Raw genomic sequence first — 72,089 nt, forward strand, 5'->3', positions numbered from 1 at the left:
TGTTAATTTTTTTCCAGGAATCAGTTCTTAGTTTTGTTGATCTGTTCTGTGTTTTTAATTTCTATATCGTTTATTTCTCCTCTAATCTTTATTATTTCCCTTCTTCTGCTGGTTTTGGGTGAGGATGTGTTTTCTGCTGCTTTAGAGTGAAATGCTCTGAATATATATGTAAAGTTCACCTGATCCAGTGTGTCATTCAAAGTCATTGTTTCCCTGTTGATCATCTACTTAGATGAATGTGTTCATTGCTACAAGTGGGGTATTAAAGTCCCCTACTACTATTGTATTATTATCAATGAGTTTCTCTAAGTTTTGTATTAATTGATTTATATTTTTTACTTCTTTCAAGTCGGGGACATAAATATTTATAATTGTTAGATCTTTTTGTTGGATAGACCCCTTTATTATGATATAGTGCTTTTCTTCATTTCTTATTGTATTCTTTAGTTTAAAATATAGTTTGTCTGATATAAGTATGGCTATTCAAGTTTTCTTTTGACATTAGCATGATAAATGGTTCTCCACCCCCTCACTTTCAATCTGGAGGTGTCTTTGGATCTAAAATGAATCTCTTATAAGCAGTATATCAATGGGTATTGGCTTTTTTTATCCACTCTGATACCTTGTGTGTTTTGATTGGAACACTTAGTGCATTTACATTAAGAACAAATATTAATATATATGAATTTAGTGTCATTGAATTAGCTGTAAAATTGCTGTTCCTGTAGATTGCCTGTGTTCCTTTCTAGTCTATATTGCTTTTGGTCTCTCTTTCCCACTCAAAGGGTCCCCTTTAATAATTCTTGCAAAGCTTTTAGTATTGGGTAAAGGGCAAGTTTCCAAAATATATTAAGAGCTTATCAAACTCAACTCCCCAACAATAAATAATTCAATTAAGAAATAGGCAGAACACATGGACAGACATTTCTCCAAAGAAGACATAAAGATGGCTAATAGACACATGAAAAAAATGCTCAACATCACTCATCATCAGGGAAATACAAATCAAAATTACAAGATACCACCTCACGCCTATCAGAATGGTTAAAATGAACTCAAGAAACAACAGATGTTGGTGAGGATGTGGAGAATGGGGAACCCTCTTACACTGTTGGGGGGATGTAAACTGGTTCAGCCACTCTGGAAAACAGTGTAGAATTTCCTCAAAAAGTTAAAGATAGAGTTACTCTACTACCCAGCCATTGCCCTAGCAGGAATTTATCTATAGGATACAAAAATATTGATTCAAAAGGGAATATGCACCCCAATGTTTATAGCAGCACTATCAACAACAGCCAAATTATGGAAAGAGCCTGAATGTCGATCAACTGATGAGTGGATAAGGCAGACAGTATATACACACAATGGAATATTACTCAGCCACCAAAAAGAATGAATTTTTGCCTTTTCCATGTGGTTGGAACTAGAGTATAATATGGTAAGCCAAATAACTCAGTCAGAGAAAGACAAATACCATATGATTTCATTCATATGTGGAATTTAAGAAGCAAAACTGATGAACATAAGGGAAGGAAAGGAAAAATAAAATAATATAAAAACAGAGAGGGAGGCAAACCATAAGAGACTCTTAACTGTAGAGAATAAACTGAGGGTTGCTGGATGGGAAGCATGTGGGGGGATGGGATAAATGGGTGATGGGCATTAAGGAGGCCACTTATTGTGATAAGCACTGGGTGTTATATGGAATGATAAATCACTGAATTCTACTCCTGAAGCCAATATTACACTATATGTTAAATAACTTGAATTTAAATAAAATCTTGAAGAAAGAAAAAAAAATATCAGCATGGTTTCTTTGAGTTCTACATTCCTTGAATGGTCAGAAAAAAATGAAGTTACTGTGTTGGCTCTGGTGGTTGATGCTGATTATCAAGGGAAAATGGGACTAGTCCACAGTGGAGGTAAGGATGAATGTGTCTGGATTACAGATCATTTAGGGTGTCTCTCAGTATGTCATTCCTTGTGATTATGGTCAATAGAAAACTTCAAAAAATTAATGTAGGAAGGACTTCTATTGGCCCAGACTCTTTAGGAATAAAAGTTTGTGTTACTCCATCAGGTAAAGGACCTAACCAGCTGAGGTACTTACTGAAGGCAGAGGGAATATGGAATGGGTAATAGACTATTGTAGTTATAAATTCTAGGTGTATATACATAATCAGTTACAGAAATGAGGACAGCAATTGCCATGAGTATTTGCCTCCTTAATTTTATGGGTACGTTTTTGCGTGCCTGTATGTGTACATGTAGCAAATATCTTTGTTTTCTTTCCATTGTTATTCCTTTATCCATGTAATATAAGATGTATTGCCTATATCTTATAGTAATTAAGCATTGTTAATTTGACATCATAGTATTTAAGTTACCAGATATCAAAAAGATGAGTAAATATTACTCAAGGAATTCACCTCCTCCTCTGGGGAAGGGTTTAGGGCATTTTCGATGTACACAGCATACTTTTATCATGTGAGGCAGAATTATCACCATGCTGTTGTCCTTATTTGGGGATTAAATATAATTTAAGGAATTGTGTGTGTGTGCGTGTGTGTGTGTGCGCGCGCGCGTCAAGTGACAACGGGTGGACTTATGATGTTTCATTTTATGTGTCAATTTGACTAGACTGCAGGATGTCCAGATATCTTATTAAACATTTTTTCTGGTTTGTTTGTAAGAGTATTTCCAAAAGTTATTAGTATTGAATTGGTGGACTAAGTAAAGCAGATAGGTCTCACCATTATGGTGAGGGCCTGAATTAAACAAAAAAGACAGAGGATGGCTGAATGTATCTCTGCCTGGCTGGTTGACATTGATCTTTCCCTGCCCTTGGTGATCCTGATTTGAGGACTCAGACTTGGCCTGGAATCTATACCATAGTTCTCCTGGGTCGGGCCTTTGAGCTACAACAAAGCCACTCCCTGTCTCTAGCTTGCAAACGACAGTTTCTCAGACTTAATAATTATATGAGCCAATATTGTATTAAAAAATCTTTATATTATAAAGATTTCTTCTTATAGATCTATATCTGTATAATCATATTGATTCTGCTACACTGGAAAATCCTATACTAATAAAACAATTCATTGTGATTTATTCAATTTCTTGCTTTATATTGAAAATAGAAGAAAATGTCATGATGCTACTGTTAGCTGTTTCCCACAAATAAGTCTTTTAGTTAGGTAGGTAGGTAGGTAGGTAATTAAGTGGGCTTCACACCCAGCATGGAGGCAAACACAAGGCTTGAACTCATGACCCTGAGTTCAAGAGCTGAGATGGAGAATCAGACACTTAACTGACTGAGCCACGCATGCACTCCAAATAAGTCTCATTTAGAAAGTACCTTCTCAGAAGAGGTAAACATCACTTTATTATAACATCTGGAGCATCTTGTTTGTGAATTTTCATTGATAATGATGAACCTAAAGTTGATCCAGCTTGAAATTTCTTTTTTTTCTTCATTTTCTTAAATTAAATTTTAGTTAACATACAGTGCAATATTGGTTTCAGGAGTAGAATTCAGTGATTCATCACTTACATATAACACCCAGTGCTCATCACAAGTGCCCTCCTTAATACCCATCACCCATCTAGCCCAACTCCAACTCTCCTCCATCAACCCTGTTTGTTCTCTATTGTTAAGAGTCTCTTGTGGTTTATTTCCCTCTTTTCTCTTTCCTCCCCCTTTCCCATATGTTCATCTGCTTTGTTTCTTAAATAAGCTTGAAAATTCTTTTTTTTTTAATTAACTGAGGTCCTATCCATTAACTTTACTCAAATGAGGCAATGGAGTTTTGATTTGCTATCATCACTTTCAATCATGGCACCCAAGAGAAAGTTATAAAATGGTCCACAATTCTTCATCCTTTGAAACAGAAGCCCAAATGAAATCTGGACCCACCCTCCCATAGCAGGGAGGAAAGTACAAACCAGAAGATAGAAACCTTTAGAATATTTGCATATTGTGTTTAAGTAGGAGATAGAGAATGTGTAGAAACTCTATTTTGACTGGTCTCTAAATATTACAAAAATTTTGCTTCACTGATTATTTTAAGTATGGTTTCAAACCAACAGAATTAACATTGCTGACTCAGAAACACTAATGGTGGAGCCTGTCAATATGTTTTCACAAACTCTCCACATGATCTTAATGTTCACTAAAGTTTAAAGACCACCATTTTAAAAGAACAACATGAAAGCCTATACCAGAGACACTGTGACATACACCTAATACACATACTCAGTAAGATTTTACCATAGCTAGCCTACAACCTAGATGTTGAGAAATACTGTTCTAGTGTTGATTGGTGTTTATTTTTTTTTCTTAACCTGGTTCTTTGAATACAATCTAAGATACTTTTTTCAACAATCTTCTGAACAATAGAAAGTATTGGAAAGTGATGAAAAAAATGTATATACTATATGTGTTTAAAGAGGTAGGAACTGTAAGTTATTTTATTTTTAAATTTTTATTCAAGTATAATTAGCATACAGTGTTATATTTCAGATGTACAATATAGTGATTCAACAATTCTATACATTTCTCACAGCTCATCATGGTAAATGTACTCTTAATCTCTTCTATCTGTTTTACCCATCCTCCTCTCTGATAACCACCAGTTTGTTCTCTGTATTTGTCTGCTTTTTATATTTGTCTCTTTTTTTCTTTGTTTTGTTCATTTGTTTTTTTTTTCTTAAATTCCACATCTGAGTAAAATCATATGGCCTTTGTTTTTCTCCAACTTACATTTCACTTAACATAGTACTCTCTAGGTCCTTCCATGTTTTTGCAAATGGCAAGATTTCATTCTTTTTTATGGCTGAGTAATATTCCACTATTACAATTTCTTCTTATGCATTCATTTATGGGTAGGCACTTGGGTCACTCCCACATCTTGGCTATTGTAAACAATGCTGTAATAAACATAGGGTTGCATATATCTTTCTGAATTAGTTTTTTCATTTTCTTCAGGTAAATACTCAGTAGAAGAATTACTGTATCATATGATAATTCTGTTTATTTTTTGAGGAAACTCCATACTGTTTTTTACAGTGGCTACACCAGTTTGCATTCTCACCAAATGCATGAGAGTTCCTTTTTGTCCTTTGTTATTTTTTCTTTTTTTATTTAATTTTTTTAATGTGTGATTGTTTTTGAGAGAGTGTGAACAAGGGAGGGACAGAGAGAGAGGGAGACACAGAATCTAAAGGAAGCTCTAGGCTCTCAGCTGTCAGCCCAGAGCCCGGTGCAGGGCTAAAACTCATGGACCACAAGATCATGACCTGAGCCAAAGTTGGATGCTGAACCTACTGAGCTACCCAGGCACCCCTGTCTTTTGTTATTTCTTATGGCTTGATTTTAGACATTTTGACAGGTATAAGGTGGTATCTAATTGTCGTTTTTATTTGCATTTCCCTGATAATTAGTAACATTGAGCATCTTTTCACTGTTGGCCATCTGTATGTCTTCTTTGGAGAAATGTCTATTTAGGTCCACTGCCCATTTTTAATCAGATTGTTTGGGTTTCCTGGTGTTCAGTTGTATAAATTCTTTATGTATTTTGGATATTAACCACTTATTGGATATATCATTTGCAAGTATCTTCTCCCCTTCAGTAGGTTGCCTTTTTGTTTTGTTGGTGGTTTTCTTTACTGTGGATAAGCTTTTTGTAGGAACTGTGAGTTCTTTTAAATCTCCAGATTAAGAAAGCGAATGCACCTTGATAATAAAGAGCATTTCAAGTATGTTATCTATATTTCTAAGGGATGGTTTAATCCCACATCAGCAGTGGTAGTTCCAGACAACTAGGTGAATTTAGCATTGTGATATCATCCTTTACATCTAAATATCTATTAAATAATACATATGTAATTTCATAGTTTCTTTTTAAAGGAATCAGCAGAATTAAAATATGGGCTTTACACAGATGCTACTTAGATGACAAAAATAATGTATAAAATGAATAGATCTATAACAGAAATGATAATAGGATTACACCAATGGACAAAGCTTTTTGGTGAATTTCTAGAAGAAATAAAGTAGTTGGTATTTTACTGAAGTTCAAACTGGAACAAAGGAATCTATAGACCTGACATATACAACAGGTGGCTGCAGAGGAAATCTGAGCTCCTGAGAGGCCCCCAACTGTCTGTCCCATACTCATCCAGCCTAAAGTAAGACTTGACAGGTAACACATCATGCTCACAGAGTCACAGCTGGATGTCAAACTTCTCAAAGAAAAAAACAAGAAAACATACCTTTCTAATGGCTAAAGAAATACACAGTAGTAGTTCATATTATTATTTTAGCTTTGGTGTCATAACAACAAATGAATGAAAAAAATCTAGACAATTGACAAGAAAAAGCAGAACAAAGGGAATATTATATAGCAACAAAAATCAATGTAGCTATAGATATATGAAATAACATGAATTCTTCAGGTTTAAAGAGTAAAAGCAGTTGGACTGTGATCCATTCATTTCCTTTACTGGGGCTTGAGGGCATCTCCTCAGAGAAACAAAAAGAGGGCAGATTACCTGTTTTAATCTTGTGACTTGTACTTCCAGAAATACATAATAATGACTTTAGTTTTAAATATTTATATGTTTTATATCTTTAAACAAGCATCTAATTAAAGGGCTTCTCCTTGATATTTTGTTATGCTTTCCCAGGTGCTAAATCTAGTGTTAAGAAGAAGAATTCACTATTGGGGGCACATGGGTGGCTCAGTTGGTTGAGCGTCCGACTTCAGCTCAGGTCATGATCTCACGGTTCGTGAGTTTGAGCCCCACGTGGAGCTCTGTGCTGACAGCTCGGAGCCTGGAGCCTGCTTCAGATACTGTGCCTCCCTCTCTCTGCTCCTTCCCCACTCATGCTCTGTCTCTCTCTGTCTCCCAAAAGTGAATAAATGTTAAAAATTTTTTTTAAAAAAAGAAGAAGAATTCATTATTGGTTTATGATAGTTGAGATTATCATGAAAGAAATAGGAAGGAGAGCTGGCCTGCAGCAGCCATACCAAACCTAGTAATCTCTCTGAGCTCATGACCATACTGAAAAAGAGTGACAGTCTACTATATTCCACGTATTTAGGCTGTAAGATTTTTAAATTTCATAAGTATTTCACAAATACTTACTTAGGACCTTGTGTGTAAGTCATGTCCTATGCACTGCCCAAGATAGAGTTCTAGGACTTCTAAATTGTCATCTAAGTGTGTAGACCAAAAATAAGTACTATTGAAGACCAAGTGTGATCTAAGGATAAATAAACTAACAATGCTTCACATGAATATGCATTCCTATCCTCTTTAAGGTAATCTGCAAATGCATCAAGGAAGCTGTAACACTGAAGATAGATTGAAGAAAAGATATCATTTCAATTGCAAATAAAAATTGGTAGTTGTGGTGTGGAGTGGAGGATTTTATTCTCCCTGGAGGGATGCATATGAGAAAAATGCTGAACCTGAGAGAGTGAGGTATGTCTGAAAAGCTTTCAGTAACTCTATATGGATTTAATACAGGACCTGTTAGGGGAATTAGGAGGGAAGGGACTTCAGAATTAAGCCAAGGTTTAAAAAAATGGGGCACCGGGTGGCTCAGTCAGTTAAGCACCCAACTTTGGTTCAGGTCATGATCTCACAGCCCTGCATAGGGCTCTGCACTGACAGCTCAGGGCCTGGAGCCTGCTTCAGATTCTGTGTCTCCCTCTGTCTCTCTGTCCCTTCCCTGCTCACACTATGTCTCTCTCTCCTTAAAAAATAAATAAATACTAAAAAAATTAAAAATAAAAGCCTCAATGCCAGGGTGAATAAATGCAGGGTAGAAAAGATACTGGTAGATATATAACATATAATCTGGACTCACGCATGAACAAATACTTGCATATATATGTACATAAATCCAGATATATATATATGCCATATATCCACATAAGCTAGTAGCAAAGACATTCTATTAAATGTTATTGAAAAGGGATATCATTAATCTGAATTATGCTTATAAAGAACAACCTAACACCTATGTTTTGGAATTGAAAGAGAATCATCAAGAGGAAGGGGTTAAGTAACTATAGAGTTTCACAAATCACAGAGGTAGGTAATTATGGGGGTGAGAGCCTTAGTGGTATCAGTAGGACGGTGTACAGAATTAGTGGTGAGAGAGGAAAGGTGGGGTGGACTTGAAGATGAATCACTCATTAAATTTAGCAAATGGAGTGTAATAATAAGTAACATTAATGGACTTTGAGGCACAAAACATCTAAACTCTTGTTGATTTTCATGTCTCTCTGAGCCACTCACTACATGCTATGACATTCTATCAACTTAACATTATTTGGACTTTGGTAATGTACATTTGAAGCCCTATTTGAAGTTTATTACTTTTGGTTATTAGTGAAGTTTTCCAGATTGCCCAACCACATACAAACATAGTTAGAAAGGACCCATAGAAGGCATCATAGACAATGAGAGGCAACTTGCCTTTGCTCCCTGTAAGCACCCTAAGCTAAGCATCTCTTATAGTTTGGCCCTGTCTTTATTGTCTTAACACCCTTGTCATTTTTACCCTGTTTTTCCTATTTCTTTTTATTTCTTTCTGTGACATGAAAGTTGAACCTCCACAAGAAGCAAAATTCACCAGGCTTCAAATAAGTGGAAAGAAAAACCTTTTGAGGGCTGCAGAATTCCTAGAATTTGCCTCTGTTCACTCAAACACAAATCTGCCTATACTATCAAGCTAAATTCAATATGGGTCTCCAGGCTATCGAGCTGTATAAGGATCAAAGACATAGTAATCAAGTTCTATTCAGAGGCACTATGTATTTTAGTACTTAATGCATTTATAAAGTCACACTGAAGAATGTACAAGCCTGTGAAATGTTTTCATTTTTGTTTTCTCCTTTAATTATTTAAGTATGATAGGAATGCCTGATTAAAATTCCTTGTGTGTTTTTGACTAGCAAAGACAAATATTTTAAGTAGATTATCAGGTTCTCCCACCTTAAGTCATTAAAACAGTAAGGCAAATGGGGTGCTGCGGTGGTTCAGTCAGTTAAGCGTCTGACTCTTGATTTTGGCTCAGGTCATGATCTCATGGTTTGTGAGATCGAGCAAGCCCCATGTTGGGCTCTGCACTGACAGTATGATCCTGCTTGAGATTCTCTCTCTTCCTCCCTCTCTGTCCCTCCTCTGCTCTTATGCATGCATGCACACTGTCTCTCAAAATAAGCAAAGATTTAAAAATAAATAAATTAAAGATTAGGGCAATTATAACTGCAAAAAAATTTTAATACTAATCAACACATAGCAATATCTAATCTGCACAATCTTGTCATTTTAATGAAAGGAGAATAGATATTAGTATGAGATCTAAGCTTTTCTCTTTATCATTTTTCTCAGTGAATCTATGACTTTCTTATTTCTCAAGCTATAGATAATTGGATTTAACACAGGAATTATGACAGTGTAAAATAGAGAGTCCATCATATCTTGATCATCTGCTTGTGCAGATACAGGGCGCACATACATGAAGAGAAGAGGACCATAGTACAAAGAGACACATAAGAGATGGGTTCCACAGGTGGAGAAGGCTTTCCTTATGTCTTGTAGAGACTTCTTTTTTAAGATTGTAAAGAGAACTGATGTGTAAGAGACAAGAACAGTCAGAATGGTGAACATCTGAATTGATCCAGAAAAAATAAATACTATCAGAACATTAATAGAAGGATCAGTACAAGAAATTTTAAATAATGGCATGATGTCACAGTAAAAGTGATGTATTATGTTAGAATTACAGAACGTTAATCTGAATAAAAAGCCTGTATGAATTATGGCATGAAGAAGTCCACCTACAAATGATGAAACTAATAGCTGCATGGATAGTCTACTGGTCATAATTACTGGATAAAGTAAAGGCTTGCATATGGCCACATATCGATCATATGCCATTGTTGCCAGCAGAAAACATTCTGTGGTGGCACTCATTACAAAGGAAAAAAATTGTATCATGCATTCAGAGAGAGAGATGATCTTGCCCTTGGCAAAGAAGTTGACCAACATCTTGGGGGTCACTGTGGATGATATCCAAATATCCACAAATGCCAGATTCCCAAGGAAAAAGTACATGGGGATGTGAAGCTGAGGCTCATTGCATATGAGAGAAATCAGACCAAGGTTTCCCACAATGGTGATGAGATATATAACTAGGAATACCAGGAACAAAGGAATTTGCCACTCTGGTTGATATGTAAGTCCCATGAGAACAAACTCTTTTAGCTCTGTTGCATTTTTAGTTCCCATATTCTTAATAGATGGCATCTGAAATTAAATTCAATAAATGTAAAAAGAACATTCATTAAGGTTTATAAAAGAAAATTCAGTGAGGGTAACTGAAATAAAACCGTACACTAGCCTGAAGACCCTTTAATTTTATTTACTCTTACATGGAAGCTATTTGGGGGAATTGTTATGTTGGAAAAAAACACAATTATTTCAATTCAAAATATGTAAAGAATAAGCAGATTTAGGAGACAGGAAAAACATTCTGAACATGAGCAAACTTATGGAGTAACAATTGAATGAAGTAGGGAAATTCTGTGTGTAGAACATTGATGCAGCATCAAAAGTGAAGATGTTAGAAGGGTTTGGATTTTACAGAGTTGAATGCCATGTGAAATATCTTCAATTTTATTCTCCAAACAATAGGCGTGGGCTGAAAACTTTTAAGACGTGGAATGACATCATCAGATATTTGTTAAATTAAATGTTTGGTAGTAGTAAATAGGCTGAAGGGAGGGGACACTAGAGTTAAGGATACTAATCAGGAAGCTGTTACTAATGTCCAGTGATTCCCAAACCAAATTATACATCAGAATTGTCTAAGGGAGTTTTTGTACAAAATACAGATTGTGAGATATTAATGTAGAGATTAATTTGGTAGCTCATAATTTGGTTGTAATAATATGCATTATATAAATGCTCCCCAGTTGATTAAATAGCATGTGAAGTTCTTAGTCCATGTGTGATATGACATTGGGGGTGATGAGTGGGACAAAGAGATAGATCAAAATAAGTCAGAGTGTGTAGTTACGAGGACTCGGTAACCTATTACATGTGAGGGGGGGTGGTCAGTGAAGGAAGAAGACACTTGGTGCCTGGATAGATGGTCATCAAAAACTGAGACTGAGGACTCAGGCATACTGGCCAATTTTTGCAAGGAGCATTCTGGGACCATCCAGGTGAGATGTACTCACCAATATTGTTCTATAAGATCTTAATAGAAATGACTTGGGAGTCGTTGGGGTGACTAAAAGCATAGTTATATATGACTCACCCATTAGAGACTGTGCATAAAGTAAAAACAAGGAGGGCATAGAAAGTAACTTCAGAAAGTTGTACTAAAGAGATTATGAAATGGATGTAAATCGTTTATTAGATGGATAATATTTGACCCTCTATTCTACCACATGAGTCTTGGTGGCAGACAAAAGCTGTCATCCAGCCTAGAAGCCAGCAGTTCTAGAAATTTTCCCATCCCCTTGCACATAGAATGAGGGGACTTGATGTAGGTTTGGCCAAACACCTACTCTGGATTTGGAATATGGAGAGAAGTAAACAAAAGTTCAGGGGGAAAAAAAAGAATTTTCATTGCTAAATCAATCAAGGGAACAATATTAAGACCTCAGAAAATGGATCCTACACCCACATCAGTGGCATTATCGGTGTGAGCTATTGCATTCCACATTCAGCAGCAAGGCAACAGCTCTTTTTCAGTTAGATAGAAGAGGGACATAATTTTGGCTGCTGACAATCTGTCTTTATGTTCCTGTCCATTTCTCCAGTGGGTTTCTCCAACTCCTCTAGAAATTCTATGTTAAAGCCACTTTCCATTCAATTAACTCTTTCCCTCTTGCAACCAACAGCTGTGGCTTATACAATAGGAGAAAAGGAAAGACCAGAAAAGGATACTGGGCAGAGTGATCATAGAGGCATAAAGGAATTGTAAAGCTGAGTGTTGTGGAATTAAAGTGCCAAAAGTGAAGTAAGTGTGGAATTAAAGTGCCAAAAGTGAAGTAAGTGCTCTGGTAGGATAAGGAGTGATCAGTGATCATTAAATGTGGGAATTAAGAGATTAGCAGTGGCTTTAGTGAGAGCAGGTTCTATTTTGTGATAGAGTTGAAGTCAGAGAGTAATGAGTAGTGAATGGGAAACAAATGGCACAACAGCGAGGAGAATGAAATAGAGACTCCAAGGAATGTGGAGAGCAGATGGCATTTGTCTGCTGCCCACTATGAGTATCCATAGTGTATTCATAGATGGATAGGTGTAGGAAAGACCAGACAGTGAAGAGGGAGAGAGGAAGTATTAGAGAAAGGCTGAAGATGAAACGAGGAAAAAGCTCAGAGATTGGGGGTAAATATTTGTCTTAATTCTGGTTTTTATTAAAAGTTGTCAATACTGAGAATACTTTATTTTTCTTTTATTCAAAATTCCAGCTTTATTATCCCATGGAAAATGTATATGAAATAGAGACTGTCATTTTAATTTATGCTAGAAACTTTATATAGTTCACAAATATACTAGCACTGCTGAAAGTTCTTTCCATATTTAAAAGTTGCTTTGTCTTTGTTTTTACTGTGATTAGAACTGACTTTCTCTAGCTATTCCCATCAAGGGCTTGAGAGCCCTTTCTTCTCCACCAATTTTTTTTTTTTTTTGCAGAATAAAATTGAGGCAAAAATGGGAACCTAGTGCATGCAATATAAATGACTAATGTCAATAATTGTAATTGTTAAATGTATATTTATTTGGAATGGATTTCCCTCCATGCAATCCCAAATCAGCAAATAATTGAAAAATCTTAAATCCAATCTGTGGGCCCTTACTAAGTTAGAAAGTGGAAATAACACTGGAGGGACATTTTCTGCATTTTCATACTCAAGTTATTATCAGAGGTGGGTGAAAGTATACATAGGGTAATATTTAATTGATTTAACTTAAAAGTTTAATTATAGAATGTCATTAATTAAATGGAATAAGTATTTTGAACAGAATCATCCGAAAGATTTCTTACATAGGAAATATTATAACCTAAATCCTTAAACCCTCTTTTAAATTGTTTAATATTCTAGTTCATCAGAAGTATCCTACAGAGCCATTATAATTTTGTTAATCAGATAATTAAATTATTAAAAAGTACAATTCAGTTTTAGAGCTATTTTGCTTACCCAGATTTTATTCACAATTGTAAAATATATAGATTATTCATTATTTGTTTTCCATTTCCAGCTGCTTATTTGGGTATTATATAAACCAAATCAAAATTTTTATAAACTTAACAGTATTTTTAACTTTCTATAAAAAATGAGTATTACAAAAATCATTCTCTCTTACCAATATCTGTTAAAAAATTGTGGTGATCCTTGCAGTGTTAGGCTGGAAAAAAAAACACAGTTGCACAGGAATAACAATAGCATAGGCAGTAATTCTTTGCATACTGATTCATTTTGGAGGTTTCATTTACCAAGTTCAGGAAAATGTTGTTTATATCAATTTGCTTTGAACACAAGAGTCAACCAGTTGTAGAACTGTGTGTTTTGGCCAGAAGAGGAAAGAGTGAAGAACTAAAATTCCCCTAATGGTACCCAAGGGTTCCCTTTAGAAAAAACTAAGCTATTCTTCTGGGTATTATAGATTTGAATTTGTATGAGAAGTCCAGATGTCCCACAGGGCATTACAACCTGTTAAATCATAGACATCAAGTCATGGTATATAGTTCTAGTTTTAACAGTTGAAGTTGCACTGTAAGCCAGTACTTTCCTACCACAGATGACACTTCGGACATGTTTATGCAAATTAGTTTATAAAATATGGTGCTCTGAGTGCTTTGATTAATATGTTCTTGTCTGAGGTAATCATACATGATTTTATTGAGGCCAAAGTTCTAGAATCCCTTCAGGAGCCAATCCCAAGGAAAGTTGTCCTTTTCATGCAATCTGCAGCTTACATCCCAGACCTACACCTACCTTCACACTTTAAGATGAAATATGATGAGAAAACTCATTAGGCAAAAGTCAGGGGTGTCGTAGACTCTAAGTCTAAAGTTCTCTTTTGCCTAGCAAAAGAGCGGACACAGGATTAAAACAAGAGATGGCTAATGTCCCGGAAAAAGACAAGAGCCCCGAATAAGGGTCCTTGCCCTGTATTTATTCAGATCAGAGGCTTGCAAACGTGATGGGCGTGTGCAAAGAGACAAAGAAACTGGGAACATTAATTTGTGGATGTGAGGGGGAAAAGGGGATTTTGAAGATATACAGTGTTTGAGGTTTGGGTCAATATAAAACAAAATCCAGGCGTCAGGCAGATGGGTAGATGGTTGTTAACAAGCAGACAGGAGGCGCCATGCCTGTTTATCTTTGCCAGCCTAGAGATGAGACAGACAGGGGCAATAACCTCAGGGTTAACAAGACACCTTTTCTTTTGTTAACCATCTCCACTCAGGCTGCTTTGCCTGCAGCGCAGCGGTCCAAAGTACAATTCACCAGTTTACCTAACCTGGCCCTATTTTCCTACGAAAGCAGCTTTCTGCTATAGTACTAAACTTTGGGTGCTTTCACCCTGTAATCTTGTTATTCCTATGTATTGGACACCTTTGCACTGATTCTATTTCAGGCCTTTGCCTCTCTCTATTTTGGGGGATTCAGCACCCCCTCTCTATTTTGGGGTGACTTTGCACCTCCCTATTCTTGCCACCTTTGTGCCTCCCTATTCTTGGCACCTTTGTGCCTCCCTATTCTTGGAGTGCCAATCTGGTTACCCAAACTCAGGTGTGAGCATTTTATGACTTTGTGTTTCTTTATGCCTTGTTAACCCATTGGTGTAGGCCCAGGGGATTCCTAAGGTTATCCCCCACACAGGGAAGGTGCAAATAAAAATCAAAGACAAGTAACCACAGTGAAAGGTACCATAGATCAGTGCTTCTCAAGCTTTGGCCTTAAGCCTGTAAATCTCCTGGAGATCTTGTTAAAATGCAGATTCTGTGCCAGTAGGTCTGGGTGAGGCCTAAGGATCTTCATTTCTAACATGGTGATTGCTACCCGGAGACATGTGTCATCCGCAGGGCCTTCATCATTGGAAGGCCTAGATTATCAGAGACCCTAGATCATGGGAGAAGTACTAAATTGTAAAAGTAACTGGAATATTAAGAGAGAAGCGGGCAGGAGCAAGTTGGGGTTAGGGAGGCCACATATGTGGATCACAAGAGACCTTGGAGGCTAGGTCAGGGATTTTATTCTTTACCCCAGCTTAATGGAAAACTATTGAGGGCTTTAAAACTTGGTTTAGGGGCGCCTGGGTGGCACAGTCGGTTAAGCGTCCGACTTCAGCCAGGTCACGATCTCACGGTCCGTGAGTTCGAGCCCCGCATCAGGCTCTGGGCTGATGGCTCGGAGCCTGGAGCCTCTTTCCGATTCTGTGTCTCCCTCTCTCTCTGCCCCTCCCCTGTTCATGCTCTGTCTCTCTCTGTCCCAAAAATAAATAAAAACGTTGAAAAAAAAATTAAAAAAAAAACCAAAAACTTGGTTTAGATTTGTTTCTTGTGCATACCAGAGTTAATGTTGCCATTGAACACTCATTCAGAAAAATAAAACTTAATTTACTTTTTTGTGACAATTTGATTTGATATCTTACAAAAAACCTCCAGTTGCATCATGGTAGCAGCATAGGCAGGGAAAAGGGACTTATTTTTTGAAAGATTCATTAATCCATTTTCCTGGATTTCCAACATTCTTTAGAAAGATAGTGAAAGACAAAGTGAAGAAAAAACAACAAAGATACAAGAGGGTTCACTATGAAAAGTCTGCAGAAGGGTTGAGTGAGCAGTATGATGTGCAGAGGTAGCTTTTAAATAACCAAAACTTGACTGAAATTTCCTGCCCCCTTAAATTTTGTGCCATTATCTCCTAACTCATTTTGTTGCCTTTCTATGAGTGCAAAAGGTCTGTATTGCTGCTTCTGGTATGAATTGTCTTTTCAATTTTAGTTACTTTAATAAATAGGTTGTAGTGTTTCATTGTCGTTATAATTTGCATTTTGATGATGCTTAGCACCATTTTGTGCCCTTACTTGACATCAGTATGCCATCTTCAGTGAAGAGCCTATTCAGATTTTTCCCAATTTTAGATTATTTGTTTTCCATTTTTTGAGTTTTGACAGTTCTCCATATTATCTGAATATGAGGTTTTTATTTGCTATATGATTTATACATATTTTCTGAAACTCTCTTTTGTCATTTTATTTTAGAAATGTTTTTGAACAAAAAGTCTTTTAATGAAGTTAATTATCTTTTTTTTTTCTCTTAGGGACTGTGCTTTTTGGTATTCTATTTTTCTTTGAATTTTTACTTAATTTCTAATTAGTTCACATACAATGCATGTTAGTTAGCATCCAGTCATTTCAGGAGTAGAATTCAGTGATTCATCACTTGCAGACAATACCCAGTGCTCATCACAAGTGCCCTTGTTAGTACCCATCATCCATCTAGCCCATCCTCCACACACCCCCTTCATCAACCCTCAATTTGTTCACTGTTAAGAGTCTCTTATAGTTTGTTTCCCTCTTGCTCTCTTTTTTTAAAATGTTTATTTATTTATTTTGAGAGAAAGAATGGGGGAGGGGCAGAGACAGGGGGAGAGAGAGTATCCCAAGCAGACAATTCACTATCAGTGCATAGCCCAATACAGGGCTTGAGCTCACAAACTGTGAGTTCATGACCTGAGCTGAAATCAAGAGTTACATACTTATCCGACTGAGCCACCCAGGAACCCCCTCTCTCTTTTTTACCCCTTCCCATATGTTCATCTGTTTTGTTTGTTAAAATCTACATATGAGTGAAATCATGTGGTATTTGTCTTTCTCTGACTGACTTCCTTTGCTTAGCATAATACAGTCTAGCTCCATCCACATCATTAAAAATGGCAAGATTTCATTCTTTATGATGGCTAAGTAATATTCTTTGTATATATCTACCACATCTTCTTTATTCATTTATCAGGCAAAGGGTACTTGTGCTGTTTCCGTAGTTTAGCTATTGTTGAAAATGCTGCTATAAACATCAGGATGCAGGTGTACCTTCAAATCTGTACTTTTGTATCCTTTGAGTAAATACCTAGTAGTGCCATTGCTGAATTGTAGGGTAGTTCTATTTTTTACTTTTTGAGCAACCTCCATACTGTTTACATTCCCACCAACAGTGCAAGAATTCCTCTTTTTCTGCATACTCACCAACACCTGTTGGTTTTTGTGTTCCTAATTTTAGCCATTCTGACAAGTGTGAGGTGGTAATCTTATTGTGGTTTTGATTTGTATTTAAAATGTGTTAATGTATTCTGCCCATTTCTTAACTGGATTATTTGTTTTTTGGGTAGTGAGTTTGATAAGTCCTTTATAGATTTTGGATACTAACCCTTTATCAGGTATGTCATTTGCAAATATCTTTTCTCATTCTGTTGGCTGACTTTTAGTTTGGTTAATTGTTTCCTTTGCTGTGCAGAAGCTTTTTTTCTTGATGAGGTCTCAACAGTTCATTTTTGCTTTTATTTCCCTTGCCTTCAGAGACATGTCAAATAAGAAGTTGCTGAAGCCAAGGTCAAAGACGTAGTTGCCTATTTTCTCCTCTAGGATTTTGATGGGTTCCTGTCTCACATTTAGGTCTTTCATCCATTCTGAATTTATTTTGTGTATGGTGTACGAAAGTGGTCCAGGTTCATTCTTATGCATGTTGCTGTCCAGTTTTCCCAACACAATTTGTTGAAGAGACTGTCTTTTTTTCTATTGGATATTCATTCCTGTTTTGTCAAAGATTAGTTGATCATACAGTTGTTGGTCTACTTCTGAGTTTTCTGTTCTGTTCCATTGATCTCTGTGTCTGTTTTTGTACCAGTACCATACTATCTTGATGACTACAGGTTTGTAATGTAGCTTGAAGTCTGGAATAGTGATGCCTCCAGCTTTACGTTCTTTTTCAGGATTTCTGTGGCTATTTGGGGTCTTTTGTGGTTCCATGCAAATTTTAGGGTTCTTTATTCTAGCTCTGTGAAAAATGCTGCTGATATTTTGATAGGTATTGTGATAAATGTGTAGATTGATTTGGGAAGTATAGACATTTTAATAATGTTCTTCCAATCCATGAACATGGAATGTTTTTACATTTCTTTATGTCCTCTTCAATTTCTTTCATAAGTGTTCTATAAATGTGTTATCTCTTTGGTAGGTTTATTCCTAAGTATTTTATGGTTTTTGGTGTAACTGTAAATGGGGTTGATTCCTTGATTTCTTTTTCCACTGCTTCATTACTGGTATATAGAAATGCAATGGATTTCTATATACTGGTGATATAACTGGCAACTTTCCTGAATTCATGTATTGGTTCTAGAAATGTTTTGGTGGAGTTATTTGGGTTTTCTGCATAGCATATCATGTCATCTGCAAATAATCAAAATTTGACATCTTCCTTGCCAATATGGATGCCTTTTATTTCACTTTGTTGTCTGATTGCTGAGGCTCAGACTTCCAGTAGTATGTTAAATAGTAATGGTGAGAGTTGACCCTGTCTTGTTCCTAACCATAGAGGAAAAGCTCTCAGTTTTTCCATATTGAGGTTTTTAGCTGTGGGTCTTTGTATGTAGCCTTTATGATGGTGAGGTTTGTTCCATCTCTCCCTACTCTGCTGACAGTGTTTACCAAGAATGGATGCTATATTTTCTTAAATGCTTTTTCTGCATCTATTAAGAGGATCATATGGTTTTTATCCTTCTTTTTATTTTTTTGTTTATTTATTTATTTTTGAGAGAAAGCAAGTGCAAGCCAGGGATGAGCAGAGAGAGAGGGAGAGAGAGAATCCCAAGCAGGCTCCACGCTGTCAGCAGAGAGCCCAATGTGGGGCTTGATCTCACAACCCCTGAGATCATGACCTGAGCCAAAATTAAAGGTGGGACACATAACCGACTGAGCCACCAAGGCGCCCCATATCCTTTCTTTTATTAATATGGTGTATCACGTTAATTTGTTTGCAAATATTGAATCAGGCCTGCAGCACAAGAATAAATCCCACTTGATCATGGTGAATAATTCTTTTAATGTACTGTTGAATTCAGTTTGCTAGTATCTTGTTGAGAATCTTTGCATCCGTGTTCACCAGGGTTATTGGCCTATAATTCTCCTTTTAGTGTGGTCTTTGTCCGGTTTTAGAATCAAGGTAATGTTGGTCTCATAGAATGACTTTGGAAGTTTTACTTCCATTTTTATTTTGGGGGATCAGTTTGAGAATAGGTATTAACTATTCTTTAAACGTTTGGTGGAATTCCCCTGGAAGCCATCTGGCCCTGGACTTTTGTTTGTTGGGAGATTTTTTATTATGATTCCAATTTCTTTGCTGGTTATGGGTCTATTCACATTTTCTGTTTCTTCTTGTCTCAGTTTTGGTAGTTTGTATGTTTGTAGAAAGTCTGCCATTTCTTCCAGATTGCTCAGTTTGTTGGCATATAATTTTTCCTCATATTCTCTTATCATTGTTTGTATTTCTGTGGTGTTGTTTATGATCTATCCTCTTTCATTCATGATTTTGATTTGAGTCCTTTGTCTTTTCTTTTTGATAAGTCTGGCTAGGGGTTTATCAATTTTATTAATTCTTTCAAAGAATCAGGTCTTAGTTTCATTGATCTGTTCTACTGTATTTTTCTTTCTAGATCATTGATTTCTGCTCTAATCTTTATTATTTCCCCTCTTCTGCTGGCTTTAGGCTTTATTTTGCTGTTCCTTTTCTAGCTCCTTTAGGTGTAAGCTAGGGTGTATATTTGCTACTTTTCCTTCTTCTTGAAGTAGTCCTGTATTGTAATATACTTCCTTCTTAAGACTGCCTTTGCTGCATCCCAAAGATTTGGATTATCATGTTTTCATTTTCATTTGCTTCCATGTACTTTTTTTTATTTCTTCTTTAATTTACTGGTTAACCCATTCATTCTTTAGAAAGATGTTCTTTAATCTCCAAGTACTCATAATCTCTCTAAATTTTTTCTTGTGGTTGACTTCAAGTTTCATGGTGTTATGGTATCAAAATATGCATGGTATGATCTCAATTTTTTGCACGTGGGATGATTTGTGACCCAGTAAGTGATATATTCAGGAGGATATTCAATATGCAGTCAAAAAGAATGTGTATTCTGCTGCTTTAGGAGGAAGTGTTCTGAATATATCTGTTAAGTACATCTGGTTCAGTGTGTCATTCAAAGCTATTGTTTCCTTGGTTTTGTGCTTAGATAATCTGTCTATTGATGTAAGCGGGGTATTAAAGTCCCCTCCTATTATTGTGTTTTTATCAATAAGTTTCTTTATGTTTGTCATTAATTGATTTATATATTTGGGTTCTTTTGAGTTGGGGACATAAAATATTTACAATTTTTAGATCTTCTTGATGAATAGATTCCTTAATTATGATGCAATGCCCTTCTTCATCTATTGATAAAGTCTTTGGTTTAAAATCTACTTAGTCTGATGTAATTATGGCTTCCTCTGGCTTTCTTTTGACATCCTTTAGCATGATAGGTGGTTCTCCATCCCCTCAATTTGCAGGTGTCTTTAGGTCTAAAATGAGTCTCTTTTAGACAAGCATGGAGATGGGTCTTGTTATTTTTATCTATTATAATACCTGTGTCTTTTGATTGGAGCATATAGTCCATTTACATTCAGAGTGATTACTGATAGATATGAATTTCGTGCCATTGTGTTACCTGTAAAATTGGTGTTTCTGGTGATGTTCTCTTTTCCTTTCCAGTCTGTTGCTTTTGGTTTTTTTTTCCCCACTCAAAGAGTCCCCTGTAATATTTCTTTCATGGGTGGTTTAGTGGTCACAAATTCCTTTATTTTTTGCTTGTATGGGTAAGTCTTTATCTCTCCATCTATTCTGAAATACAGCCTTGCTGCATAAAGTATTGTTGGTTGCATACTTTTTCCTGTTCAGCATGTTGAATATATATCCTGTCAGTCCCTCTGGCTGCCAGTTCTCTCTGTACAAATCTGCTGCAAACCTTATCTGTCTTCCCTTGTAAGGTAATGACTTTTTTTCCCTTCTGTTTTCAGGATTCTTTCCTAGTCTGTGTATTTTGCAAATTTGACTATGATCAAATTTGACTATGATCTCTGGCTTTTGTTGAATTTAATGGGAGTTCTCTGTGCTTCTTGGTTTTTGATGTTTGTTTCCTTCCCCAAATTAGGAAGTTTTCAGCTATAGTTTGCTCATGTAAACCATCTTCCCCCTTTTCTCTCTCTTCATCTTCTGAGACTCCTATGATATGAATGTTATTATGCTTTAAGGAATCACTGAATTCCTAAGTCTACATTTGTGATCCAATACTTTTTTCCCTCTTCTTTTCAACTTCATTGTTTTCCATAATTCTATCTTCAGTATCACTGATTTGTTCCTCCATGTTCCTCCATCCATCCTCACTCTCATGGCATTCATTTGGGTTTTCATTTCAGTTATAGCATTTTTAATTTTGGCCTGACTAGTTTGTAGTTCTCTTATCTCTGCTATAAGGGATTCTCTAGTGTCTTCCATGCTTTTTTCAAGCCCATCTAGTATCCTTAAAATTATTGTTTTAAATTCTAGTTCAGACATCTTACTTATAGCTGCATTAAGTCTCTAGTGGTGACTTCTTCCTGTTCTTTCTTTTGGGGTGAATTCCTTCCTTTTGTTTTGGTCAAAAATAAAAAAGAAATAAAAATTTTTAAATTTAAAAAATTTCTTTTTCTGATTAAAAACAAATAACCAAAAACAAAGGAAGCTAGATCTTCTTTCACATATTGCTGAAGATTTGAAGCACTGTATCACTAGTAGACTTGATGTGTGTGAGGAGTCTGTGTTGGTCTCCTGGGCGTGGGGCCCATGGTGCTGCTTCCCAAGCACACTTGCCGTAGTAAAGATGTACCTCTAGAGCGCAGTGGGGAGTGGCTCAGTGCAATCAACTTCAGCCTCCACTGAAAGGCACTGTGTTTCTCACTGAAGTTGGTGAATGCTAATGGGTGGGGAGAAATAGGATCCCCTGCTCTCTCATCTCCAGAGCAGGGAGCTCATGTGTACCACTCCTTAGAAAGCCCTCGTAAAAGAGCAAACAATCACCCCTCCTGTGTCCAGGACTTCCATAAGTTCACCCTGTCTGTTGACCAAGCTGTCCACCTGCCAGGCTACACAGCACTCCCATGTTTTATCTCAGGCACAGCTGGGTTTCAAAACTCCAAACTTCAGAGACACCCACAGTACAAACCCTCACTGATCCTCTGGGGGAGGGCCTCGCCCTGCTGTGGCCAGTGCTGGCTTGTCCTAGGAAACAGTCCTGCAATCATGTAGCAACTCAAGGGTTTATGTACAGCAGAGAAGAAAGCCAGCACCAAGGTTCGCTGCCCTCACCCAGCATCTTTGTTCCTATGCTGGTGAATGGGGCATCTCTGTGGTGCCCTCAGGGCCATTTGTCTATGGAAAGCAGTGCCCCCCCTCCCAAATGTACTCCATAAAAGGGAACTCCATAAAAGTGATCCCACAGGATCCTCAGAGCACACTCTCCGCTCCCATCTCCACCTCCTTCCCCACTGGAGCACTGCTAAGCTTGCCAGGTGCAGGACCCTGTCAATGGCACAAACCTCTAAAACTTCAGACTTTGTACTTTACTGCTTATTTTTAAAAAAATTGCAATTTTAATCCGCCTTGTTTTCCTAGTCAATGATTGTGGGGAAGAGTTTTCTTGTGCAATCCCCTGCACATGTTTTTTTTTTCACTCTTTCTCTCTCTCTTTCTCTCTTGCTCCTCTCTCTGTGATCAAGGCTCCCTCCTGTCCACAGCATCCATGACTCTTTTCTCCCCTAAGTCAACTCTCTGCAGCTCCTACCTTCCATGAGGTGGTTGTTTTTCTACTTGGAGATACGCAGTTTTGTTCTCTCAGTCCTCAGATCAATTTATTGGGTGTGCAGAATGATTTGATATTGATGTAGCTGTGTTCCAGGGATGAGGCAAACTTATAGTTGCCCTACTCCTCTGCCATCTTAACCTGTCTCCTCTGGTGTTGTAGTTCTTGACTGTGCATTTATGTCTACAATTCTTTTTGCATATTATCTGTATCAAAGTTCCTTTTCTGCATATAGATATCCAATTGTTTCTGCATAATTTATTGAAAAAACTATTTTCTCTACTAAATTACCTTTGTACCTTTGCAAAATCAGCTGTCCATATGTGTATGGGTTTATTTCTGGACTTCATTCTGTCCCACTCATTTATTTGTCTATCTTTATAACAATACAGCACTGTCTTGATACTGAAGTTCTATATGAAGTCATGAAATCAGATATTGTTAGACCACTAACTTTGTTCTTCTTTTTCAAGTATTTCTACATCCTTTACATTTCCATGTGAATAATATAATTAGCTTTATCAGTTTCTTAAGAAATCCTACTATGATTTTGATTGGACTTTTATTAAATCTATAGATGCATTTAGGGAGAATTGACATTTTCTTAAATATTGAATCATCCAACGTGTCTTTCCATTGATTTAGTTATTCTTTAATTTCTTTCAGTAAGGCATTTTTTTTCTTTTTCTGGGTATAGGTCTTGCACATTATTTGTCTGATTTGCTACTGCTTTCATATATTTTTAACTATCATACATAGTGTCATGCATACGTACATCCACATGTTTGCAGATAGAGAAATTATGCAGTAGAGATAGTTTTGTAAACTGCTATTCATGCTTAATATGCAGAGTGAAAGTTCTAGAGAAAGGGTTCAAGTCCCTACTCTGATTCCTCCTGCACTTTCATTTTTACCTCTTTTAGGAAATTTATTAAAATAAAAGGAGATTTTAATATGATATATGAAATGACTAGATTCTGGCAGGACCACATGTGTTTATGGAGCATCCAAAGGTTGGCCTGTGGCTTTTACTTACCATTATTCTTCTCCCCTTTTAGCAGACATACCAAGCAGTCCCCCAATGCATGCTGCCCTAAAACAGGCCCAGTCATCTCTCTCTCCTTCCTTAACAGAGAAGTAAACTTACTTATGGGCTTTTCATTCTAAATATGGCCAGCTTTATTTCATTTCTTCTTCAAACGGGTCACCAAGCTTTAGTCTGGCCAACACACGCCAGTCTTGTGCACCATGGGTAACATGTTCTTTTTGGCTCCATTTCTTTCACACTAGAAATCAAGATTCAAATTGTACTTATAAGAAAAAAGCCCCTTGGAGCTCTAGTCTAGGCCATAATTTCCTATGGGGTTTTTTTGTTTTTTTTTTTTGGTTTTGGTTTTCTGAGCTTTTTTGATGCAAAGAGGTTCTTTTATTATAGCACAAGGATAGTACTCATGGACAGAAAGAGCTGCATTGTGATTATGAGGAGCATTTGATTATATACTTTTTAGTTGAGAGAGGTAGAGATAAAGGAAGTCTCTAAAGGGATTTCTGTATGTTGAAGAACATTTACAGAATATGTTATTTTCACTAAAGCTCAGAAAACAGTATAGTTTTGCTTTCTTTTCCATGCACTTACATATTTTTCTAGAACATCTGAAAGACTTACGTACTTCTCAAAACTCCTGGAAGATGATTCAGTTTCTTCTGATTATCTGTTTTATATAAAGTATATAGACTGGGCTTTTCTTTGAAGATTTTAACTAAAAATTCAAACAAAAAATGCAAGTAGTCAGATTATCTATTTTTTCTTAAATAAGCCTTGGTAGTTTGCATATTTTCAAGGAATTTGTTCATTTTATCTAGATGACATAATTTTTGTACATAAAGCTATTCAAGATATATCTTTGTTCTTTAAACATTATAGCATCTGAATGTATAGCATACATAATTTTTTATGTTCTGATATTTGCATTTTTGGTCATTTAGTAACTTAAGTCTTTATTTCTTCTTGGCCCGTTTGGCTAAAAGTTTATCAGTTTTATTGATCAGTTTTATTGATCAGGAACATGACAGGGATGTCCACTCTCACAGCTGTTGTTTAACATAGTGTTGGAAGTTCTTGCATCAGCAATCAGACAACAAAAGGAAATCAAAGGCATCAAAATTGGCAAAGATGAAGTCAAGCTTTCACTTTTTGCAGATGACATGATATTATACATGGAAAATCCGATAGACTCCACCAAAAGTCTGCTAGAACTGATACATGAATTCAGCAAAGTTGCAGGATACAAAATCAATGTACAGAAATCAGTTGCATTCTTATACACCAATAATGAAGCAACAGAAAGACAAATAAAGAAACGGATCCCATTCACAATTGCACCAAGAAGCATAAAATACCTAGGAATAAATCTAACCAAAGATGTACAAGATCTGTATGCTGAAAACTATATAAAGCTTATGAAGGAAATTGAAGAAGATATAAAGAAATGGAAAAACATTCCGTGCTCATGGGTTGGAAGAATAAATATTGTTAAAATGTCAATACTACCCAAACCTACACATTCAATGCAATCCCAATCAAAATTGCACCAGCATTCTTCTCAAAACTAGAACAAGCAATCCTAAAATTCATATGGAACCACAAAAGGCCCCGAATAGCCAAAGGAATTTTGAAGAAGAAGACCAAAGCAGGAGGCATCACAATCCCAGACTTTAGCCTCTACTACAAAGCTGTAATCACCAAGACAGCATAGTATTGGCACAAAAACAGACACATAGACCAATGGAATAGAATAGAAACCCCAGAACTAGACCCACAAACGTATGGCCAACTAATCTTTGACAAAGCAGGAAAGAATATCCAATGGAAAAAAGACAGTCTCTTTAACAAATGGTGCTGGGAGAACTGGACAGCAACATGCAGAAGAATGAAACTAGACCACTTTCTTACACCATTCACAAAAATTAACTCAAAATGGATAAAGAACTTGAATGTAAGACAGGAAACCATCAAAACACTAGAGGAGAAAGCAGGAAAAGACCTCTCTGACCTCAGCCGTAGCAATTTCTTACTTGACACATCTCCAAAGGCAAGGGAATTAAAAGCAAAAGTGAATTACTGGGACCTTATGAAGATAAAAAGCTTCTGCACAGCAAAGGAAACAATCAACAAAACTAAAAGGCAACCAATGGAATGGGAAAAGATATTTGCAAATGACATATCAGACAAAGGGCTGGTATCCAAAATCTATAAAGAGCTCACCAAACTCCACACCCAAAAAACAAATAATCCAATGAAGAAATGGGCAGAGGACATGAATAGACACTTCTCTAAAGAAGACATCCAGATGGCCAACAGGCACATGAAAAGATGCTCAACATCGCTCCTCATCAGGAAAATACAAATCAAAACCACACTCAGATATCACCTCACGCCAGTCAGAGTGGCCAAAATGAACAAATCAGGAGACTATAGATGCTGGAGAATATGTGGAGAAACGGGAACCCTCTTGCACTGTTGGTGGGAATCCAAACTAGTGCAGCCGCTCTGGAAAACAGTGTGGAGGTTCCTCAAAAAATTAAAAATAGACCTACCCTATGACCCAGCAATAGCACTGCTAGGAATTTACCCAAGGGATACAGGCGTACTGATGCATAGGGGCACTTGTACCCCAATGTTTATAGCAGCACTCTCAACAATAGCCAAATTATGGAAAGAGCCTGAATGTCCATCAACTGATGAATGGATAAAGAAATTGTGGTTTAGGGGCGCCTGGGTGGCGCAGTCGGTTGAGCGTGAAATAAGTGAAATAAGCCATACAGAGAAAGACAGATACCATATGTTTTCACTCTTATGCGGATCCTGAGAAACTTAACAGAAACCCATGGGGGAGGGGGAGGAAAAAAAAGAAAAAAACTAGGTTAGAGTGGGAGAGTGAGCCAAAGCATAAGGGACTCTTAAAAACTGAGAACAAACTGAGGGTTGATGGGGGGTGGGAGGGAGGGGAGGGGAGGTGATGGGCATTGAAGAGGGCATCTTTTGGGATGAGCACTGGGTGTTGTATGGAAACTAATCTGACAATAAATTTCATATAATAAGACTTTATATTTGATGTGTTTCTTTTGAACAGTATATGATTAGATCTTGCTTTTGAATCCAATCAGATAATCTGTCTTATATTTGGTATATAATACCATTTATATTCAATGAGATTATTGATGTGGTTGGATTAAAAGTTACCATTTTAGCTAACATGATAGATGTTCTATGTCCATTCCATCTGTTCTTCATTCTCCTTCTTTTCTTTTCCTGACTGCTTTTGGATTAATAGAGGCTTTTTGTGATTTCACTTTATATCCACCTTTGGCTTATTATTTTTACATTGTCTATTTTTTTGGTGGTTCCTTTACAGTATACAGTGTATCACTTTAATCACAATCTGTCTTCAAATAATGTTATACCAAGTAATAATTGTGTCATATTGAAATAAGATGGTACAGGTATGCCTGATTCCTGTATAAAATATACAATATGACCTTAAGAGAATAAGGGCATCTTCATGTTCTTCCAGACCCTGAGACATGATTTGAGTGCAAGTAATTTATTTAGGAACAGTTGATGAGTGAGAAAGTGAGACAGGAAAGGGAATGTAGCCAATAAAAGGTAATTTAAAAAAATTACAACTGTGGGCAATCAAGCTTAATCTTTTTTTGGAGACATCATTAGGCATGAATTTCAAAAGCATTATATCAACAAAGGACAAAGAATTGAGGGTATTTACTCACCATCTCCCATCAGTCATTGGTTGATAGATGATCTGGAAGAGATTCTAAAAAGAACATTTACTTCTCAGTTTTCTAGTCTGCCTTAAGTGAGCGTAGAATCGCTCTGGCCATGAGAGAAAGCCCTCAGATGCAGATGTACAGCTAAAAAAGATATGGGCAACCATCAACAGTATCTACGACAGGGAATCTATAGGAATCAGTGGGCAGTGTGACCTGTGATTGACAGTGAATGAGCCATTCATCACTAGCTATCATAGCAGGTCAGAATATCTCTCAAGCAACCCATTCTCAAAAAACTAAAGTTGTGACTTGTCCACAAATAACCAAAGGAATGATGAAATTTACTTTTATAGGCTTAGAAAAGCAGAAAACACTGTCTCAAAGTGAGTTACAGCATACAGTTTATACTACATAACACTTATCATAGGGCCTCTTAATTAAAAGAGAGTATCCTCTGATATTTGCCAAAATTCTGTTAAGAGTGATGGGATATTATTTAATTTATTTTTGAGTCTTTAAACTCTAACATATACTTACAATACAGTTACCAGTCACATTATCATCATCTATTGGTCCATTGCTTATAGCATCTTATGCACAAGGCAGTCAGCCACACAATATTGTGTCATGAATACTGCCCCTGAATTGAGCAGTGCCCTCAGCCTGCCCAGCCATTCACAGTTTTTCTGCATACAGTTTGTCTTAATACTATTTATGGAACCCATTATTTTTCCCTGAATAGTTTATAAATGTGGTTTCATTGTCTTTGTAGTCTCAGTGCAACAGACAAAATGTTACCATACTTATCTTTCTTTTAGTAGTAATCCAGTCTCTGTCTTTAAGGTTGTAGATAGTCTCTTTACCCCTAGAGTCTGAGACTATTCACCATGAACATATCCTTGTGAATATGGATAAATGCTATCCATTGAGGATGTTTAGCGTAGGAATCCAAGATTTCCTTTGCTTCTAGGAAATGGCTTGATGATGTGTATTTCAGACTGATCCTGACTTGCCACTTTTAGAGTCACCAGCTGAAAGGTTGTAAATGCACCATAGAACCTCTTCAGTAGGAGGTTCTTCCCTAAAATACTCTTAAACAATAAATACCCCAATATGTTAAATTTTCTTATTAGTTTAAATATTATATGGTTTCACAGCACTTGTATTTTGAAATAATAGTGTCCTTATTCACAAATCTAAACCTTTCCCTCTGCCTAGTTGAAGAGAGGACATTGGACCTTGCAGAAACATAGAATAGTCATTTAAATCTCCATCAGCACCAAGATGCCTCTATTAAGTACCTCCATTTATATAACAAGGATCATTTTCTCCTTATACTGTATTTGATTTGTAGAAATTGTGATTTCAGTTCACTTCAATGTGTACCCTCTTCTTGTCTCTCCCTGTTTAGATTGCCAAGCACATTGATGTAATCATTTTACATTCATGTACTCTTTGTGCCCTGTCAAAAAGTCAAAGATTATCTAAAATATGCTGGAAGGCCTGTACAGTGCCGGCTTCAGTCCTAAGCCTTACATCTTCCTAGCTTGCATTCCTGTTACGTCTGTACATCAGATTTTCTGAATATGCTATTCTTCCTCTTAATTCTTCCTTACTGCTCACCAATATCAAGCCATCATCTGGATATTTTGCAGTGGCAATAGGTAGTCAAAGATATTACAGATTGAAACAAATTATACATTTGCCACTTTAGAGTTCCTTTAAATTCATATGTCCAATGGAGAAAGTCACTACATATTTCTTAGAGTAGCCAATGAAAGAAAAATAAATATTACACTGAAAGTTTTTATAATCATTTCAGAAATAAAAAAAAACATTCCATAGTGGCACTTACCCAAATTAAGATATGTTTCATTGTCTAACTAAGGAAGTAAATTATTTTTACTTGAGTAATAGACATGTAAGAGATTATAAGAGCAATAACTATGGAAACTTACGTTTCTGCATGATTAAACATGAAAAGATAAATGCATCATATTCCTAATGTCTGAGGAGATATATCCTGAAATCTTCCAATATCTACAAATTCTTGAATACCAATATTGCCTATAATTTCCCTGATAAAATATACTGTGTATTTTCATACAGTTGAGCCATACTTTTAATTAATTGTCTACTTTTTATTTTATCCCAGTTAAGATTCTTCTCAATAATATCCACCATTCTCTTATATTCTGTGCTTTTTAAAATATTTTCTTCACTACAAAGAAAGCTTTCTCTTCAGGACAGTTTCCTCTAAGAAGTCACTTCATCTGAGTCTCTGAACAATAGAAAAGCAGCAAGACTTTTTTTTCATTCAAGTTTTTGTTTAAATTCCAGTTTCATTAATACACCGTGTAATATTAGTTTCAGGTGTAGAATTTAGTGATTCATCACTTACATAAAACACCCAGTGCTCATCACAACAGGTGGCCTCCTAAAACCCTTCACCTATTTAACCCATCCCCCTGCCCACCTCCCCTCCAACAACCCTCTGTTTGTTCTCTGTAGTTAAGGGTCTATTTCCTGTTTAGTCTCTCTTTTATTTCCCCACTATATCCGTTTTGTTTCTTAAATTCCGCATATGAGTGAAATCATGTTATTTGTCTTTCTCTGACTTATTTTGCTTAGCATAATACTCTCTAGCTATGTCCATGTCATTGCAAATGGCAAGATTTCATTCTTTTTGATGGCTGAGTAACATTCTATTACATATATACCACATCTTCTTTATCCATTCATCAGTCAATGGACCTTTGGGCTCTTTCCATAATTTGGCTATTGTTGATAATGCAGCTATAAACATTGAGGTGCATGTATCCCTTTGAATCTGCATTTTTATATCATTTGGGGGAAATACCTAGGAGAGCATTGCTGGATCATTTCTTACACCATACACAAAAATAAATTCCAAATGGATGAAAGACCTAAATGTGAGACAGGAAACCATCAAAATCCTAGAGGAGAACACAGGCAGCAACCTCTTTGACCTCAGCCATAGCAACTTGTTACTAGACATGTTGCCAGAGGCAAGGAAAACAAAATCAAAAATAAACTATTGGGACTTCATTAAGATAGAAAGCTTCTGGGGTGCCTGGGTGGCTCAGTCAGTTGAGGTCCAACTTCGGCTCAGGTCACGATCTCATGGTTTGTGAGTTGTGAGTTCAAGCCCCACGTTGGCTTTGTGCGGACAGCGCAGAGCCTGCTTCAGATTCTGTCCCCCTCACTCCCCCCACCCCATTCATGCTTTCTCTCCTCAAAAATAAAAAAAAAACATTAAAAAAGAAGATAAAAACTTCTACACAGTGGAGAAAACAATCAACAAACCTAAAAGGCAGTCTTTGGAATGGGAGAAGATATTTACAAATGACATATCTGATAAAGGGGTTAATATCCAAAGTATATAAAGAACTTGTACAACACAACATGGGAGAGACAAATAATCTACTTAAAAAATGGGCAGAAGACATGAATAGACATTTTTCTAAAGAAGACATCTAGATGGACAACAGAAACGTGAAAAGATGCTCGACATCACTCATCATCGGGGATATACAGATCAAAACTACGGTGAGATACCACCTCATACCTGTCAGAATGGCTAAAATTAACAACACAAGAAACAACAGGTGTTGCTGAGGATAAAGAGAAGGGGAAACCCTCTTATACTGTTGGTCAGAATGCAAACTGGAAAAGCAGCAAAACTTTTGATATGCAGGCTTTGGACAATTATCTTGGCTTAGTCATACCAGCCTCAAGCAAAGAAACATAAATATCTGCTACAATCATATTACAAACTACTATTATATCTAATTTAGAGGAAATGTATAAAGAGTCAAAAATCACAAATTTTAAATGCTTAGTTTTCTTAAAGGTGGTCTATTTTTAATCAGTGATTCAGTTCTGTGTGATATTAAGATCTCCTTACATTGAAACAAATACCCAATGAAGCTTTCATCATACAGCACTCAGAAACTGCCCTAGACACTGCCTTCTGTTAAACTTATAAAGCCAAAGCTACTTTTCATAACTTCAGACCCCTTGCATTTTGCAAAGTTTGAAATGAGCAAGTTTAAATTTTGCCTTAAGAACTATTTATATTTTATTATTCTCCTCAAGGCATTTAAAACCTCTTTGTTTCTCAAACTGTAAATAAAAGGATTTAGCAGGGGAATTATGATTGTGTAAAATACAGAATACATTTTATCTTGATTTTCAGCTGGGCCAGACCCAGGACGCACATACATGAAGAAGAGAGTGCCATAGAACAAAGAGACAGAGAGCAAGTGGGCGCTGCATGTGGAGAAGGCCTTGCTCCTGCCCTTTTCAGACTTCTTTTTCAGGATGGCAAAGAGGACATGGGAGTAAGAGATGATAATAGTCATAAAGGTGAAAGATTGTATAAAGACTGAAAATATAAAAATTAAGAACATATTAACTCTAGGGTCAGTACAGGAAATCTTAAACAGTTGTAAAATTTCACAGTAGAAATAATGTATTACATTGGACCTGCAGAAAGTTAATCTAAATAACAAACTGGTGTGCATCATAGGATGAAGAAACCCTATAATATATGAAACACCTAATAACCGAATGCAAAAGATATTGGACATCACCACTGGATAAAGCAAAGGATTACATATAGCTACATAGCGATCATAGGCCATCACTACCAGAAGGAAACATTCAGTGTTTGCACTGGAAGCAAAAATATAAAATTGGGTGATGCATTCAACCAGGGATATCAAGTGATTGTTGGATAAAAAATTCATCAGCATCTTGGGAGTCACAGAGGTAGAGGAACAAGCATCTGCAAAGGCCAAACTGCCAAGGAGTAAGTACATGGGGGTATGAAGATGGGGGTCCTTCCAGATGAGAAAAATCAGTCCGAGGTTGCCCACCATGGTAGTGAGGTAGATGACCAAGAACACCAGGAACAGGGGGACCTGCAGCCCTGGAAGATCTGTAAGTCCCATGAGAACAAACTCCATCACCTGTGTTTTGTTTCCATCAGATTCACTCAAGTTGATCACTGAAATGGAAGAATAAGTGAAAAACAGAGTCATAAAAGACTGAAAATAATCACATTTTATTTGCAAATAAATGTATCTTGCTTATTTACATATCCCTTTTAACCAGAACATTTATCTTTACACTTCAGTATTCTTTAAAAACAATATGTATTTGGGCAACTGTTCCTCAAAATTAAGGGGAATATATATATATATATATACATATATATATATATATATATATATATATATATATACCATATACACACCATATATATGGAATTTGTTATGTATATTTATTTTATGTATTTATATTTATACATATTTATTATATATAATTTATTATATATATATAGTTTATTACTTGTATAAGAGAAGTGGTTTTGTTTTTTAATTTGGAAAAAATTAATTTCAATTTAATAATCATCTTCTAATTATAAAAGCTTTAAAAATAGAATTAAGCTTTTGAAATATGCTAAAGATGAGTAATCAAAGCCAATAGCATGCATTCTAAACAATATAGCATCTTCCTCAAATTAGGACAGATTGAAATGCTTACTCTGACCATTATTGTACAGTATTTTTCAGAAACTTCAATACATCTAAGATATGAAAACAAAATATAACAAAGATTAATGAAATGTCATAAAAATTGTAGGAGATAATTCGTATTTTTACTAATGTTATATTGTTATTATTAAACAAATAACATTATGACTTTAATAAGTACCAGATGCAGGATGAATACATAAATAATCACGAGATTTTTTTCAGTGCAAGCAAGAAAGAAATAAAAAGGATATATATCAGTTACAATAGCCATACACCTTAAAATACATTGAAATATTTTTAAAATATTTAAGACCTTGTGAATAAAATTGTAAAACTTACCGAAAAGTATTATACAATTTCTAAAGAAATAGCCAAAATATGTTCTCAGATAAGAAGACCTAGTATTATAAATATGTCATTAGAATTCAATTTCAGCTAGAAATTAAATTCAGTTAGTTGTTTTTAAGATTATTTATTTTTATTTATCTATTTTGAGAGAGAGAGACAGAGCCTGAGCAGGAGAGGAGCAGAGAGAGGAGTATCCCAAGCAGGCTTCACAGAGCTCAGTGTGGGGCTCGATCCCACAAACTGCAAGATCATGACCTGAGCCAAAATCAGGAGTTGGTCACTTAACTGACTGAGCCACCCAGGTGCCCCTGAATCCTAACTGCTTTTTAACATAATAGCATAAGCATAAAGTTCTTATAAAATAAAATTATTTTAAAGAGACAAGGAAAATATGAACAGTAACAAAGTTAAGTGTGCAGTGGTGTTACAACATAAAGTCTTTAATAGAATATAATATGACATGAAAATAGGAAAATATAATAGTAAAACCAAATAAAGACTCCAAAGACTGATTCAAGTATATGTTTTGGAATTTAATATAGTACATGGGTGATTTTTCAATTGAGAAAATATTATGGCTACATTTGCCTATTTCAGAAAAAAAAAAGTAAGAATGGCTTTGTTTTCCATGTTTGTTTTAAAATTGTTACTGGATCAAGGGCTTAAAAGTAAAAAATTAAAAAAAAACAATTTAAATATTCTAAGAAAATTCATGAAGTAAATATAATTTAAATATATTACAAAAATCTCTAAGAAACCCACGAATTATAAAGAAGGATATAAGTGTATTTACTATAATGTTTAAATACATGAAAATGAAGTATGTATCAAATATTTCACAAGGTAAAAGATGAATAAAATGTTGGAAAAATATGTATAGTTAATATAATAGGCTAAATATTAGTTCCTATCACATGCTAGGAAATATTACTAATTGGTAAGAAAAGTCAAGTAATTCAACAGAAAACAAAAATGGAATTGAATGGGCAAGTCACAGAATATGTCAACACATTGAGTTAATGTGAGGAAGGTAAGCATCTTCCCTAGTACTCAAGATGTGTAAATAAAATAAGACGTTATTTTTCATTCCTCAGATTAGCAAAATCTGATTGTTAGAATTTAGAAAATGCCACTGTCACCCTTACTAATAAAAATGTAAATTATTAAGACTGAAAAACAATTTGGTAATATTTAAAAAAAATACACAGGGGCACCTTGGTGGCTCAGTCAGTTAAGCACCCAACTTTGGCCCACATCATGATCTCACTTACAGTTTGTGAGTTCGAATCCCATGTCAGGCTCTGTGCTGACACCTCAGAGCCTGGAGCCTGCTTCAGATTCTGTGTCTTCCTCTCTCTCTCTGCCCCTCCTCAGCTTGCTCTGTCTCTCCCTCTCAAAAATAAATAAGCATTAAATTTTTTTAATAATGAAAAATAAATAAAAATACACATACTTTTCAACTCAGCAACCCATGCCTTCTATCTATTCTATAGCAATAACATATTTTATAGGTAGAAAAGTCTACAACAACATTGTTCACAGTGGCAAAAGACTGGAAATAATATGTAAACCAACAGGATGAAACAATGGTTGAACAAATTTTGGCATAACCAGACTAACCAATATTATGGCTAAAATCAATAAAATGAGCTATTGATCTACGAGTTGTCTGAAAGAAATTTCCACAATTGCTAGGAATGTGAGAAAAATAAAATGCAGAGAAATGTATTTAACATTATCTCATTAAACAAATAGATAATAGAGTCTTAAAATTCCCATTCTGTAGATCTGTGAAAACACACACACACACACACACACACACACACACACACACATATTTGCAAAAACATTAAGAACATAAAGATTGTATAAAATGATAGACCCTAGCTTGTTAATATTTATTGTCTGGTGGAGGTGAGAGGGGAGAATAAAGGAGGAGAAAAATACACAGTACCTCCAAAACTGCTTTTGTGATAAAAACACAATATATAGTCATCCTATTTTATAGAATTATAGATATTTATATATGGTCAATGACATATATTTAAGGATAGTCTTAAATTTTAATAGTAAAGAAGAGAAAAAGAGAGCAACAGGAATAATAATACTATTGCATTTAGTAGGTGGCAGTAAATATTTTAATGAAAAATTAGGAATTAATCATAAGTAAATTTTATTTTATAGGTTTTCTGTATTTTAAAATACAGAAAAGGTTTTGGATTATGTAGCATATGCTTTTGAATATTTTCAGTAGTATCTGAATTCATCCATCGAGAGTAATTTCCCTCTGTCTCTCAGACAAAAGTTTTTTTGTAAACAAAGTTAGATATATAAACACAATGTTTTTTTTAAATAGTTTTCTTCATTTTCAGGTTCCTTTCTTTATATTTGATGCATCCCTGAAATAATTTGCTTGACTTTGTTCTATGACCTATAAATGTTGTCTAAAAGCAAATCCAAAGAAGAGATCCCAAGGTATTTAGAGGTGAATGCACAGACTCTTAGATCACCTAGGAGAAAATCTACCTATAATTTGATGTGTAAATTCATTGTTTCCCAAAATAAAATGAATAACACAATTTTATACACACACTTCTTGCTGATTAAAATACATTTAAAAATCTACCTATATACCCAAATTGTATTGTTTAACTTTAAAATAGCTCCATAGACAATATTTTCATAATGGTTCAACATTAGGGAGAATGAGGAGTTATTTCCCATATTCCTTGAGAATAGAAAAAAAAATAGCTTTAAAAATTTATCTTTTGGGTGCAAGGGTGGCTCCATCAGTTAAGCATCTAACTTCAGCTCAGGTCATGATCTCACAGTTTGTGCGTTCCAGCCTCGTATCAGGCTCTCTGCTGTCGGCACAGAGCCCACTTCGGATCCTCTTCCCCCCCCCCCCGCCCCTCCCTTGCTCTCTCTCCCCCTCTCTCTCAAAAACAAATAACATTTAAAAAGTTATCTTTTAAAGCATATACCCATGAGAAGGCCTAGAAACACAGCACATGCAGCAAGAATGACTGAAATGTCTCTTCTAAAAATTAGCCTTAAGAGACACTGAGGGCAAGTCATTTAATTTGTAAGGTGGGGTTTTGTCCTGAGTGAGCCTGCCTAGGTTTCTTGCCAACTTTAAATCCATAATTGATACACCCTATTTTTATAATTAGGTCAAGAGCTATTAAGTTCTTAGATCTTTTCAATATCCATATGTATCTCTATATCATATAGATATACACATATATATGTGTGTGTGTATATATATATACACACACACATATGCACACACATATATCCATTGGAAACAAGGGGCTTAATAATGTTATCATTGGTGACTTTAGCTCATCTTTTCATGATTCCATGAACAAATTAAGGAAGTTTAAGCAGCATAATTTAGTTGTCCTTAGCCTGACAATGAAAAGTTTCTATGGGGGCGCCTGGGTGGCGCAGTCGGTTAAGCGTCCGACTTCAGCCAGGTCACGATCTCGCGGTCCGTGAGTTCGAGCCCCGCGTCAGGCTCTGGGCTGATGGCTCAGAGCCTGGAGCCTGTTTCAGATTCTGTGTCTCCCTCTCTCTCTGCCCCTCCCCCGTTCATGCTCTGTCTCTCTCTGTCCCAAAAATAAATAAACGTTGAAAAAAAAAAAAAGAAACCTTTAAAAAAAAAATAAATAAAATAAAAATAAAAAAAAAAGAAAAGTTTCTATGGTATGAAATAACCTCTGAAATTCTTGAGTCATTATCATCATTTTATCATTTGCCTCCTTTTTCTATTATCTCAAGTTTACTATTAAAAAGAAATATTATTATTTGTGTCTCCTCACATTTAGTATTAGTATTAGTCAAACATTTAGTATTTATGACAAGCATCCAGAATGGTCTACCCTGAAGTTAAACGAAAAACCTCATAGGGTTACCAGGATTTTCATTTCTCACCTGGATGTCTCATTATCAAATAAAAAAATTGAAAAACTACAAATAATGAAAATTAGACGGATCCTAGTGTCCTCACTCAGTTTCTTAAAGTCTTTTCGAGATTGAGAAATTATGGGTTTCTTGAAGGAAAGATGGTGGGTTTCTAAAGGGAAGAAATATAAATTTCCCTCCACCATACTTTACATTGGGGCCAGAGACATCTTTATGAATCGTCAAACTGATGAAGTTTCTAGCTGCTTTCACACCCACATCCGCTGTACGTCCTCCTAAAATCTTTAAATGAAGAAAAGTGGAAGGTGCAGAATGAAGCAGTGATTACTTGCGCAAATATTTTCCTTGGAAACCTCAACTGCAGGGAGAAGGTATTTATTTGTACTCTTTTCCAAATCTATTCATGAAAAAGAAAAAAAATATATTTTAAATTCCCTCAGTAAAAGTTACCAATGGATTGATTCCCTGTAGGATGGGGGCAAAGCGGTTCTACTGGGCATTGTGAGCTAATTGGGGAATAACCCAGGCATAGCAGGTGTAACAATTAGAAATACACTTTGTGTCGTTAGAGTTCACTGTGAGGGCATCTTGACAAACTACCCCTGAGCAATTTTTAGGTCATAATAATTTCCTTTCTCTTATTGCTCTTGATGTTGCCACATTCCAACCACCAGATAGTTTCTTCAAATGTCTCAAAAACTCATGAAACTCAGAATGTCCAAATCAGAGATCCAAATTCAGAGTCTTTGTAAACAGTATCACCAAGTGTGGCCCTCATCCTGCCTTCCCATTCTCAGTTAATGGCATCATCATTACCCCGTTTTTAAAGAAAGAAACCTGAGAGTCATCCTTGACACTGAATTCCTGCCTTGAACCCATCAGAACTATTATCAAACTCATGGCTTTTATCTCTTTAATACCTGTTGAAACCACCTACTTTTCTCAAAATTCAAGAAAACTCCATCTCCTGCCTAGAATACTCACATATCCTTTTAATAATCTATGTGTATTTTCTAATATATTCTCCCACCAAAATCTGAATTTGGGCCAAAATCATCTTTATAAAATGCCAAACCACTGAGATCAGCACTGTTCGCACACCCATGGATGAGATTCCATTCAAACCCTTAAGCATAACTTATGATCACTCTTAGAAGATCAACATTCTTAAGCCTATATATCCCTTTCCTCATCCTAAAACCTATCCATTCATTCTCTGTACCAACCTTTGGTCCATTGTAGCTAATAGATTCTTTAGGGCGAATGAGTCTATTTATTTGACGACAGAATCTAGGAGCTGAGGTTAAAAATCAAAATGTATAGTAAATTAAAAGGTTAAAAATCATGGCTTTCATATGCAATGTTGATGAGAAAAAAAAAACAAAAACAAAAAACCAGAATTTATCCCTTTGTTTTTCTAATCTTAGTGTAGCAATGTAAGGAGTTGTCCTTAAACAGCTGCAAAGCTGCCAGCATCTCTCCAAGCCCATCAGAATCTGTGTGACATGCTTGCCTCTGTGTGAGCAGCACACACACACTTTTGTGATGGGGCTGACAAGGGCTCAGGAACCAGGGTAGAAGCCTGAGAGTGCCCACTGGTTAGCACTACATTTTCTGTAGTAATGGGAACAGGTCATAGGAAAATGACAAACAAGAATTGCAAAATTATCCTTTCACTGACTTACACATAATAAAGCATACAACAGAAATCTGATGTAGGTTGGGGATAATAAAACCCCAAATTTCTGATGGATAATAGAATTTGTGGCTCAGTTCTCTTGAGCTGCAAAGGCTTTCTCTGGGAAATACTGGTTGTGTAGTAACTGTGAATTCACTCAGTGAAAGGGAAAATTATGCTGTGTGTGGGTAACTTTGTGGATTGTGCAAATTTAATACCAAAGGCCCTGTGGTTCCTTGTCAGAGCAGTAACTTTTAAACATTGGATTATGTTTTACTCTTGGCCACAGAGGCTTTCTTTTCCAGTTCAGCTGGAAGCTGTATTCCCCTCATTCTCCTTCAGAACACCTTAATACTAACTCAACCAGTGTCAGAGCCGTTGTTCCAACTTTTAATTTTTGCTGCTGTTTATTTGTTTTGCCATTTCACACAACACAACTCCTGGCCTGATGACTGCAACTGACTCTTGAACTCAGTTAATTGCTGATGTCTCTTCCTCTCAGATAGTAGCTTATTGAATGTACAAGAGGAAGCCTCGCGTGTTCAAGTGAAATAAAAGTTATAAGGAACTGCCTCTGTTAATTCTGTGTGGTATAGCATTAACACTCCTCACTTGTAAAAATTGAGGATGTTTGACTAGAGGATCCTAACTGCTTTACAAGTATATTCTCCATTGTGCCTGGAATTCTAAGGATTTTTTGGTTATTGGGCTCTAGGAGCATTTAAGTAGATTATGGAAGTAGAAAAGTAGGAAGGAGAAGAAAATATACTTTCTTTCTTGATTTGGTAACTCAGCACCTCCCACTTTTTTTTTTTTTTTTTTTTTTTTTTAGCTTATCACTGAGATTGAAGAGGTGGAAATTTATGGGATAGATTTTCCTATGTAAGAAGCAGCCATATTCCCAAGTACTAAAAGAAAGAAAATATCCTTCTGAGTGACCCATTTATGTTCCATGTTCAGAGATTGTAATGCTTTTTCTTCAGACCTTTGATCAGTGAGAAAGTGACACAGCCTCACCTTAAAGAGCTTTATTCTCCTCCCTGTAGCCTAGGACACTAATTAATTAATATTTAATGTATTGGTATAAATTTACCACACAATATTTCCATGGAACTGCTGTGATTTTGTCTCAGTACAATGAACTGTTCCAGTGAAATCAGATGGCCAGTCTGCTATTGATACAGTATTTTTTCTTAATGGTGCCATTCATAGAAACAAGGTTCCATTGGTTTGGGTGATGGAGTGTGGTGGTAGATTTACATTTAATTTATCACCTAATTTGCCTTTTTCTCAGATTTTATAGGATGGCTAAGGCCTCGTATTTCTTCAGTTCATTGATAATGTTGTCTAGCATTCAATGTGCATGCCCATATATTAGATCATGCATTCAAATATAGTTCAGCCCTTATCAAATTACTCCACTCAAAAACCTTCTCTGAGTCCTTGCAATTTGAATAAAGCCCCAATTCCAATGCTTAATAACCTATTACGTACATGTCAAATGCCCATTACCTATTCTCCTACCAGTTTAATTACAAATGGATAATATTTCCCCTGGTATGTGTTCCACTGATTTATATCATAAGATGACTACTCATCTGGCCCAAACAGAAATTTTAGTACAGTTTTGAGTAGCTGGCCTTATTAATATTATTGTCTCAGATATTCTTAACTGAACATGGCATTCATGGTGACAGAAACCATATTCATATGGCCTGACCCCATACATCATTAGGCATAGAATGGATGTACATGAAGATGGCAAAAACAGAAACAGTAGAAAAACTATGAGAGGCCTGTAGACTGAAAAGCATAATGTAACTTCTCTAATCCACTGTTGTCAAAGTGGTACCCACACGTAGTACCGCCTGTACACGTAGGCCCACAGACCTACTTTAGGCTCAGTAGAAGCAGTGGTATAGGAGGCACTTAGAGTTTAATAGACTATTTTTCAGTACAATGCTAGCTTATATACAGAATTTTCTGTAAAAATGTATGTTAAGCAACACAGAATAGAGTAGGAATTATTGTCTAAGAATCATACATCGGGAAAGATGTAGCAGAAACAGAAAATCATTGCTCATTTATTTAGACAAATATTTTTGTTTTATTCTTCACCAAAATACAAGAATATAAATAAAGAGGTCAAAAAGCTTACAGTGGATACCATGCTGGAAGGAAAAAAATTACAAGGAGATAGGAGGATATAATAAAGTTTTAATTTAATCAGTCCCTCTAAAATGAAACACCATTATTAGAAGACTGATTAGAAACACTGAAAATTTTCAAGTGGTTTGTAATTACTAAAAAAATTAATTTTGTATAAACAGTACTTCTAATAATGATTTTTTTCATTGATACTGTCAGAATGAAAAGGGTAATTCATACTTACCGGAAATTTTTAACTCTACTTATTGTGAAAAGTATTGCTATGTATTTGTCTATATGTTTAGACAAATATTTTAATGTCAGCAAGGAGGATACTTATTTAGAAGTACTTTTTTTTTAGGTGACTGTAATTACCTTGAAATGCTTTAAGATGATGTGTATAGTCACTTTTGTTTTTAAAACTCATGAACTTTATACTATTTAATTCCAAATAATTTCTTGGGTATAAAAGTCTTACAAAGCAAGAATAATGTGGCTGGAAATTGTTTGGTTTTATGGAAGGCTTTTAGAAGACTTTGCATGTGCTTCAAACTGTTTCCAGAATGGGTTATCATTGGAAGTAGAGCTCTCATGCATTTACTCATTCAATAGTCATCTACTAAGATGATGATATAAGAGTGAAAGCAACTGAAACATTGCTTCACTCTTGCCTATAGCTGAAGAACAAATCTTAAATTCTGACAAATTGACTGGGTGTTTAAAAGACTTAATAATTGCTTAAAGTCATCAGCCATATTTTTATAACATAGTAATATAAAGTTTACACATTTTCTATTTTTTTTAACTAAAAATGCATTGAGTATTATCAATGTGCAAGATGTCCATTTAGGTTTTGTGCTTATTTAAATACAAATTGAAAAAATAGTAAGGACATTTTATTTGAGAAATGTGTATTCCTTTATCATTTTATTAGTTCACCTTAAATTTGTTTCTTTTGCTGTATGTGTAAAAAGAGATTTAGTAGAGAATTGCAATAATATACAACAAAGGATGCATTTTGCCCTGTTCTTCATCTGGGGCAGATTCAAGACTCACAAATCTGAAAAAAAAGAGTGTTGTAAGAGAACAGGAGAACAGTGAGCAAATGGCCACCGCTGTGGAGAAGGCATTACTTCAGCCTTTTTCATAATTCTTTTTCAGTATGCCAAAGATGACATGGGTGTAAGAAACTTAATTTAATTGTTCATAGGAGTGAAGTTTGAATAAAGACTGAGAAAGCAAAAAGAATCAATGCATTAATAGATTCATCTGTTTGGAAATTTTATATGGCAACAAGAATTCAAAATAGAACTGGTGTTTTTATGTTGGATCTGTAGAAAGTTAACATAAATGGAAACTCCATATGAACAATAAGAGGTAGAAAATCAGAAACATGCAAAACACTCAGCAACTAAATTCCATTTGGAAGAAAATCCATAATATAACACAGACAACTTCAGGGTGGCTCAGTGTCTCAGTCAGTTAAGCAGCTGACTTTGGCTCAAGTCATGATCTCATGGTTTGTGAGTTTATGCCCCACATTGGGCTTTGTGCTGACAGCTCAGAGCCTGGAGCCTGCTTCAGATTCTGTGTCTCCCTCTCTCTCTGCTCCTCTCCTGCTCATGCTCTGTCTCTTTGTCTCTCAAGAATAATAAATATTAAAAAAAAGAATTAAAAAAAAAAGAATACAGACCATATCAAAAATAAAGCTAAAATGAAATCAATAAATTCAACTATGGATATAAAATCTAGAAGAAACCAAAATATTACAAGAAAGGAGAGCCAATGGAAAAAATTTAAAACTAGGAGAAAGTAAAGAATTAGATAAGAGCAAACAAAGTTAGATGTAATTTTTAAAATTATAAGCTAATTCTTTTAAAATACCTACAAAATAGAAAAATTATTAGCTAACCTACATTTTCCTAAGTGAGAAAAAAATGATAAAAGGGAAGTAACCTTCCAAACCCATAAATGTAAAAACCATTATGTGAGTCTTTGTCTAGTTCTAGATAAATAAATTTTAAAATATGGATGAAGTGAATAGTTTTATTAAAAATAAAATCATAAATTTTATTCTTAATGACACACAATAGGCCATCCACAGCTAATAAAATTAATATGTTCTGGATTTAAGTAAGCTTGTGGATCTAATTCTATCATCAGTTCTCTAGGTATACATTACCTTTATCACAAAGATACTATCAGCCAGATACAAAATGTGAAAAATTCTATTGAAAATAAACCAGTTTATTCAACAGATAAATGACATGAAAAAAGGAGGAAGAGAAAACTATTATAGATGAAAAGAAATTTAAGAACCATCATCAAAATGCAATAGATATACTTTGTTTAAATCCTGATTAAACAAAGAACAAATTTTTGATACAAATTGGGAATACAAAACACAGATTGATATTAAATAATGTTAAGAAATTAATTCTGTTATGTATAATAATTTCACTGTGGTTACAAAACAAAGTCTTCATTTGTTAGCATTACATATACTAAAAGATTAACAAGTTTTTAATAATTGGTTCTACCTTTAATAATTCTGTCATGAAATATCATTGCAGAAATTAGAAACATTATGTAAGTGCCATACCCTCAAAGTAAAAAACAAAAAAGCAAAAAAATAAAACAAACAAACAAAACAACTGTCAAGACATATGTGCATGGAAACATTTATTTTTGTCAAAATGATAACAAAAATTTAAAAGATTGTAACAGAACATAATGGTAAATTATTGGAACAGGGCCCTAATCAAAAGTAAGGAAAATGTAACGCAAAAATCAATCCTAACCTATAAATTAAAAATATCCACATTAGATATTAAAAAAAAAAAAAAAGGCGGCAGGGCAGGGGGGTTGCCTGTGTGGCTTAGTTGGTTGAGCATCTGACTTCAGCTCAGGTCATTATCTCATGGGTTGTGAGTTCAAGCCCCATGTCGGGCTCTGTGTTGACAGCTCAGAGCCTGGAGCCTCCTTTGGATTCTGTGTCTCCCTCTCTCTGCCCCTGCCCCACTCACTCTCTCTCTGTCTCTCTCAAAAAGTAAATAAACATTAAAATTTTTTTAAAAAAATCCTGTGTCATTGTTAGCCACCAAAACAGTAAAATTAACCACAGTTTTCTGCAGTCAATAGTACTTTTCAAAAGAATGCATTCAGTTGTCTAACATTTTAAAAAGCCATTTCTAATGGGAACCTATGGCAATAAAATTGTAAGCCTATTAAAATGAATTGAATATTTTCATTTATATTCATAAGTCAAATGATTGATAAATTTATGATGCATACTGTCTTCATTTTAGATAAGTATTTTGATGTTTGTTGGAATTAAAGAAAAAAAAATCCCTAAATATAACTTTTAAAATACTTCAACAAGAGGACCATTTTCACTCCTGCTTCAACAACTTGAATTTAATTTTTATTTCCTATGATTTCTTTTTTTTTTTTTTAACGTTTATTTATTTTTGGGACAGAGAGAGACAGAGCATGAATGGGGGAGGGGCAGAGAGAGAGGGAGACACAGAATCGGAAACGGGCTCCAGGCTCTGAGCCGTCAGCCCAGAGTCCAACGCGGGGCTCGAACTCACGGACCGCGAGATCGTGACCTGGCTGAAGTCAGACGCTTAACCGACTGTGCCACCCAGGCGCCCCTGAATTCTTTTTTTTAAAACACAGTGCTTGAACAAACAGACTGCTCAAGGAACATAATTAAGTCCTCGCCAAAAAAAAAAAGAAAGAAAAGAAAAGAAAAAAAAGGAAAGAAAAAGAAACGAAAAGAAAAAAAGGAATCTATGTCAATTGTAGTATACTAAAATAAATTAGTCTAGGGGAGCCTGGTTGGCTCAGTCAGGTAAGCATATGACTCTTGATTTTGGCTCAGGTCATGATCACACAGTTTGTGAGTTCCAGCCCAGTGTTGGACTCTGCTCTGACAGCAGGGAGCCTACTTGGGATTATCTCTGCTTCTCTCTGCCCCTCCCCATATGTGCGCCCTCTTTTTCTCTGTCTCTCTGTCTCTGTATCTCTCTCTCTCTCTCTCTCTCTCTCTCTCAAAAATAAATAAATAAATAAACTTAAAGAAAAAAGGACCACTAGCTCAATTTTTTGCCTGCATCCATATATGCTTAACCAGTTTCTCATCCTTGCCCTCCGCTTTGCCATCTACCTAGTGTAGGAGAGCAAAGCAATCTCTATGCAAATGTTTACCAACTTACTATTGTAACAAAATAGTCATGTAAATAGAGTACAGGAGATCTGTAATGTCTAAGAAAGCTATGTCTTGAGATATTTCCAAATCTGCAAATTCCAAAATACCATTATATTGCCCTTCCTGTATGAAAGTTAGTATGTGGGCTTCTAGATACGGGAAATCAAAATCTTGATGTTCCATTATTTAATTCAAGCCAACTTTTTTAACTGTTGTTATTAAAATGCACCAATTTTTTCAAACTCTTCATTTTTATTAATTTTATTAATTTTCACTGTTATTAATTTTCCTCCCCTTTATTTCGGAAACATTTTTCTTCCAAGAATCTAAGTTTTTGTCATTTTATCATGATGTGGTAAAACATCACAGAGCCTTATTAACATGCAGGTCGAGCTCAGTGAGCTAAGATCAGTCATGAACTAAATGACTCCCACTAACACACCAGCCTCAGTTACTGTCAATTATTAAGTGGAATTTAGGGGAGGAGTCCCTTGCAGATATCAAATTTTCAAAGACTAAATGTTCAGATAAAAAGGAATTACAATATTTTTAAATAAATCAACAATTAGTAGTAGGAGTCATTTCAACTGACGTAATAACTTTAATTGGATGTATATCCAAGTAAACATTGTGTGAAGCTGGGTTCCTTCACCCATTGCTTAGAGACCACCCTGACCACTAGCTCTTTAGTAAAAGGGCAGAACCATGCCTAATCTGTAAGATTTAAGAACTCGTTTATGCAAAGGGTGAGAACAGAAACAATTTGAAATTTCCCTTGACAACTATTTACTTCTTTGTAGCTCATCTCAAGGCACCTATAGCCTCTTTATTTTCTCAAGCTGTAAATAAATGGGTTTAGCAGGGGGAATTATAATAGTGTAAAATAGGGAATACAATTTGTCCTGATCTTCGGCTAGACTGGATGCAGGATGCACATACGTGAAGATGAGAGTGCCACAGTACAGTGAGACAGAGAGCAAGTGGACACTGCATGTAGAGAAGGCTTTGCTTCTGCCCTTTTCAGACTTCTTTTTCAGAATGTCAAAGAGCACACGAGGATAAGAGATTATGATGGTCATTAAAGTGGATATTTGTATTAAAGCTGCAAAAGTAAATATCATTAGTGCATTAATATATGGGTCAAATAGATGAAATTTGGAACAGTTGTAAAATTTCACAGTAGAAATAATGTATTATTCTAATACATTATAATAATGTGTATTCTATACATTCTATACATAGAATAATATTCTAACATTATAATAATGTTAGACCTGCAGAAAGTTAATCTTAATAACAAACTCATGTGAATCAGGGGATGCAGAAAACTGATTGCATATGAAATAATTATCAACTGAATGCAGAGTCTGTTGGACGTTATCACTGGATAAAGCAAGGGGTTACATATGGCTACATAGCGGTCATAGGCCATCACTACCAGAAGGAAACATTCTGTAGTTGCACTGGAAGCAAAAAAGTAAAATTGGGTGATGCACTCTGCTAGGGATATCATTGCAGTCTTGTCTAAGAAATTGACTAGCATCTTGGGAGTTACAGAGGTTGAAGTACAAGCATCGGCAAAGGCTAAACCACCAAGGAACAAGTACATAGGCATGCAAAGATGGGCATTCTTCCAAATAAGAGCCATCAGTCCAACGTTGCCCACCATGGTGATGATGCAGATGACCAAGAACATGAGGAAAAAGAGGAACTGCAGCCATGATCTCTCTGTAAGTCCTGTGAGAACAAACTCAGTGACCAGAGTCTTGTTTCCTTCTGACATGTCCACACTTGACGACGGTAATGAGAAAATATGTATCAAAGACAATCACTAAAGGTAACATAAAGTAGTGGCATTTTATTTGCACATTAAATTGTACCTTAGTGTTGTTTTCCATTTAATTAATAGTTTTTAAAGTTTAACTTTTAGCCTGTAGTAAATCTGTTTACAAATTCTTTAAGTATCTGATCCTAAAATTGGAAAAACCTGAAATAAAAGCAAATTTTGAGGCAATATTAAAACCATGTGAAGGGCTATTGCAAGTGGAAGAAATACCATTGCCAAAACCATTGCATGAGGGAGAGAAATAGACTATCAATTTAACATAGGTATAACCATGTAATTTTATTGCAAAGAAAAATCCATAAACAGAGGGAAAGGACAAAAATATGTTGGGAAAATGTTTGGAACATATTCTGCATACATGGGTTTAATACATATAAAACACACACATACACACACACAACCTCTTACAGCTAGGTTCATGCAAGTTAAATAACCCAGTGGAACTAATGGGAAGAAAATATGAGCAGACCTGTTTACAGAAGAGTAAGTCAACGTGACCGATAAATATATGAAGCAATGCTCATCCTCCATAAAATTAGAAATATTATTTAAATTGATACATCATTTTCACTGGTTAGAAAGGAGATAAGCTACAAAGCAAAATGACAGATAATATCTGATGACAGGAAAGTGAGAAAGGAAGCATTTCCTACTATAACTGGTGAAAATGTAAATTGTAACAGCCTTTTATATCTGACATTATCTGTCAAAATTAGAAACTTATATAAACTTTGATCACCAGTCTTTGTCATGGGTATATATTCTAGAAATAATATCATTCGCATACAAGAATAAAGTACAAACATTGTACTTAATGTTTTAGTACATGAAGACAAGGACTGGAAACAAAGACAACTCCCAACTAAAAAAAAAAAAAAACAAATTGAATAGTTGAATAAATTATAGTGCAGTCTTACTGTGGAGCACTATTCAAACATAAAAGAAATGTGTTTGAGCTGTACCAGTTAACAATGGAAGCTTTTATTAATGTATTAAGTGAGGGAATCAAAATATAAAGAAATTTAAATTTTATGGACCCATTTATATAATTTAAAAAATTATGCATATAAAATTTTTAAAAATTTATGCATATAAATAAATACGATATGCATGTGGATAAATATACCAACTTTCTTAAAAAATTTTTTTTAATGTTCATTCATTTTCGAGAGAGAGAGTGAGACAGAGCATGAGTAGGGGAGGGCCAGAGAGAGAGGGAGACACAGAATTGGAAGCAGGCTCCAGGCTCTGAGCTGTCAGCACAGAGCCTGACATGGGGCTCCAACCACAAACCTTGAAATCATGACCTGAGCCAAAGTCAGACACCTAACTGACTGAGACACCCAGGCAGCCCGAAATATACCAACTTTCTAACATAGATTTTTCTGTGCAGGAGTAGATGTAGCATTAGGAATAGAGAAAACAGAAGAGAGAAATACTTACTTCATCACAACCCCCCCACACACACCAAAGTTCATGACAAAAACATAATATATATCATAAGCCCTTTTCTATGTAATTTTGTTGTGTGTGTGTGTGTGTGTGTTTGCATTTGTGTGTCTGTGTGCATGTGTGTGCCTAGAAAGATATATAAAAGGATGGTCACAAGTATGTTAATAAAAAAGAAAAAGAAAATGCTATTGTAACCTTGAAAGAAGAGTCTTTGGCACTGAAAACTCAATGTAAAATTAGGAATAAATAATCTGTAAATATTTCTTTGAAATATTTATTAGTTATTTTTAATTCTTAAGGATGCTTCCCATGTTAATATTTGGTAATAGACTTTTGACTATTAAGAGCAAGAATGATTTTTTGAAATAGTCAAAGGTATTGAAATTGTTAAAGATGGCTGGGGCGCCTGGGTGGCGCAGTCGGTAAGCGTCCGACTTCAGCCAGGTCACGATCTCGCGGTCCGTGAGTTCGAGCCCCGCGTCGGGCTCTGGGCTGATGGCTCAGAGCCTGGAGCCTGTTTCTGATTCTGTGTTTCCCTCTCTCTCTGCCCCTCCCCCGTTCATGCTCTGTCTCTCTCTGTCCCGAAAATAAATAAATGTTGAAAAAAAAAATTTGAAATTGTTAAAGATGGTGTCTAAGTATAGGAGTCATTTTTATTGTTTATACAGTTTCAGTACTTTTCTTATCTAATTTATTCCTAAGGGTTTTATAGGTTTTTCTGCTATTCTGAATATAATATCTGATATTTTCATGAAGTAACAAGCTTGATTTTCTTCTATGACTTTAAAATGACATCTGAAGGAAATCGAGAATAGAATTTTCCAAATATTTTATAGTGAATGGGTAACCTTCCTTGAAAGAGAAACAAAAATATATTTACCATAATAATAACAGGTGGAATAATAGTAGCTTACCCATTTAAAAATCAATTTTACAATTTTTTTTTATTTTTTTTTTCAACGTTTATTTATTTTTGGGACAGAGAGAGACAGAGCATGAACGGGGGAGGGGCAGAGAGAGAGGGAGACACAGAATCTGAAACAGGCTCCAGGCTCTGAGCCATCAGCCCAGAGCCCGACGCGGGGCTCGAACTCACGGACCGCGAGATCGTGACCTGGCTGAAGTCGGACGCTTAACCGACTGCGCCACCCAGGCGCCCCACAATTTTACAATTTTATATCCATACCTCTTGACATTTATAATACGTAAAGATGATGTTAAATGAGAATGCATTTAAAAAACTGGGCTTGTTTAACCAATGGGGAGAGTGACAAGTTGTTATTCTCCATCTTTGCTAAGCTAAAAAAATTAATAAGTTTAAATTACTAAACACATACCACAGGGATCCCTTTTATAACATATATACCTAAAAGGATTCACTGGAGTTCATTTGCTAAAAATCAACTATGTGAATTTTAAGGAAATGTCATTTTATTTCCAAAGTGAAAACTTTGTCCTAAAGTGGCCTTGCTTTATTTACAACCCAAATCACCAAATAATAGATATTTCTAATGTCACTTCATTGATTCAGCATAATTAAGGCAAGACATGACAAGCTTTGGGAATTTTTTTTTTCCTTAAGAGGAATGTGAAAAAAACATCACATTAGAATAAAGGAGACAGTGCTAGCTATATATATATATATATATATATATATATATATATATATATATAGTATATTATGTAATTATGTAATATAAGGGCTATATTACAGCCCTTGTTTTCTCATGATTCCATGAAATTTTAAGAGCTATGTATTAAAGACCAGCCATTAAACTCAAGTTTAGAATTATCTTGATTCTGCAAAATTATAAATGTACATACAAACTACATGTCTGTCTCAAATCTAAACTCTCTGCATTATAAAATGTAATTTAAAACTGTTGAATCATTCTTCTCATGAGTATTTTAATTTTTCCCATATACTTCATTTTTCTATTAATTAATTATGAATTTTTGTGATAAATATGTCTCCTGTACAGTTAGTCATCCTCTCCCATTCATCAAATTTTGATCACTGAGTGAGAAAAATCTCAATGCCTCACTAGAATTTTAAGTTATGTAGACATCTTACATAGATATTTGGTTATCTAAAGACAATTTGAAATGTAGAAAATGTATAAATCACTATACTCTCACCCAGTTCCCACATACATTGGAAAGTCAGTGATAGTTTTCTAGAAGCGATGTAGAAAATGCAGAAATGAGGCTATGATTGCTGGCACACTGATTCTCATCAGTAACTCCAAAATGAATGAAGATAATATATATTACTTCTATTTTCAAACTTGTTATTTAAAAAACAAAGGAAGAGGAAGGAAAGATACTTCCCCTATGCTTCCAAAGGATTCTCTGTAGGATGAAATGATATTTATTCTACTGGGTTTTGTGAGTTAATCATCATTTCACCCCTACAACTAGCTGTAACAATTAAAACCTGCCTTTGTAATCCACAGGGACCACTGTGGGACATCTATACAGAATATCAATTAACAGGCTTTAGGTAACATTTGTTTTCCTTTCTCTTGTTTCTCTTAATGATACCATCATCCAAATACTTACTTTACATGTTCCTTTGGAAGTCTCAAAGATACCTTAGAGTACCTTACTATGTCCAAGTTTGAAATCAAGACCTTGTGTTATTTCACCCCCAGTCATAGTTGAATTATACCAGTTATACCTCAACCTATTAATAGTCAAGCCCCAATTCTCCCTCCTTCAGTCATAGGCAACCACTGCTCTACCTTCTGTCTTTATAGATTTACCTGTTCTTGACATTTAGTAAAAATAGTATCATATAACCTGTGATTTTACTGACTTCTTTCACTTAACATAGTGTCTTATAAGGTTTTTATATTGTAGCATGTAACAGCACTTTATTCCTCTACATTACGAACAATACTCCATTGTATGGCTATGCAACATTTTGTTTTTTTATTCATCAGTTGATGGACATGGGTTTCCACTTTCTGGCCTTTTTTTTTTTTTTCATTTTATTTAATACTTGTTTATTTTTGAGAGAGAGACAGAATGCAGGTGGGGAAAGGGCAGAGAGAGAGGGAGACACAGAATCTGAAGCAGGCTCCAGACTCCAACCTGTTGGCACAGAGACCCATGCAGGGCTCAAACTCACGACCTGAGCTGAAGTCAGACACTTAACCGACTGAGCCACCCAGGTACCCAAACCACTTTCTGGCTCTTATGAATAATGCTACTATAAACATTCATGTACAAGAGTTTTTGTTTGGACATATGTTTCAATTTCTTTTGATGCTATTATAAACAGAATGATTTTCTTAATTTTATTTTTTGATTGCTAATTGCTAGTGCATAGAGATACAATGGATTTCTATATTGTATCCTGCAACAATGCTGAATTCATTTATAAGTTCTATTTGTTCTTTAGTAGATGCCTTAGGATTTTCTAAATAAAAGATCATGTCATCTAGAAATACAGTTTTCCTTCTTTCTTTCTTTCCAGTCTGGGTGACTTTTATTTCTTTGATTTGCCTAATTCTAAGATCATAGGTATTTTTAGTTTTCTTTTCTTGTGATGTCTTTGCTTTTGTTATTAAGATAGTACTGGTTGTCATCGTCAGTTTTGTTTACTATAAGCAAGCCATAGACTGGGTGGTATACAAACAACAGAAATTTATTTCTCACATTTCTGAGAAGCCCAAGATCACAGGTGAGTCCAGCATAGTTGAGTCCTGGTAGCAGCCCTTTCTGGTTGCAGACCACTGACTTCTAGTTGTATCCTCACAAAGTGAAAAGAAGAGAGAGGAAGCAAGCTCTCTTGTGACTCTTTGAATGGTACTAATCCCATTCGCAAGGGCTCCACCCTTATAGCCTCATCAAATCCTAATTACCTCCAGAAAACCCCACCTCCAAATTCCATCACCTTGAGAATTTGACTTTAACATATGAAAACACACATTGGGGTACACAAACATTCAGTCTATAGTACTGGCCCTATAGAATGAGTTGGAAAATGTTTCCTCTTCTTCTATATTTGGAAGAATTTGTGGGAAATCAGTATTAATTTTTCTTTAACTACATGGTAGAATTCACCAGTGAAGTCAACTGATCTTTTCTTTGTGGAAAGTTTTAAAGTTACCAATTCATTCTCTTGCTAAGGTTTATTCAGGTTTTCTATTTTTTCTGGAGTTAGTTTTGGTAGTTTGTTACTTCCTAGGAATTTATCCATTTCCTCTAAATTATCTAATTTATTGGTATGTGTGGGAAATCAAATACCTATGTCCTAGTTAAGGAGATTATAGGGAAACATTACACTGCTTTCTGGCCATGCTGAAAAGAGCTGACCATTATCTAGTTAATGCTTATTTATGCCTGTGCTCATGAATTCCTTAGACCATGTTATCTTCGGAATATCTTATCTTGTTCTCCACCTGCTTTCTGCACTTGCTCTTTTGTAGTCTTGGGAATGTCTTGTTTTTTTACACGCTTTCTATATCTTCCTACTGACAGGTGGCCACTGACATTATGCAATGTTTTCACTATAATGTATGCCTAATAAATACAGGAGCTTGAGAGCAGCTTGGGGAGACTTCCCTTAGCCTCCCTCTCAACTCTCTTGACTTGTGGAGTCTTTTTTTTTTTTTATTTTATATATGAAATTTATTGTCAAATTGGTTTCCATACAACACCCAGTGCTCATCCCAAAAGGTGCCCTCTTCAATACCCATCACCCACCCTCCCCTCCCTCCCACCCCCCATCAACCCTCAGTTTGTTCTCAGTTTTTAACAGTCTCTTATGCTTTGGCTCTCTCCCACTCTAACCTCTTTTTTTTTTGTTCCTTCCCCTCCCCCATGGTATTCTGTTAAGTTTCTCAGGATCCACATAAGAGTGAAACCATAGGGTATCTGTCTTTCTCTGTATGGCTTATTTCACTTAGCATCACACTCTCCAGTTCCATCCACGTTGCTACAAAAGGCCCTATTTCATTTTCTCTCATTGCCACGTAGTATTCCATTGTGTATATAAACCACAATTTCTTTATCCATTCATCAGTTGATGGACATTTAGGCTCTTTCCATAATTTGGCTATTGTTGAGAGTGCCGCTATGAACATTGGGGTACAAGTGCCCCTATGCATCAGTACTCCTGTATCCCTTGGATAAATTCCTAGCAGTGCTATTGCTGGGTCATAGGGTAGGTCTATTTTTAATTTTCTGAGGAACCTCCACACTGCTTTCCAGAGCGGCTGCACCAATTTGCATTCCCACCAACAGTGCAAGAGGGTTCCCGTTTCTCCACATCCTCTCCAGCATCTATAGTCTCCTGATTTGTTCATTTTGGCCACTCTGACTGGCGTGAGGTGATACCTGAGTGTGGTTTTGATTTGTATTTCCCTGATAAGGAGCGACGCTGAACATCTTTTCATGTGCCTGTTGGCCATCCGGATGTCTTCTTTAGAGAAGTGTCTATTCATGTTTTCTGCCCATTTCTTCACTGGGTTATTTGTTTTTTGGGTGTGGAGTTTGGTGAGCTCTTTATAGATTTTAGATACTAGCCCTTTGTCCGATATGTCATTTGCAAATATCTTTTCCCATTCCGTTGGTTGCCTTTTAGTTTTGTTGGTTGTTTCCTTTGCTGTGCAGAAGCTTTTTATCTTCATAAGGTCCCAGTAGTTCACTTTGGCTTTTAATTCCCTTGCCTTTGGGGATGTGTCGAGTAAGAGATTGCTACGGCTGAGGTCAGAGAGGTCTTTTCCTGCTTTCTCCTCTAAGGTTTTGATGGTTTCCTGTCTCACATACAGGTCCTTTATCCATTTTGAGTTTATTTTTGTGAATGGTGTGAGAAAGTGGTTTAGTTTCAACCTTCTGCATGTTGCTGTCCAGTTCTCCCAGCACCATTTGTTAAACAGACTGTCTTTTTTCCATTGGATGTTCTTTCCTGCTTTGTCAAAGATGAGTTGGCCATACGTTTGTGGGTCGAGTTCTGGGGTTTCTATTCTATTCCATTGGTCTGTGTGTCTGTTTTTGTGCCAATACCATGCTGTCTTGATGATGACAGCTTTGTAGTAGAGGCTAAAGTCTGGGATTGTGATCCCTCCTGCTTTGGTCTTCTTCTTCAAAATTACTTTGGCTATTTGGGGCCTTTTGTGGTTCCAAATAAATTTTAGGATTGCTTGTTCTAGTTTTGAGAAGAATGCTGGTGCAATTTTGATTGGGATTGCATTGAATGTGTAGATAGCTTTGGGTAGTATTGACATTTTGACAATATTTATTCTTCCAATCCATGAGCAGGGAATGTCTTTCCATTTCTTTAAATCTTCTTCAGTTACCTTCAAAGCTTTCTATAGTTTTCAGCATACAGATCCTTTACATCTTTGGTTAGATTGATTCCTAGGTATTTTATGCTTCTTGGTGCAATTGTGAATGGGATCAGTTTCTTTATTTGTCTTTCTGTTGCTTCATTGTTAGTGTATAAGAATGCAACTGATTTCTGTACATTGATTTTGTATCCTGCAACTTTGCTGAATTCATGTATCAGTTCTAGCAGACTTTTGGTGGAGTCTATCGGATTTTCCAGGTATAATATCATGTCATCTGCAAAAAGCGAAAGCTTGACTTCATCTTTGCCAATTTTGATGCCTTTGATTTCCTTTTGTTGTCTGATTGCTGATGCTAGAACTTCCAGCACTATGTTAAACAACAGCGGTGAGAGTGGGCATCCCTGTCGTGTTCCTGATCTCAGGGAGAAAGCTCTCAGTTTTTCCCCGTTGAGGATGATGTTAGCTGTGGGCTTTTCATAAATGGCTTTTATGATCTTTAAGTATGTTCCTTCTATCCCGACTTTGTCAAGGGTTTTTATTAAGAAAGCGTGCTGGATTTTGTCAAAGGCCTTTTCTGCATCGATTGACAGGATCATATGGTTCTTCTCTTTTTTTTGTTAATGTGATGTATCACGTTGATTGATTTGCGAATGTTGAACCAGCCCTGCATCCCAGGAATGAATCCCACTTGATCATGGTGAATAATTCTTTTTATATGCCGTTGAATTCGATTTGCTAGTATCTTATTGAGAATTTTTGCATCCATATTCATCAGGGATATTGGCCTGTAGTTCTCTTTTTTTACTGGGTCTCTGTCTGGTTTAGGAATCAAAGTAATACTGGCTTCATAGAATGAGTCTGGAAGTTTTCCTTCCCTTTCTATTTCTTGGAATAGCTTGAGAAGGATAGGTATTATCTCTGCTTTAAACGTCTGGTAGAACTCCCCTGGGAAGCCATCTGGTCCTGGACTCTTATTTGTTGGGAGATTTTTGATAACCGATTCAATTTCTTCGCTGGTTATGGGTCTGTTCAAGCTTTCTATTTCCTCCTGATTGAGTTTTGGAAGAGTGTGGGTGTTCAGGAATTTGTCCATTTCTTCCAGGTTGTCCAATTTGTTGGCATATAATTTTTCATAGTATTCCCTGATAATTGCTTGTATCTCTGAGGGATTGGTTGTAATAATTCCATTTTCATTCATGATTTTATCTATTTGGGTCATCTCCCTTTTCTTTTTGAGTAGCCTGGCTAGAGGTTTGTCAATTTTGTTTATTTTTTCAAAAAACCAACTCTTGGTTTCGTTGATCTGCTCTACAGTATTTTTAGATTCTATATTGTTTATTTCTGCTCTGATCTTTATTATTTCTCTTCTTCTGCTGGGTTTAGGCTGCCTTTGCTGTTCTGCTTCTATTTCCTTTAGGTGTGCTGTTAGATTTTGTATTTGGGATTTTTCTTGTTTCTGGAGATAGGCCTGGATTGCAATGTATTTTCCTCTCAGGACTGCCTTCGCTGCGTCCCAAAGCGTTTGGATTGTTGTATTTTCATTTTCATTTGTTTCCATGTATTTTTTAATTTCTTCTCTAATTGCCTGGTTGACCCACTCATTCGTTAGTAGGGTGTTCTTTAACCTCCATGCTTTTGGAGGTTTTCCAGACTTTTTTCTGTGGTTGATTTCAAGCTTCATAGCATTGTGGTCTGAAAGTATGCATGGTATAATTTCGATTCTTGTAAACTTATGAAGGGCTGTTTTGTGACCCAGTATATGATCTATCTTGGAGAATGTTCCATGTGCACTCGAGAAGAAAGTATATTCTGTTGCTTTGGGATGCAGAGTTCTAAATATATCTGTCAAGTCCATCTGATCCAATGTCTCATTCAGGGCCCTTGTTTCTTTATTGACCGTGTGTCTAGATGATCTATCCATTTCTGTAAGTGGGGTGTTAAAGTCCCCTGCAATTACCACATTCTTCTCAATAAGGTTGCTTATGTTTATGAGTAATTGTTTTATATATTTGGGGGCTCCTGTATTCGGCACATAGACATTTATAATTGTTAGCTCTTCCTGATGGATAGACCCTGTAACTATTATATAATGTCCTTCTTCATCTCTTGTTACAGTCTTTAATTTAAAGTCTAGTTTGTCTGATATAAGTATGGCTACTCCAGCTTTCTTTTGGCTTCCAGTAGCATGATAAATAGTTCTCCATCCCCTCACTCTCAATCTAAAGGTGTCCTCAGGTCTAAAATGAGTCTCTTGTAGACAGCAAATAGATGGGTCTTGTTTTTTTATCCATTCTGATACCCTATGTCTTTTGGTTGGCGCATTTAATCCATTTACATTCAGTGTTATTATAGAAAGATATGGGTTTAGAGTCATTGTGATGTCTGTATGTTTTATGCTTGTAGTGATGTCTCTGGTACTTTGTCTCACAGGGTCCCCCTTAGGATCTCTTGTAGGGCTGGTTTAGTGGTGACAAATTCCTTCAGTTTTTGTTTGTTTGGGAAGACCTTTATCTCTCCTTCTATTCTAAATGACAGACTTGCTGGATAAAGGATTCTCGGCTGCATATTTTTGCTGTCTAGCACCCTGAAAATCTCGTGCCAATTCTTTCTGGCCTGCCAAGTTTCAAAAGAGAGATCAGTCACGAGTCTTATAGGTCTCCCTTTATATGTGAGGGCACGTTTACCCCTTGCTGCTTTCAGAATTTTCTCTTTATCCTTGTATTTTGCCAGTTTCACTATGACATGTCGTGCAGAAGATCGATTCAAGTTACGTCTGAAGGGAGTTCTCTGTGCCTCTTGGATTTCAATGCCTTTTTCCTTCCCCAGTTCAGGGAAGTTCTCAGCTATTATTTCTTCAAGTACCCCTTCAGCACCTTTCCCTCTCTCTTCCTCCTCTGGGATACCAATTATGCGTATATTATTTCTTTTTAGTGTATCACTTAGTTCTCTAATTTTCCCCTCATACTCCTGGATTTTTTTATCTCTCTTTTTCTCAGCTTCCTCTTTTTCCATAACTTTATCTTCTAGTTCACCTATTCTCTCCTCTGCCTCTTCCATCCGAGCCGTGGTGGTTTGCATTTTGTTTTGCATTTCCTTTAAAGCGTTTTTCAGCTCCTCGTGACTGTTCCTTAGTCCCTTGATCTCTGTAGCAAGAGATTCTCTGCTGTCCTGTATACTGTTTTCAAGCCCAGCGATTAATTTTATGACTATTATTCTAAATTCACTTTCTGTTATATTATTTAAATCCTTTTTGATCAGCTCATTAGCTGTTGTTATTTCCTGGAGATTCTTCTGAGGGGAATTCTTCCGCTTGGTCATTTTGGATAGTCCCTGGTGTGGTGAGGACCTGCAGGGCACTTCCCCTGTGCTGTGGTGTATAACTGGAGTTGGTGGACGGGGCCGCAGTCAGTCCTGATGTCTGCCCCCAGCCCACCGCTGGGGCCACAGTCAGACTGGTGTGTGCCTTCTCTTCCCCTCTCCTAGGGGCGGGATTCACTGTGGGGTGGCGTGGCCCGTCTGGGCTACTTGCACACTGCCAGGCTTGTGATGCTGGGGATCTGGCGTATTAGCTGGGGTGGGTCGGCAAGGTGTACAGGGGCAGGAGGTGCAGGTTTAGCTCGCTTTTCCTTAGGTGATCCACTTCAGGAGGGGCCCTGTGGCAGCCGGAGTCAGATCCGCTGCCGGAGGTTTGGCTCCGCAGAAGCGCAGAGTTGGGTGTTTGCGCGGAGCGAGCAAGTTCCCTGGCAGGAACTGGTTCTCTTTGGGATTTTGGCTGGGGTATGGGCAGGGGAGATGGCGCTGGCGAGCGCCTTTGTTCCCCACCAAACTGAGCTCTGTCGTCCAGGGGCTCAGCAGCTCTCCCTCCCTTTGTCCTCCAGCCTTCCTTCTTCCGAGCACAGCTGTTAACTTATGACCTCGCAGACACTAAGTCGCGCTTGCTGTTGGAACACAGTCCGTCAGGCCCCTCCGCTTTTGCCAGCCAGACTCGGGGGCTCTGCTTGGCCGGCGAGCCGCCCCTCCGCCCCGGCTCCCTCCCGCCAGTCCGTGGAGCGCGCTCCGCCTCGCCACCCTTCCTACCCTCTTCCGTGGGCCTCTCGTCTGCACTTGGCTCCGGAGACTCCGTTCTGCTAATCCTCTGGCGGTTTTCTGGGTTATTTAGGCAGGTGTGGGTGGAATCTAAGTGATCAGCAGGACGCGCGGTGAGCCCTGCGTCCTACGCCGCCATCTTCCGGAAACTTTTTAACGTTTATTTATTTTTGAGACAGAGAGAGACAGAGCATGAACGAGGGAGGGTCAGAGAGAGAGGGAGACACAGAATGTGAAGCAGGCTCAAGGCTCCAAGCTGTCAGCACAGAGCCCAATGTGGGGCTCGAACTCACGGACTGTGAGATCATGACCTGAGCTGAAGTCAGCTGCTTAACCGACTGAGCCACCCCGGCGCCCCCTTGTGGAGTCTTGAGTAATCCTTTCTCCCCCACCTTGGCTTTGCTGGACAAAGCTGAAAGCCAAACCCACAGGTATGGAGTTGTTATAGTATTCCTCTATAATTGTTTTTATTTCTGGATGGTCTATAGTGATATTGTTATGCCCAGAATTCGTGATCCCCAAAGACCACCAGGGAGCCGAGTCCAACGCAAAAGCAAAGAGCCTTTATTCAAGCTAGCTCGAGCTCAATCCCCTACCTGCACTGATGCAGCGGAGAGAGAGAGCGGGTTTCAAAAGTACAAAGGTTTTATAGGGATCATGGCCTTAGCCAATTGGCTGGGGAAGGGTCGGGGCCTCAGCTGATTGGCTTGCTAGATGATTGGCTGGGGAAAGGTCAGAGTCCTGTCAAGCAGGTTGCTGAGCATGGTTTGATTGGTTTGATCGGTTACTCAAGGGGAGGAGGCGTGGTCTGAGGTTTGAGCGGGAACTTCTTTCTTTGGCCATGTCGGGGACATAGTCAGTCAAGATGGAGGATACAGAACAAGATGGTGTCGGCCGGCCTAGGTCTGTTCTTTCAATATCCCGTTCTTGATAACTGGTCTTAGTTTTGTTGTTGTTGCTGCTGTTGTAGTTATTTTGCTAGAAGAAAGATTTTATTATCTTTCTATTCTTTGTATAAAAAATGACATTACAAAATCATTGTTATATGAGGAGAATGACTCGTTTTCTGTTGTTCCTGTAGTATTATCACAAACTTGGTGGCTTATACAATACAAAATGTATTGTCTTATGGTTCTGGATGTCAGAAGTACAAAGTCATTATCACTGGGGTAAAATCAAGGTGTCATCTCTGGTGCCTTCTAGAAGTGCTAGGGGAGAATCTGTTTCCTTGCCTTTTCCAGCTTCGGAAGTCTGCCTACATTCCTTGGCTCGTGGTCCCTTCCCTCCATCTTCAAAGCCAGCAGTATAGCAAATTACCAACCACTTTTCAATTTTCACATCTCTTTCACTGACCAGATCCAAGAAAGTATCTCTGACTTAAGGAATTTATGTAAGTAGATTGGGCTCCCTGGGTAATTCTGGATAATCTCTCCATTTCAGAGTCTGTCTCCTTAATCACATCTGCAAAGACCATTAGCTTTATAAGGAAACATATTCATATGTTACTGAGATTGGGTTGTGAATATCTTTGGTGGCCATTATTCTGTCTCCCACAAAGATATATCAATATTTGTAATTTATCTTGATTTCTTTTCTTATTCTTTCTCTCAAATACATATTCTTTTTTGTATATAACTATGTATTTGCAATGTGTATTTTCTTTTTTTTAACGAGCATAGTTGACAGAAAATATTAAATTAGTTTCAAGTGTACAACTTAGTGATTTGTCAAGTTTATACATTATGCTACTGTTGAAGGGTTTTTTACCACAATACCTGGGATTTGTTGTCTCACCTCAAAGAATGAAGAGGTGGACACAAAATGAGCATCAGGCAAAAGTTTATTAGAGTATAAGATCAGAAAGGAAGAATAGCAGGAAACCTCTCTTTACAGAGAGGGGACATTTGAAAGTGAATGCCCAAGGACTATAGGCAAGGGTCCTTGTTTTATAAGGTTCTAGTCACCTCCCCCTGCCTTGTTCTATCTCAGGTTCTACCCTTATGGGCTTGATAGCTCTAGGTGCTGGTTTGTCCATTTCTGATTGGCTCATTTCCATTGTATGAGGGGTAGTCTATGCCCATACTTAGGTCTTTCCTCAAATTCCTGAGGGGAAACCGAGGGGGAGTAGTTGGGGTCTCTTACATTCTTAAGAGGAACCCTATGCCTGAGGGGTTTGCTGTGGTCAGACACTTCCAGCTTTGTTCCAAAATAGGTGTTTTTCCCCACCCAGGGACCTCAGGCCCTAATCTTTCCCTCTCTGCCTACTGAATCCTGTCTTCTCATATCATACAATGTTTACCACAAATGTAGCTACCATCTGTCTTGTTACATCTATCTTACAATATCATTGACTATATTCTGATCTTAGTTTTTTAAAACTTCTCTTTTATTCTTGGTCAGTCCAACTACTGAAATGTCCTTTTTTTTTTTTTTTTTTTTTTTTTTATCTTTTCAAAGAATCACTCCTGGTTTTGCTAGTTTTCTCTATTGCTTTTCTGTTCTCTCTTTCATTAATGCCTAGTCTTTCTGTTATTTCTCTTCTTATGCTTGTTTTGGACTTATCTTGTTTTCCTTTTCTAGTTTCTTAGGTGTAAGTTTAGGCTGCTTATTTTAAAACTTTTTTCTACTTTTATGGGTATAAATTCCACTTTACTACTTATGGCTACATCCTGTAGTTTTGATGTGTTCTTGTTTCCATTCATCTCAAAATATATTCTAATTTACCTTTTGTGTTGAAGTCTCTTTTATCTGATAATGGTATAGCTACTCAGGCTTTCTTATTGTTGCTATTTGCATGGTATCACTTTCTCTATTTAGAAGAATGGAAGCCATTTTTGTCTTTGAATCTAAAGTACATCTCTTGTAGACAGCATGTGGTTGTATCTTGTTTTTATGATGATGATAATGATGATGTTCAACAATCTTTGCCTTTTGTAGATTGTTTAATGTATTCACATTTAATGTTATATTGATATAGTTGGATTTACTTCTGCCATTTGCTTTTGTTTTTGATGTGTGTGTTTTTTCTCTATTCTTTCTTTGTTGGTATTAATTGCATATTTTCTAATGTATCATTTTAATACCTTTAATGATTTTTCAGTATATTTTGAGTTATTTTCTTAGTGGTTGATTTAGGGCTTATAATATTCATCTTCTTTTATCATAATCTACTTCAGACTTTTACAATTTAAGGCCAGTAAGATAAGTAAGACTTATACTGTTATATCTATATGTTACATAACATTGTTACAATGATTGCTTAATATAATGTTTTCACTCTAAATTAACTGGGATGTAAAAAGGAAATAAAATATATATTTATAGAATCTGTCAGGAGAACGAGGAAGATGGCGGCGTAGGAGGACGCAGGGCTCACCGCGCGTCCTGCTGATCACTTAGATTCCACCTACACCTGCCTAAATAACCCAGAAAACCGCCAGAGGATTAGCAGAATGGAGTCACCAGACCCAAGTGCAGACGAGAGGCCCACGGAAGAGGGTAGGAAGGGCGGCGAGGCGGTGCGCGCTCCACGGACTGGCGGGAGGGAGCCGGGGCGGAGGGGCGGCTCGCCGGCCAAGCAGAGCCCCCGAGTCTGGCTGGCAAAAGCGGAGGGGCCTGACGGACTGTGTTCCAACAGCAAGCGCGACTGAGCGTCTGGGAGGTCATAAGTTAACAGCTCTGCTCAGAAAGCGGGAAGGCTGGAGGACAAAGGGAGGGAGAGCTGCTGAGCCCCCAGACAACAGAGCTCAGTTTGGCGGGGAACAAAGGCGCTCGCCAGCGCCATCTCCCCCGCCCATCCCCCAGCCAAAATCTCAAAGGGAACCAGTTCCGGCCAGGGAAATTGCTCCCTCCGCGCAAACACCCAAATCTGTGCTTCTGCGGAGCCAAACCTCCGGCAGCGGATCTGACTCCCTCCGGCTGCCACAGGGCCCCTCCTGAAGTGGATCACCTAAGGAAAAGCGAGCTAAACCTGCCCCCCCTGCCACCGTGCACCTTGCCTTCCCACCCCAGCTAATACGCCAGATCCCCAGCATCACAAGCCTGGCAGTGTGCAAGTAGCCCAGATGGGCCACGCCACCCCACAGTGAATCCCGCCCCTAGGAGAGGGGAAGAGAAGGCACACACCAGTCTGACTGTGGCCCCAGCGGTGGGCTGGGGGCAGACATCAGGACTGACTGCGGCCCCGTCCACCAACTCCAGTTATACACCACAGCACAGGGGAAGTGCCCTGCAGGTCCTCACCACACCAGGGACTATCCAAAATGACCAAGCGGAAGAATTCCCCTCAGAAGAATCTCCAGGAAATAACAACAGCTAATGAGCTGATCAAAAAGGATTTAAATAATATAACAGAAAGTGAATTTAGAATAATAGTCATAAAATTAATCGCTGGGCTTGAAAACAGTATACAGGACAGCAGAGAATCTCTTGCTACAGAGATCAAGGGACTAAGGAACAGTCACGAGGAGCTGAAAAACGCTTTAAAGGAAATGCAAAACAAAATGCAAACCACCACGGCTCGGATGGAAGAGGCAGAGGAGAGAATAGGTGAACTAGAAGATAAAGTTATGGAAAAAGAGGAAGCTGAGAAAAAGAGAGATAAAAAAATCCAGGAGTATGAGGGGAAAATTAGAGAACTAAGTGATACACTAAAAAGAAATAATATACGCATAATTGGTATCCCAGAGGAGGAAGAGAGAGGGAAAGGTGCTGAAGGGGTACTTGAAGAAATTATAGCTGAGAACTTCCCTGAACTGGGGAAGGAAAAAGGCATTGAAATCCAAGAGGCACAGAGAACTCCCTTCAGACGTAACTTGAATCGATCTTCTGCACGACATGTCATAGTGAAACTGGCAAAATACAAGGATAAAGAGAAAATTCTGAAAGCAGCAAGGGGTAAACGTGCCCTCACATATAAAGGGAGACCTATAAGACTCGTGACTGATCTCTCTTTTGAAACTTGGCAGGCCAGAAAGAATTGGCACGAGATTTTCAGGGTGCTAGACAGCAAAAATATGCAGCCGAGAATCCTTTATCCAGCAAGTCTGTCATTTAGAATAGAAGGAGAGATAAAGGTCTTCCCAAACAAACAAAAACTGAAGGAATTTGTCACCACTAAACCAGCCCTACAAGAGATCCTAAGGGGGACCCTGTGAGACAAAGTACCAGAGACATCACTACAAGCATAAAACATACAGACATCACAATGACTCTAAACCCATATCTTTCTATAATAACACTGAATGTAAATGGATTAAATGCGCCAACCAAAAGACATAGGGTATCAGAATGGATAAAAAAACAAGACCCATCTATTTGCTGTCTACAAGAGACTCATTTTAGACCTGAGGACACCTTTAGATTGAGAGTGAGGGGATGGAGAACTATTTATCATGCTACTGGAAGCCAAAAGAAAGCTGGAGTAGCCATACTTATATCAGACAAACTAGACTTTAAATTAAAGACTGTAACAAGAGATGAAGAAGGACATTATATAATAGTTACAGGGTCTATCCATCAGGAAGAGCTAACAATTATAAATGTCTATGCGCCGAATACAGGAGCCCCCAAATATATAAAACAATTACTCATAAACATAAGCAACCTTATTGAGAAGAATGTGGTAATTGCAGGGGACTTTAACACCCCACTTACAGAAATGGATAGATCATCTAGACACACGGTCAATAAAGAAACAAGGGCCCTGAATGAGACATTGGATCAGATGGACTTGACAGATATATTTAGAACTCTGCATCCCAAAGCAACAGAATATACTTTCTTCTCGAGTGCACATGGAACATTCTCCAAGATAGATCATATACTGGGTCACAAAACAGCCCTTCATAAGTTTACAAGAATCGAAATTATACCATGCATACTTTCAGACCACAATGCTATGAAGCTTGAAATCAACCACAGAAAAAAGTCTGGAAAACCTCCAAAAGCATGGAGGTTAAAGAACACCCTACTAACGAATGAGTGGGTCAACCAGGCAATTAGAGAAGAAATTAAAAAATATATGGAAACAAACGAAAATGAAAATACAACAATCCAAACGCTTTGGGACGCAGCGAAGGCAGTCCTGAGAGGAAAATACATTGCAATCCAGGCCTATCTCCAGAAACAAGAAAAATCCCAAATACAAAATCTAACAGCACACCTAAAGGAAATAGAAGCAGAACAGCAAAGGCAGCCTAAACCCAGCAGAAGAAGAGAAATAATAAAGATCAGAGCAGAAATAAACAATATAGAATCTAAAAATACTGTAGAGCAGATCAACGAAACCAAGAGTTGGTTTTTTGAAAAAATAAACAAAATTGACAAACCTCTAGCCAGGCTACTCAAAAAGAAAAGGGAGATGACCCAAATAGATAAAATCATGAATGAAAATGGAATTATTACAACCAATCCCTCAGAGATACAAGCAATTATCAGGGAATACTATGAAAAATTATATGCCAACAAATTGGACAACCTGGAAGAAATGGACAAATTCCTGAACACCCACACTCTTCCAAAACTCAATCAGGAGGAAATAGAAAGCTTGAACAGACCCATAACCAGCGAAGAAATTGAATCGGTTATCAAAAATCTCCCAACAAATAAGAGTCCAGGACCAGATGGCTTCCCAGGGGAGTTCTACCAGACGTTTAAAGCAGAGATAATACCTATCCTTCTCAAGCTATTCCAAGAAATAGAAAGGGAAGGAAAACTTCCAGACTCATTCTATGAAGCCAGTATTACTTTGATTCCTAAACCAGACAGAGACCCAGTAAAAAAAGAGAACTACAGGCCAATATCCCTGATGAATATGGATGCAAAAATTCTCAATAAGATACTAGCAAATCGAATTCAACGGCATATAAAAAGAATTATTCACCATGATCAAGTGGGATTCATTCCTGGGATGCAGGGCTGGTTCAACATTCGCAAATCAATCAACGTGATACATCACATTAACAAAAAAAAGAGAAGAACCATATGATCCTGTCAATCGATGCAGAAAAGGCCTTTGACAAAATCCAGCACGCTTTCTTAATAAAAACCCTTGACAAAGTCGGGATAGAAGGAACATACTTAAAGATCATAAAAGCCATTTATGAAAAGCCCACAGCTAACATCATCCTCAACGGGGAAAAACTGAGAGCTTTCTCCCTGAGATCAGGAACACGACAGGGATGCCCACTCTCACCGCTGTTGTTTAACATAGTGCTGGAAGTTCTAGCATCAGCAATCAGACAACAAAAGGAAATCAAAGGCATCAAAATTGGCAAAGATGAAGTCAAGCTTTCGCTTTTTGCAGATGACATGATATTATACCTGGAAAATCCGATAGACTCCACCAAAAGTCTGCTAGAACTGATACATGAATTCAGCAAAGTTGCAGGATACAAAATCAATGTACAGAAATCAGTTGCATTCTTATACACTAACAATGAAGCAACAGAAAGACAAATAAAGAAACTGATCCCATTCACAATTGCACCAAGAAGCATAAAATACCTAGGAATCAATCTAACCAAAGATGTAAAGGATCTGTATGCTGAAAACTATAGAAAGCTTTGAAGGTAACTGAAGAAGATTTAAAGAAATGGAAAGACATTCCCTGCTCATGGATTGGAAGAATAAATATTGTCAAAATGTCAATACTACCCAAAGCTATCTACACATTCAATGCAATCCCAATCAAAATTGCACCAGCATTCTTCTCAAAACTAGAACAAGCAATCCTAAAATTCATATGGAACCACAAAAGGCCCCGAATAGCCAAAGGAATTTTGAAGAAGAAGACCAAAGCAGGAGGGATCACAATCCCAGACTTTAGCCTCTACTATAAAGCTGTCATCATCAAGACAGCATGGTATTGGCACAAAAACAGACACACAGACCAATGGAATAGAATAGAAACCCCAGAACTCGACCCACAAACGTATGGCCAACTCATCTTTGACAAAGCAGGAAAGAACATCCAATGGAAAAAAGACAGCCTCTTTAACAAATGGTGCTGGGAGAACTGGACAGCAACATGCAGAAGGTTGAAACTAGACCACTTCCTCACACCATTTACAAAAATAAACTCAAAATGGATAAAGGACCTAAATGTGAGACAGGAAACCATCAGAACCTTAGAGGAGAAAGCAGGAAAAGACCTCTCTGACCTCAGCCGTAGCAATCTCTTACTCGACACATCCCCAAAGGCAAGGGAACTAAAAGCAAAAGTGAATTACTGGGACCTTATGAAGATAAAAAGCTTCTGCACAGCAAAGGAAACAACCAACAAAACTAAAAGGCAACCAACGGAATGGGAAAAGATATTTGCAAATGACATATCGGACAAAGGGCTAGTATCTAAAATCTATAAAGAGCTCACCAAACTCCACACCCAAAAAACAATTAACCCAGTGAAGAAATGGGCAGAAAACATGAATAGACACTTCTCTAAAGAAGACATCCAGATGGCCAACAGGCACATGAAAAGATGTTCAGCGTCGCTCCTTATCAGGGAAATACAAATCAAAACCACACTCAGGTATCACCTCACGCCAGTCAGAGTGGCCAAAATGAACAAATCAGGAGACTATAGATGCTGGAGAGGATGTGGAGAAACGGGAACCCTCTTGCACTGTTGGTGGGAATGCAAATTGGTGCAGCCGCTCTGGAAAGCAGTGTGGAGGTTCCTCAGAAAATTAAAAATAGACCTACCCTATGACCCAGCAATAGCACTGCTAGGAATTTATCCAAGGGATACAGGAGTACTGATGCATAGGGGCACTTGTACCCCAATGTTCATAGCAGCACTCTCAACAATAGCCAAATTATGGAAAGAGCCTAAATGTCCATCAACTGATGAATGGATAAAGAAATTGTGGTTTATATACACAATGGAATACTACGTGGCAATGAGAAAAAATGAAATATGGCCTTTTGTAGCAACGTGGATGGAACTGGAGAGTGTGATGCTAAGTGAAATAAGCCATACAGAGAAAGACAGATACCATATGGTTTCACTCTTATGTGGATCCTGAGAAACTTAACAGGAACCCATGGGGGAGGGGAAGGAAAAAAAAAAAAAGGTTAGAGTGGGAGAGAGCCAAAGCATAAGAGACTGTTAAAAACTGAGAACAAACTGAGGGTTGATGGGGGGTGGGAGGGAGGGGAGGGTGGGTGATGGGTATTGAGGAGGGCACCTTTTGGGATGAGCACTGGGTGTTGTATGGAAACCAATTTGTCAATAAATTTCATATATATAAAAAAAAAAAGAATCTGTCATATTAACCTTCTTAACTACCATTTTTGGTTATATTAATTTACTGTATGGTGTAATTTCCTTATTCTAGTACTCCTTTGTTCCCATGATTCCTTTGTGTTCTGATTGTCAAATATAATACATTTACATGTTATGTCGCAGTAATTCAATTTTACTCATATCATTTTATGAATTTGCTTTTTAAATCAGCTCACAGAATAAAGGAAAAGAAAAATGTAATTATAATTTTTTTTTAATTGCCTACATAGTTACCTTAAGTGTCACTCTTTGTTATTTTGTGTGGATTTAAGTTACTGTCTGGTGTTACTTATTTTCATCCTAGAGAATTTCGTTAATTAAGGCAGGTCTACTAGGCAAGAGTTCTCTCATTTTTATAAGATAGTTTCACTGGGTAGAAGATACTTGGTTGAGAGTTATTTCTGTTTTTTGTCTTGGCACTTTAAATATATCATCCTACCGCATTCTAGTCTGTATTGTTTCTGATGACAGTCAGCTGCTAATCTTTGTGGTTCTCTTATACATGATGAGGTATCTTTTTCTTTCTACTTTCTAATGAGTTTCTCTTAAATTATGGCTTTCAACATTTTAACTATGATGGATAAATCTCTCCTTCTGTAGGCTGACTTTAGTTTTGTTTATTGCTTCCTTCACTGTGAAGAGGCTTTTTGTCTTGATGAGGTCCCAATAGTTCATTTTTACTTTTGTGTCCCTTGCCTCTGGGGACATGTCTAGTAAGAAGTTAGGTCAAACCAAGTTTGACCTAGTTACAACCAAGGTCAAAGAGGTTGGTACCTGTTTTTTCCCTTTACGATTCAGATTGTTTCCTATTTTACATTTAGGTTTGTCATCCATTTTGAATTTATATTTGTGTATGGTGTAAGGAAGTAGTCCAATTTAATTTTTCTGCATGTCGCTGTCCAGTTTTCCCAACACCATTTGCTGAAGAGACTGTCTTTTTTTCATAGGATATTCTTTCTTGCTTTGTCGAAGATTAGTTGGCCATGTTTTGTGGATCCATTTCTGGGTTTTCTATTCTTTTCCATTGATCGAGGTGTCTGTTTTTGACCCAGTACCATACTGTCTTGATGATTATAGCTCTGTAATAGAGCTTGAAATCTGGAATTGTGATTCCCCCAGCTTTGGTTTTCTTTTTCAAGATTACTTTGGCTACTCAGGGTCTCTTCTGGTTCAATACAAATTTTAGAATTGTTCTATCTCCGTGAAGAATGCTGGCATTATTTTGATATGGATTGCTTTGAATGTGCAGGTTGCTTTGGGTAGTACAGGCATTGTAACAATATTTGTTCTTCCTATCCATGAGCATGAATGTTTTTCCATTTCCTTGGGTCTTCTTCTATTTCTTTCATAAGCATTCTAAAGTTTTCAGCATACAGATCTTTTATCTCTTTGATTAGGTTTATTCCTAGTTATCTTATCGTTTTTTGTGCACTTGTAAATGGAATCAATTCCTTGACTTTTCTTTCCACTGCCTCATTATTGGTGTATAGAAATGAAACAGATTTGGGGCGCCTGGGTGGCTCAGTCAGTTAAGCATCCAACTTCAGTTCAGGTCATGATCTCACAGTTCATGAATTCGAGCCCCACATCAGGCTCTGTGCTGACAGCTCAGAGTCTGGAGCCTGCTTCAGATTCTGTGTCTCCCACTCCCTCTCTGCTCCTCCTCTGCTATTCTTCTGTCTCTATGTTTCTCAAAAAATAAATAAAACGTTAAAAAATTAAAAAAAATAAATGAAACAGATTTATGTACATTAATTGTATATCCAGTGACTTTGAGGAATTCAGGTATCAGGTCTAGCAGTTTTTTGGTGGAGTCTTTCAGGTTTCCCGCATAGAGTATCATGTTGTCTGCAAAGACTGAAAGTTTGACTTCTTCCTTGCCAATTTGTATGCATTTTATTTCTTTTTGTTGTCTGATTGCTGAAGCTAGGATTTCAAGTACTATGTTAAACAACAGTGCTGAGAGTGGAAATCCCTGTTGTGTTTCTGATCTTAGGATGAAAGCCCTCAGTTTTTCCTCATTGAGGATGATATGAGCTGTGGGTCTTTCATATATGGCCTTTATGATGTTGAGGTATGTTCTTTCTATTCCTACTTTCTTGAGGGCTTTTATCAAGAAAGGATGCTTTATTTCGTCAAATGCTTTTTCTGCATCTATTCAGAGGATCATGTGGTTTTTGTCCTTTAATTTATTGATGTGGTGTATCATGTTGATTGATTTGTAGATATTGAACCACTCCTGCAGCCCAGGAATAAATCCCACTTGATCATAGTGAATAATCCTTTTAATATACTGATGAATTTGATTTGCTAGTATCTTGTTGAGAATTTTTGCATCCATGTTCATCAGGGATATTGGCCTGTAATTCTCCTTTTTAGTGTGGTCTTTGTCTGGCTTTGGAATCAAGGTAATGCTAGCTTCAAAAAATGAGTTTGGAAGTTCTTCCATATCTATTTTTTGGAGCAGTTTCAAAACAATAGGTATTAATCTTCTCTAAATGTTTGGTAGAATTCCCCTGGGAAGCCATATGGCCCTGGACTCTTTGTTGAGAATTTTTTATTACTGATTCAATTTCCTTACTGGTTATGGGTCTATTCAAATTATCTATTTCTTCATTTCAGTTTTAGTACTTTATATGTTTCTAAGAGTTTATCCATTTCTTCGAGATTGCCAATTTGTTGGCATATAATTGCTCATAGTATTATCTTACTATTGCTTGTATTTCTACAGTGTTGGTTGTGATCTCTCCTCTTTCATTCGTTATTTTATATACATTTGAGTCCTTTCCCTTTTCTTTTTGTTAATTCTGGTGAGGGGTTTATCAATATTTTCAAGTGTTTCAAAGAACCAGCTCCTAATTTTGTTGATCTTTTCTACTGTGTGTGTGTGTGTGTGTATTTATTATTTTTTTTTAGTATCATTGTTTTCTGCTCTAATCTTTATTATTTCCTTTCTTTTGCTGGTTTTGAGCTTAATTTGCTGTTCTTTTTCCACCTCCTTTACGTGTAAGGTTAGGTTGTATATTTGAGACATTTCATATTTCTTTAGGAAGGCCTGGATTGGTACATATTTCCTTCTTATGACTGCTTTTGCTGCAGTCCAAAGGTTTTGGACTGCTGTGTTTTCATTTTTATTGGCTTCCATATATATTTTTTCATTCCTTGGTTAACTCATTCATTCTTTAGTAGGATGTTCTTTAATTTCCAAATATTTGTAGTCTTTCCAAAGTTTTCTTGTGGTTGATTTCAAGTTTCATAGCGTTGTGGTCTAAAAATATGCATGGTATGATCTTGATCTTTTTGTACTTGTTGAGGTCTGATTTGTGACCCAGTATATGATCTATTCTCGAGAATGTTCCATGTGCACTCAAAAAGAATGTGCATTCTGCTGCTACAGGATGAAATGTTCTGAATATATCTGTTAAGTCAATCTGGTCCAATGTGTCATTCAAAGTCATTGTTTTCTTGTTGATTTTCTGCTTAGAAGATC

At 36.8% G+C, this 72,089-nt stretch overlaps 3 protein-coding genes across 3 annotated transcripts; all 3 read right to left on the bottom strand.

The window, feature by feature from the left end:
* Positions 1 to 9,378: 9,378 nt before the first annotated feature.
* Positions 9,379 to 10,308, bottom strand: LOC124526799 (olfactory receptor 5H2-like). The gene has a single exon (XM_047099968.1). The coding sequence runs from the start codon at positions 10,306 to 10,308 to the stop codon at positions 9,379 to 9,381; it is 930 nt and encodes a 309-aa protein (XP_046955924.1).
* A 21,532-nt stretch (positions 10,309 to 31,840) lies between these two features.
* Positions 31,841 to 39,598, bottom strand: LOC124527254 (olfactory receptor 5AC1-like). Its single transcript, XM_047100454.1, has 2 exons — positions 39,544 to 39,598; positions 31,841 to 32,781 (listed from the first exon to the last, which is right to left on the bottom strand). The coding sequence occupies exons 1-2, from the start codon at positions 39,596 to 39,598 to the stop codon at positions 31,841 to 31,843; spliced, it is 996 nt and encodes a 331-aa protein (XP_046956410.1).
* Positions 39,599 to 46,428: 6,830 nt separating this feature from the next.
* On the bottom strand, positions 46,429 to 47,410 carry LOC124526767 (olfactory receptor 5AC2-like). Its single transcript, XM_047099917.1, is given in 5 exon segments — positions 46,429 to 46,458; positions 46,460 to 46,492; positions 46,494 to 46,769; positions 46,771 to 46,825; positions 46,884 to 47,410. Coding segments are annotated over 5 exon segments (921 nt in total).
* Between the last annotated feature and the right edge of the window lie 24,679 nt (positions 47,411 to 72,089).

The sequence above is a fragment of the Lynx rufus genome, unplaced genomic scaffold (genome assembly GCF_022079265.1).
Source record: "Lynx rufus isolate CCGP_SWC_20201006 ecotype Redwood Valley unplaced genomic scaffold, mLynRuf1.p SCAF_5, whole genome shotgun sequence".
NCBI lineage: Eukaryota > Metazoa > Chordata > Mammalia > Carnivora > Felidae > Lynx > Lynx rufus.

Coding starts and splice junctions, on each gene's coding strand:
- LOC124526799 (XM_047099968.1), bottom strand. CDS start 10,308: ATGGGAACTAAAAATGCAACAGAGCTAAAAGAGTTTGTTCTCATGGGA.
- LOC124527254 (XM_047100454.1), bottom strand. CDS start 39,598: ATGAGGGGAATACAGCTTCCAGCTGAACTGGAAAAGAAAGCCTCTGTG. Junction 32,782..39,543: donor GAAAGCCTCTGTGGCCAAGA/GTAAAACATAAT, acceptor CTTCCATTTCAG/TGATCAACTTGAGTGAATCT.